Source organism: Esox lucius, chromosome 17 (assembly GCF_011004845.1).
Source record: "Esox lucius isolate fEsoLuc1 chromosome 17, fEsoLuc1.pri, whole genome shotgun sequence".
Lineage (NCBI taxonomy): Eukaryota > Metazoa > Chordata > Actinopteri > Esociformes > Esocidae > Esox > Esox lucius.
The window spans coordinates 46,572,076-46,644,164 of record NC_047585.1 but is presented as its reverse complement, the minus strand read 5'-3'; the positions used below and the strand labels follow the sequence as shown (position 1 = coordinate 46,644,164).

Here is a 72,089-nt window from a genome sequence, read left to right as displayed (position 1 = left end):
AGGAAAGTGAGTAAGATTCAAGGTCTACCAAATATTCAAAAGAGAAGATGAACTATCCATCCTGTACCTGATATAACATGTTAGGAAATTTTAGGAAATCATGTTGTGGGAATACCGTTAATTGGTGTATTTACACAGGGCTGCCCGACCCTGTTCCTGGATATCTACTGTCCTATAGGTTTTCTCTTCAACCCCATTTGTTACTAACCTGATTAAACTTTTCATCCATCCAATTATTAGAATCAGGTGTGCTAAATTAGATTTGGAGAGAAAACCTACATGACCTACAAATACTCAAGTTTAATCCTCATGTTCTGACAGATATGTCAGCTTCCTCAAAGATTTCCTGGAGACTGCGGAGAAACACTTCATGATCAACTTCAGGGTGCGCTACTATGTTTTCACTGATCGTCCCAATGAAGTTCCTTCAGTGAACCTGAGTGGAGGGAGACATCTGACAGTGATCTCAATCCCAGGTTCAAACCGCTGGCAGGAGATTTCAGCACAGAGGATGAAGATCATCCACAACACCATCGAAACTCAGATCCGCAAGGAGGCCGACTACCTCTTCTGTCTTGATGTGGACAGCAAGTTCCATTTTCGTTGGGGTTCAGAGTCTCTTGGAAGGCTGGTGTCTGTGATTCACCCAGGCTACTATGATACAACTCGTAACAACTTCCCATATGAACGGCGTCCAGCCTCGAAGGCCTTTATGTCCATGGACCAGGGTGATTATTACTATGGTGGAGCCATGATCGGAGGGCTTGTGGAGGATGTGTACAAACTAACTAAGGAATGTCAGAAAAGATTTGAAGAGGATGCCAAGAATTCCATCGAGGCCGCTTGGCAGGAGGAGAGCCACCTCAACAGGTACCTGTACTACAACAAGCCCAGCAAGGTGTTGTCTCCAGAGTATCTGTGGCAAGACTTCAAGGCCAGAACAAAAGAAGTCAAAGTGATTCGCTTCTCTGGGGTCATTAAAAACTATGCTGCAATTCGTCCCAATGAATAAAACTAAAATGTGGATAGAGAAATTAAATAACTCATTAGATAAAATGCATTCATTGAAACCAAAGATGTAATCTTATACCAATGGTTTTCTTTTCTTTTTACCAAACCTTAACAATGTTGACTATTTTACTTTTGAATGACCAATGCCAATGCAATCAATTGGATTACATGCAATGGTATCAACAAAGAAAGTGGAGAACACCACTTAGCTTTGTACACTGTGGCCAGGCTACATGATCTGTGATTTCAGTGAATATGGTTGGTCAAGACATGGTCAGAGCTTGCTTTACCACTCCTGTGTGAAAGACAAAATGAAGTTGGACAGGAGCTGAGAATTCATCAGGCAAACCGGTAAAAAAACGGCCACTTTTCGGCTTAAATAAAATGCTTTTCTAAATCGAAAGTGGAGCAGCTGCACATGTTTGAAAGGTTCTGTGGTAAAGTGACCTCGCCACATGTTAACTGGCTGCATGGAATCGCTACTCAGAATGGTGCTGACCCTCACTTTTAATTTAGTTCATTAAAACACAATGACTGGTTATTTTAGGTTATATTGAAGTTTAGGTTTATGATTGTGGGCAATGGTGGGATTCTGTTACTGCTTCACAGTTCAGCTGTGTCATTTGTTTGAGGAAAAGTATAGTTTGTTTTGTGAGAAAAAGTGACTGCCAGTGATTGCTAGTCATAATTTCCTGTAGATGCTTCAGCCTCTGTTGCATTAACTGGACTATTCAGAAATCTAGAGAAGTAACATTTGTATATATTCTGCTGTTGCTCTTGGTCAACTGCTGTTTGTAGGTACAATCAATGTCAAACACTGTGCTCTCTCTATTTCATTCTTTTCAAATGTATTAAAAAGTGGAAAACTAGAATGCAATATGAGTGTTACATAGGCTACCTTCTTGACAATAATATTTTGCTAAAAAGTGTCAGTAATTGCATGTGTGGAAACACATTTGTGGCGAAAACAGGCTCATTTGTGAGTCCTGACCAGTCAACCATCTGTACCTATCAAAGCTAAATACCAGCAGTTTTAGTAGTCAGCTTTCATTCACAGTGAGTATCAGTCTTAAGCAAGAAGAAAGGGGGGAGGGGTGACATTCATCCCTTTTTTGGGCAGCCTCAGAAAAGAAGAAAAGTAAGCTGAGAGCAGTGAGAAAATGTGTACCAGTCATACACCCATCACCCATAACATTATGACCACTGACAGGTGAAGTGAATAACACTGATACACCCATCAGCCATAACATTATGACCACTGACAGGTGAAGTGAATAACACTGATACATCCATCAGCCATAACATTATGACCACTGACAGGTGAAGTGAATAACACTGATACACCCATCAGCCATAACATTATGACCACTGACAGGTGAAGTGAATAACACTGATACACCCATCAGCCATAACATTATGACCACTGACAGGTGAAGTGAATAACACTGATACATCCATCAGCCATAACATTATGACCACTCACAGGTGAAGTGAATAACACTGATACACCCATCAGCCATAACATTATGACCACTGACAGGTGAAGTGAATAACACTGATACACCCATCAGCCATAACATTATGACCACTGACAGGTGAAGTGAATAACACTGATACACCCATCAGCCATAACATTATGACCACTGACAGGTGAAGTGAATAACACTGATACACCCATCAGCCATAACATTATGACCACTGACAGGTGAAGTGAATAACACTGATACACCCATCAGCCATAACATTATGACCACTGACAGGTGAAGTGAATAACACTGATACACCCATCAGCCATAACATTATGACCACTGACAGGTGAAGTGAATAACACTGATACACCCATCAGCCATAACATTATGACCACTGACAGGTGAAGTGAATAACACTGATACACCCATCAGCCATAACATTATGACCACTGACAGGTGAGGTGAATAACACTGATAATATTATAAGTGCATTAGAGTTCATTGCGTATTGGGCTGTGTAGCTGCAGACCAGTCAGGGTGGCCATGCTGACCCGTCCACTGCAGAAAGCGCCTACAATGGGCACGTGAGCATCAGAATTGGACCACCATGCAATGAAAGAAGGTGGCCTGGTCTGATGAATCACGTTTCATTTTACATCACGTGGATGGCCGGGTGCGTTTGCGTTGCTTACTTGGGGAACACTTGGCACCAGGATGCACTATGGGAAGAAGGCAAGCCGGCGGAGGCAGTGTGATGCTTTGGGCAATGTTCTGCTGGGAAACCTTGGGTCCTGCCATTCATGCGGATGTTACTTTGACACGTACCACCTACCTGAGAGTTGTTGCAGACCATATGCACCCTTTCACGGCAATGGTATTCCCTGATGGCATTGTACGCTTTTAGCAGGATAATGCACCCTTCCACAAAGTAAAACATTTTGCTACTAATGTTTTGGTGCCAGATACCACAGCAAACCTTCAGAGGTCTAGTGGAGTCCATGCCTCGATGGGTCATGGCTGTTTTGGCGGCAAAAGGGGACCTACATAATATTAGACACCCATAAATATATATGCTATCATCCACAAATATATATACTATCACCCATAATTATATATACTATCATCAATAATTATATATACCAGACCAGGGGATCTCAAAGTCTACATTCAAAGGGACAAATCTGAATTTTCATCAATGACCAAGGTCCGGAACTATTGGTAATTACAAAATGTGTTTTTAATAAACATGTATAACAAATTAACATTCATTTTATGTTTTTTTTTATTTTTATAACTCATCCGTTTAGTTGATTAATATTTAAATGTCTGCATAATTAAGGGCGTGGTCCAATCTGTTGACTGACAGGTGGATTGCCGCTGCTGTTGGTCTCTCATTCGCTCTCACTTGCTGTTTGTCTGCTGTTAGCTGTTAGCCAGCCGTCACGTTTCTTCCTCAGCTAATTCCAGCTGCTGAACTGGACATATCGGCCGTGTTCTTGCTTTTTTTTCTGGATTATTTCATACAATTTAATACACGCATTATACTGTAGCGACCCTGTGTTCATTTAAAGTTCTAAGTTGGTCAGTTATGCTTCATTAGGGGGCGGGGCCTGCCAGTTAGGTGGGGCTGTTTTACCTGGTGGGACGTCCTGCAGTGAGGAGGGCATCTCTGTGGGGCTTGGGGACAGCAGGGGCAGGTCCAGGGGTCTCAGGCCATAGCTTATATAAGGTGGGGTTTTGGGAAGCTCTCGCTCTCTTGTGGCTCCACTCCTGTGTGTGATAGATAACCATGACATGTGTACTTGTCTGAGCTAGCTACAGATCTAGGAGAGTTTGTCAAGAGTCTGTGTGTTAACAGGTATTGTTGGGCGTAGACAGTGGCCACACAGCTGTCTTGTTAGGGTTAATAAATTCTACCTGGCATTCTTTACCTCTGACTCCGACTCCAGATTTAGCATCCCGGCCAGGGGTGTTACACTGGTGTCAGAAGCGCTTTCGAACTGCCGCCTCGGTCGGAGGGCTAGTTTGGTCGTCAACTCGGATAACGTATCGAGTCGCGTGAGGGAAGATGCTGGGCGCGAGACCTAAGATAAAGAAAGAGCAGGCCGAGGTCAGAATCGACATAGGGGATTGCAGGGCGTCGGGCACATCGTGGTGCTTGGCGCCCTGAACTGGCAGTTCAAGGTGTTGTGTTTTGGGCTGTGCAATGCACCGGCCACATTTGAACGCCTCAAAACGCCGTGTGCTGTCAGACGTCCCCAGCCAACAGTGTCTGGTGTATCTAGATGACATCCTCGCCCATGGGATCTCCTTTAAAGAGGCACTGGGGGCACTGAGGAGAGTGCTGGAGAGGGTGACGGCGGCAGGTCTGAAACTGCACCCGGAGAAATGCCACTTCATGCGTCGAGAGGTCACGTTCCTCGGGCATCGCGTAGGGGAGAAGGGCATCAGCACCATGCCTGACAAAGTGGAGGCTGTCAGAGACTGGCCCGTCCCAACAACAAAGCAGCAGGTCAAGAGCTTCCTGGGACTGGCCTCCAACTACCGCAGGTTCGTGAGGGGGTTCTCCAACATCGCTTCCCCCATCACAGGCCTGCTGGGTAAGGACAGAGAATTTAGTTGGACCAAGGAATGCCAACAAGCATTTGACTCCCTGAAACGTGCCCTGACCGAAGCCCCCGTCCTTGCTGCCCCTGACCCATCACAGCCGTTTGTACTCGACACTGATGCTAGCAACGTAGGCTTGGGAGCGGTGTTGGCACAGCCTGGCCCAGAAGGAGAGAAAGTGGTGTCATACTTCAGCAGGACCTTCAGTAAGGAAGAACGGCGCTACTGTGTGACACGGCGAGAGCTGTTGGCTGTAGTAGCAGCCATGCGCCACTTCAAATACTATCGATGTGGCATACCTTTCGTTGTGCGCACTGACCACGCTGCTCTCCAGTGGCTGCTGTCCTTTAAGGAGCCCGAGGGGCAGATCGCGCGCTGGCTGGAGGAACTGCAATCCTTCAACTTCCGGGTGGAACACTGAGCCGGTGCTCGCCATGCCAACGCCGACGCACTGTCCCGCCGTCCCTGTGCAGACGAAGGCTGCGGCTACTGTGAGCAGAGGGTGGCCAGAGAGAGAGCGCTGTGTGAGGAGGAGGGTGCAGTGGCTACGGTGAGCCAGCTGGGGTCTCCGGTGTGCAGAGAGACTCACCTGGTCGACGTGTGTGTCGCTGGCACATTTCGGTGAACACCCTTGACTCAAAGTTCCTTCCCTGGTCACTGTGGATCGCCTCAGGCACCCCAAACCAGCTGATAAAAACCCCCAGCAGCGCGTCAACAACCGTCTCAGCCTCTTGGTCAGGAAGGGCATATGCTTCAGGCCATTTTGTAAAATAGTCCATTGCAGTCAACACCCACCTATTTCCCTTGTCTGAAACTGGGAAGGGGCCCACTACATCAACCCCCACCCTTTCCAAAGGTGACCCTACAGGGCAGTCACATGCCCAGTCACATGCCCAACTGTTGCAGTTGGGCATGTGACTGCCCTGGTGGGCCCTTCCTAGCTGCACAGCTGTCACACTTTCTGCAATAGTCCTCTACGTCACGTCTATGTCGCCCCCAGTAAAACCCTTTTCTAAGTCGTCTAAGCGTCTTGGTCGCCCCAAAGTGCCCAGAGCCTAGGCCCCCATGTAATTGGCCTAACACTGTCTGCTGCAAAGCTTTTGGGACCACTACCGTTGCTGGAGTCTTCCATCCCCTCAGTAGGACCCCCTCCGCCAGCCTCAAAGTGTTAAAACTAGCCCACAGTCTCTTTGTTGTTGGTGAGAGGGGTGCCACCTCCTCTCTCGGCGGTCGTTGGCCCTCGCGGACCCACTGTAGCACCGGTGCCAGCTCCCTGTCCTCCTCCTGTTTCTCCCTCCACACACGTCCATGCAATAAACTAATGCACACCTGAATGAGCACGGATTTCTAGCGCATTTACTTGAACTTCTTAGGTGATAAGAAGGTCAAAAGAACATTTTAAAATAAATTTTAAAATGGACTGAATAAAGCTCTCTATGAACTTGATGTGCAATGCCATGCTGGCTGATATGACGTTTGTGCATGAAACACAAGCTCACTTTAACTAGCAGAATAATACAGCATCACGATACACAGTCTCACGTTTAGCTATGTCTTAATAGTATTTCGAAGGGCAAAAACATGAACTTTAACTTTTGGCTTTACTTCAAGTCAGCTGTTGTTAGTCAATTAGTGGGAGGCCAGTAGCATATAGCATTAGCTTAGCCTGAGCAAACTTGTTCACTTCGAGCTAGGTTTCAGGTTTCAGCATCCAGGCTCCTCGCTGAGCTCATCCCGCCTCTTTGCCCATTTCTGTTTATCCAGGAGTGACGTGCGTTGACGCGCTGCCAAAAATGGCGACGGTTGGCTCCGCCCACTTTAGGCTTCAAAACTGCTCTTCACAAACCTACGGGTGACGTCACGGACACTACGTCCATATTTTAACACAGGTGAGGGTAATAACAACATGGTGATCACGAACACAGGTGAGGTCAATAACAACATGGTGATCAGGAACACAGGTGAGGTCAATAACAACATGGTGATCAGGAACACAGGTGAGGTCAATAACAACATGGTGATCAGGAACACAGGTGAGGTCAATAACAACATGGTGATCAGGAACACGGGTGAGGGTAATAACAACATGGTGATTAGGAACACAGGTGAGTTCAATAACAACGTGGTGATCAGGTACACAGGTGAGGTCAATAACAACATGGTGATCAGGAACACAGTTGAGGTCAATAACAACATGGTAATCAGGAACACAGGTAAGGTCAATAACAACATGGTGATCAGGAACACAGGTGAGGGTAATAACAACATGGTGATCACGAACACAGGTGAGGTCAATAACAACATGGTGATCAGGAACACAGGTGAGGTCAATAACAACATGGTGATCAGGAACACAGGTGAGGTCAATAACAACATGGTGATCAGGAACACAGGTGAGGTCAATAACAACATGGTGATCAGGAACACAGGTGAGGGTAATAACAACATGGTGATCAGGAACACAGGTGAGGTCAATAACAACATGGTGATCAGGAACACAGGTGAGGTCAATAACAACATGGTGATCAGGAACACAGGTGAGGTCAATAACAACATGGTGATCAGGAACACAGGTGAGGGTAATAACAACATGGTGATCAGGAACACAGGTGAGGTCAATAACAACATGGTGATCAGGAACACAGGTGAGGTCAATAACAACATGGTGATCAGGAACACAGGTGAGGGTAATAACAACATGGTGATCAGGAACACAGGTGAGGGTAATAACAACATGGTGATCAGGAACACAGGTGAGGGTAATAACAACATGGTGATCAGGAACACAGGTGAGTTCAATAACAACGTGGTGATCAGGTACACAGGTGAGGTCAATAACAACATGGTGATCAGGAACACAGTTGAGGTCAATAACAACATGGTGATCAGGAACACAGGTGAGGGTAATAACAACATGGTGATCAGGAACACAGGTGAGGTCAATAACAACATGGTGATCAGGAACACAGGTGAGAATTATAACAACATGGTGATTAAGAACACAGGTGAGGTCAAAAACAACATGGTGATTAGGAACACAGGTGAGGTCAATAACAACATTGTGATCAGGAACACAAGTGAGGGTAATAACAACATGGTAATTAGGAACACAGGTGAGGTCAATAACAACATTGTGATCAGGAACACAAGTGAGGGTAATAACAACATGGTGATCAGGAACACAGGTGAGGTCAATAACAACATGGTGATCAGGAACACAGGTGAGGGTAATAACAACATGGTAATTAGGAACACAGGTGAGGTCAATAACAACATTGTGATCAGGAACACAAGTGAGGGTAATAACAACATGGTGATCAGGAACACAGGTGAGGTCAATAACAACATGGTGATCAGGAACACAGGTGAGGTCAATAACATGGTGATCAGGAACACAGGTGAGAGTAATAACAACATGGTAATCAGGAACACAGGTGAGGGTAATAACAACATGGTGATCAGGAACACAGGTGAGGTCAATAATAACATGATGATCAGGAACACAGGTGAGGTCAATAACAGCAATGAACTGATGTCTGCTCCACGTGAGGGAGAGGAGGGGTTGGATCTCATATGTATAAATGTGTGTGAGTGTGTGTGTGTGTTTGGAGGGTTAGGACAGTTATGCCCAAACTCCATTGAAACCCATGGAGCCTTGCCCCCATCAAAAAATTAATAATGTAAAGAAAACTAAAACAACCCTGGTGCAACTATAGTTGTCTAGTGAATCACCCAGTGAAACTCCATCCTGGGTGACAGAGGATTGTGCATGGAAGCAGGTCAGCCTGTCCAGATGAGCATTGCATTGGAGGACATGTCTCAAACTTCAACTTCCTGAAACCCCCTGGGGAATTGTGAAAAGGCAAGTGAAATGAAAACTACAAAACACGAAGTTGATTGAAAAACAAGGTCAAAGGAATTAAATAAATACCATTTTCATTAGGGATACACATTTTGTTATGTTTAAGAGACAACATGTGATTCTATCTTACAGTGCATATAATGTACTGATTACTGAAACCATCAATACAAACCAATCTCAAATACACATTGGGGACTGTGAAGTTACTCATTATTCTCACGTTTTGGTGTAAGCAGGACGCCAAGCTTAGAGTTAACAGACAAATAAAGAGTTTAATAACAAAACTGAGACAAGTAAAAACAACCAAATGGCAGGAACAAGGCAAGCAGGCAGGCCAAAACAGAGGACAACAGGCAAGACACACACAATATCACAACAAGGGCTGACCAGAAGTGGACAAACTAAATTGGGTACTAACAGAGACTAACAACAAACAGGTGAAGACAATCAGAACAAAAAGGACAGACTACATTCAAGAACAAAGGAAATAAAAACAGAACAGAAGCACACAATTATGTCATTTATTGTCATTTATTATTATGCATTTTATGACGGGATTTGTGTTGACATGAAGTTACATAAAGTATAATTACATATATAATTAGGTATTTCTGTTTTAATATCTGATTCAATTTTTTGACCTAGGAATCTTTAGGACTGGTTTCAACAGGAATACTCAGAACGTACAAAGATGGTAGAAATGTTCTCAAAAAAGATAGATTGAATGTAGATTCAACCCTACTCTGTAAAGGTACTAACTTGTACTTCATTCTTCTTGAATCTTGATTCAGGTCAGCCTGCAGGACAGTAAATAACCAGCAGAGAGCGTGCTTTACTTACTATTACCCAGATACAGTGAAGGAAGTAAGAGTCAATGGAAATGTGTGGGTTTAAGGGGAGCAACGGTCATATGATTATCCAGCTGAAGACTCCTCCCATCTAAAGAGTCCTACTTCCCTAAAACGTGCCTAATGGCTCAGACAGACTTTCACTGTTAGTGTTTTTCTGTCTGTATTTGCAAATATAATAAACTGTTATTGTGTTAAAGAATATTTTGATCTATGTCTTACCTTCCTTAGTTCTAATCAGTGAATTTCTACCACACAAGAGAATCTTGCTTCTCCAGAGGTATACTGCAAGGCCCAACACATGCATGCTCAGCACCCCCGACCAGAACATGTTAACTTTATTGACAGGTGCCACTGTCATTCATCTACATCAAACTTGGAGTGTAACAACCCAGCTGCTGATATCTTTTATCTGAAGATAACATTACAGAATGAATAATCCAACTGAGGTCCAACTGTATTTTAATGTTATATAAAATATGAAAACATTATGACATTTGAGTACGTTACTTTTCTCTCTTATTTTTAACTGATTGGTGAGCCATTTTATTTTAGTGTCCCACAGATCATATAAATAATGAAAAAATTAAGAGACCACTGCACCTTTTTCTTTCCTTTCTGAAAGTTTTGAGTGAGGAACAGAAGTGTTCAATTTGCAGGGATCTCTTAATTTTAACTCTTCTGTTCCTCACTCAAAACCTTCTGTTTCTACTTTTTTGGAAAGGAAAGAAATAGGTGCAGTGGTCTCTTAAATTTTTCCGGAGCTGTACATTAATGTCTAAATGCTTTTCCTTGAAGTGGTAAATGACACTCCATGGGTTTGACACTTTAACACACTAATTAACAGAAAACATGAATACAATCAAGCCAAGTGAAACAGCATGCCCCTAGAAGACCTGCCCTGCAAGGCACTAACAATTATGAAAAAAGGACACTGGCTTCCTGGCTTGAAGTCTGCATTGAAATGCAGAGCAAATCCCAAACAAGCAGTAGGCACAGACCAAAAGAGGAAATGAGCCATGAGCAATATGGTCTGGTATGAGAACCTGCTACACTGATGGCCATGTGACCCTGGAGTGGGACCTGGCACACTGATGGCCATGTGACCCTGGAGTGGGACCTGCTACACTGATGGCCATGTGACCCTGGAGTGGGACCTGCCACACTGATGGCCATGTGACCCTGTTGTGGGACCTGCCACACTGATGGCCATGTGACCCTGGAGTGGGACCTGCCACACTGATGGCCATGTGCCCCTGGAGTGGGACCTGCCACACTGATGGCCATGTGACCCTGGAGTGGGACCTGGCACACTGATGGCCATGTGACCCTGGAGTGGGACCTGCCACAGTGATGGCCATGTGACCCTGGAGTGGGACCTGCCACAGTGATGGCCATGTGACCCTGGAGTGGGACCTGCCACACTGATGGCCATGTGACCCTGGAGTGGGACCTGCCACAGTGATGGCCATGTGACCCTGGAGTGGGACCTGCCACACTGATGGCCATGTGACCCTGGAGTGGGACCTGCCACACTGATGGCCATGTGACCCTGGAGTGGGACCTGCCACAGTGATGGCCATGTGACCCTGGAGTGGGACCTGCCACACTGATGGCCATGTGACCCTGGAGTGGGACCTGCCACACTGATGGCCATGTGACCCTGGAGTGGGACCTGCCACAGTGATGGCCATGTGACTCTGGAGTGGGACCTGCCACACTGATGGCCATGTGACCCTGGAGTGGGACCTGCCACACTGATGGCCATGTGACCCTGGAGTGGGACCTGCCACAGTGATGGCCATGTGACCCTGGAGTGGGACCTGCCACACTGATGGCCATGTGACCCTGGAGTGGGACCTGCCACAGTGATGGCCATGTGACCCTGGAGTGGAGAATTTCTTATTTAAGCAAACTTGCACGTGTTTTGGCACGTGTGCAAAAGAGTAAGTAAAAATGTCTACAATAGGTACAATACTTACAGTGGGGAGAACAAGTATTTGATACACTGTCAATTTTGCAGATTTTCCTACTTACAAAGCATGTAGAGGTCTGTAATTTTATCGTAGGTACACTTCAACTTATTTAAAAATCACATTGTATGCTTTTTAAATACATAATTAGCATTTTATTGCATGACATAAGTATTTGATCACCTACCAACCAGTAAGAATACCGTCTCTCACAGACCTGTTAGTTTTTCTTTAAGCCCTCCTGTTCTCCAATCAATACCTGTATTAACCTGTTTGAACTCGTTACCTGTATAAAAGACACCTTTTGATAAAAGGGTGGAAATTGTAGGTCCTGTGTACCTTCACTCTGTTTTCTTCCTGTTTGGGCCTGCTGTTAGTGTGTGTGTGTGTGTGTGTGTGTAAGTGCAAGTTTTGCGTTTCTGCCCCTGTCGTTCCAGGTGGAAGGAGATGGACCAAACCCATTTACAGAAAGGGGAAAAACGTATTTGATCCCCTGCTGATTTTGTACATTTGCCGAAAGACCAAGAAAGGATCAGTCTATAATTTTAATGGTAGGTTTATTTGAATAGTGAGAGACAGAATAACAACAACAAAAAATCCAGAAAAACCCATGTCAAAAATGTTATAAATTGATTGGCATTTTAATGAGTGAAATAAGTATTTGATACCCTCTCAATCAACCCACAAGGTCCACCTGTTCAAGAAAGCACATGTACAGGCCTGTCTGAAGTTTGCCAATGAACATCTGAATGATTCATTTCCAAAGGGGAACCCACATAATCCCTGTGGGATGCAGAAACTGGCAGAGAACCTTTCCGTGCAACAATGTCTCTGGAAAATGTCCACATAATTTCCAGGATTATCCGCTTTGATAACCGAGATGACAGACTAGCTCAACGGCAGAGAGACAAGCTAGCTGCAATCAGGACAGTGTGGGCCAAGTGGGTGCACCTGTTTTACAACCCTGGGCCTAATGTCACCATTGATGAGCAGCTGATGCCATCTAGGGGCTGCTGCCCCTTTATTTGTAACCCACTCCTGGGTAAGGACACCTTCGCTCTAGGTTCGTGAGGAGAGGAGTTCAAGTGCAATGGGCAGACACACACCAGGGATAAAGCTACTTAGACTTTAGTAACAAATTGTATAATTGAACCAGGTAAAAATACATCTACACATGTAAAAAAATAAAATGGGCCCTTCGAAAATAAAATAAATTGTCCTGTAAGTTGACTTATTGTGTTTCCTTGGGTTCAATCGAAAGTTCCTTCACCAATCCTCGCTTTAAGTGTAAAGTCAGTTAGTCAAGTCAATAGTCAGTATATGGCCATCCGAAGAGTGATGACCAGTGGAGTGACAGGTACAATCCTACCACAAAGCAGATAGGGTATCTGGCTCCTTCAGTGGACAGGATTCAGTGACAGAAATCAACTGAGTTGGCTTGCCAAAGTCGCCATCTATTGAGATCGATGAATCTTCTTCAAGGATTTTCAAATCCAACCAAAAAACTTGACCTGCATTCACAACCAGGTTATAACCTTTTTTAAGTTTCATAACTCCTTTCCCTAATGCAGGTTGCTTTTAAATTCATCTATCACGTGTTCACATGTTGTACAACATTAACTCCAGTGTGTAAAATAAATATTTACAGAACTGGACATGCTTCTACATGCTGAAAAGTAGTGAATACCATTCAGTTAACCAATGCAAAGTAATCAGATATAATACCTTGAATTCAAATAAGTAGTTTAAATCACAACTGCAATAAGCTTACAATCGTATCAAAAGATAATTCGTTTGTTTCAGTATAAAGCATTGGGATAAATAGTACCTCATACGCATTTCACACATGGAAACGTAACTGAGAATCAAATTTGACCTTTCAAACAAGGATGAATGCTTATTTCAAACAAAATGTCTTTCCATTCACTTGATAATTTTAAATGTACCATTCGTAGTAAAAGTACAATAAGAATATACATCTTTCATCTTCTATCGAGATATTTCTTAGCATAAGTCCAACTAATATATAACATAAGTGATTCAGACTGTAAACTGACGTAAGGATAAACGACTAGCTTACCGAAACAGGGTTGCAACAAAACTTGATGAATTCGGCACCCGTCTTCATCAAGTACCATTCAAACGTTCACAGTCCTTTTATTAAATGTTCCAAAAACTTAAGTGTCTTCATGAACTTAATCATCACGAGGTTCAGCTCCTCCAGAAAACAACTAAATCTAGCACATGCATAAAAAAATATCACCTTCATTCTTTCTCGTCTGTTATTCAGCAACGGATGCATCTAACGTGCATCGTGAAGTTTCAAAATAAAAGTACCTAATCTTAACTTAAGACGGTAAAAGTATCTCTTTATCAAAATTATGTTTTTAACAATGACAACTTAATTCCTATGAATTTTCTTATCAAAATGATGATCTAACTTTTTTTTTAATCGTCCGATTTCAATGGTATATTATTTGTAGCCACTTTCGTGAAGCGTTCCGTGTATAATTCATAGACTGTATTTGGGTTGTCTGTGTATTGTTTGGGTTGCTATGGAAACTTTTCACCAGGCAACGACATTGACCATGCATCTTAGAAAGGCTAATGTGTAGACAAGAATAGGGATTACAAGGGTGTACATCACTATATATGATGTTTTGAACCATAATACATCGTTTGTATTATAAATATATGAAAATAAATATTTAGTCAACATAGTATGGGGATGGTCTTGAGTTTTTGGGAAGAAGTTGGTAATTTTTCTGAGTTTATAAATTATATAAGTCCAAACGTAACTAGCGATCTAGTGGCCGTTCTGCGTCATTACATGCAAAAAGAAGTGATATAAGATCATTATATTTCATTTTATTGTGTTTTATTTCTAGGTAGAAGAACCAAATTTTTGGGGGGTGCCTATATTTTTTACCTTCTATTATTTCATTATTTTCAAACCAATACAGTGTAATTTGATAGTGAAGGCATGAAAGTATGAGGAAATACCATTGACACAATTCTTTATAATGCTTTCAAAAAAAATTCTTTATGCTGAATGGCAGAAATGTTTTCCGAAAAATATTCTTTTTGCCTTTCCAATAGATTAGTTTTTAAAATGGTGACCCAAAAGTCTGTTTTTATGTGTTTTTATTGAAGCCAAGGGGGTTGTGATTACCAGGATACATCATAATAGGTTGTATCTGTTACAGAAATGAATCTAGGACCCAAAATGTCCAAGTAGTGAAATCCGGTCAAAATCCCCACCGACTACTTAGGGTTAACATGAGGTTACACAAGGGTCCCGGTTCGGGGGTTTGAAAATGTGGTCACCCTAAGTACATTTTGTCCATCATAGCAAATAGAGACACATTTCTGTTTTGGGTGATAAAAACTAGTGCTCATCATATGGTAAAGGGTGTGTGTCACTTTGTGTGTCTGTAACAAGGCCAAACATTCAAGGGTATGTAAACTTACGATTAGGGCCATTTGGGTGATTTCTGTTATCATTACGATTTAAAAAGGAGCCAAAAACCTATGTGATAATAAATGGCTTGATTTGATCACTATCCCTAAATAAAATAGTTTTTTTTGCATGATCAGTCATATTTTCAAAATCAATGCCAAAATGTCACAGTTTTCTGCCAGGGTATGCAAAGTTATGTGCATAACTGTATAGCTAGAGGTTGTCATGTGGAAGCACTTACCGAAATCTTCGTCACTGACCCTGTAATTCTTCTTTCAAAAACACACCCAAAACACTTAAAAACACCAGACCAACGACAAACGTCAATGGGTGAAACGTAATATCCATGAACCCCCACATTAAGTAATTGCGCCCAACTTGCCGTCTGCAAAGATACCCTCCTTGTTAAAACACAAGTTCACATTTTTAAAACCGTTTCCACCAGTGAACTTTTTCACAGATGATTGCTTGACGATGCAGAGGTCTCAGAAACTCATGTTTCAGGGTTCTAAAAAACATACACTCACCTAAAGGATTATTAGGAACACCATACTAATACTGTGTTTGACCTCCTTTCGCCTTCAGAACTGCCTTAATTCTACGTGGCATTGATTCAACAAGGTGCTGAAAGCATTCTTTAGAAATGTTGGCCCATATTGATAGGATAGTATCTTGCAGTTGATGGAGATTTGTGGGATGCACATCCAGGGCACCAAGCTCCCATTCCATCACATCCCAAAGATGCTCTACTGGGTTGAGATCTGGTGACTGAGGGGGCCATTTCAGTACAGTGAACTCATTGTCATGTTCAAGAAACCAATTTGAAATTATTCAAGCTTTGTGACATGGTGCATTATCCTGCTGGAAGTAGCCATCAGAGGATGGGTTCATGGTGGTCATAAAGGGATGGACATGGTCAGAAACAATGCTCAGGTAAGCCGTGGCATTTAAACGATGGCACTAAGGGGCCTAAAGTGTGCCAAGAAAACATCCCCCACACCATTACACCACCACCACCAGCATGCACAGTGGTAACAAGGCATGATGGATCAATGTTCTCATTCTGTTCACGCCAAATTCTGACTCTATCATCTGAATGTCTCAACAGAAATCGAGACTCATCAGACCAACATTCTTCCAGTCTTCAACTGTGCAGTTTTGGTGAGCTTGTGCAAATTGTAGCCTCTTTTTCCAATTTGTATTGGAGATGAGTGGTACCCGGTGGGGTCTTCTGCTGTTGTAGCCCATCCGTCTCAAAGTTGTGCGTGTTGTGGCTTCACAAATTCCTTGCTGCATACCTCGGTTGTAACGAGTGGTTATTTCAGTCAAAGTTCCTCTTCTATCAGCTTGAATCAGTCGGCCCATTCTCCTCTGACCTCTAGCATCAACAAGGCATTGTCGCCCACAGGACTGCCACATACTGGATGTTTTTCCCTTTTCACACCATTCTTTGTAAACCCTAGAAATGGTTGTGCGTGAAAATCCCAGTAACTGAGCAGATTATGAAATACTCAGACCGGCCCGTCTGGCACCAACAACCATGCCACGCTCAAAATTGCTTAAATCACCATTCTTTCCCATTCTGACATTCAGTTTGGAGTTCAGGAGATTGTCTTGACCAGGACCACACCCCTAAATGCATTGAAGCAACTGCCATGTGATTGGTTGATTAGATAATTGCATTCATGAGAAATTGAACAGGTGTTCCTAATAATCCTTTAGGTGAGTGCATTTCATTCTTCAACAAATGAATTTTGTTAGCGCCCTGTCAGAGTGTATGCATGTTATGTTTAGGTAACAAAAGACCATCTGTTATCCGTACACAGGAAGTCACGTTCATTCAAAGCGTGACAGTAAATAGCTAATGGGCTAATGTGTATGCAGTTTGGGATGTCTCTAAAGGTGAGGACAACCAGAAGTTTCTTTGAGATTGAGTGAGATGAGATTGAGGTTGTGTAAGGAAGACCGGATATGCAATCATTATTTATAAATAAGTGAATCACTCTCTCCCTTGACAACCGGATATGCAATCATTATTTCAAACACTATACAAAATGGCTGATTCCTAACAGCCCTATGACAGGTGTTTAATATTAATGTACAATGTATTTACGAGTCATAATCCTCTGGTTCATATATGGGTGCGTTTAATACTTGGGTTTGTGTACACACAAAGCTATAAAAGTTACGGTATGGATTATACATGGTGCGGGGGGTTATAAACAGGGAATTAAGGTAATAGTTTGCTGCAGTTCTTTTGCGGGTGAGTGATTTTTTAAAAACTTTTTCCTAGCATCATTGAGCAGGACCCTTCATGTAAAAGGTGGCTTGCCTCCTGAGAGGAGCCTGGCAGACGTGGTTCACTGCACCGAAAGAATCAGGTGCCTCCTCTCGCCCTTCCTCACAAGTCTTGAGCTAACTGACGATGGTTGTCAAACTGGTGACCACCCCCCAAAAATTAATAGTTCATTCATTTCAGTTTCGTCCTCTCATATCAACCTCTCTCTCAAAGAGCAGTTCCTGTATAATGATCTCTTTTCTTAGCAATTCCTCTGAACATTCCTCTCCTTCACTGCCCCAGCAAGCAACACGCCAGTGGCCCAATAGCGTTTTGTTGCTGCGGCCGCCGAGCTTTTCTGCAAAGTGTTCGGCAAGCGGGCCACAGGCGGCAGCCGCTTTTTTTAATAGCGCGCGTCGCAGTCGCTTTCATGACAATGCCTTCTAAGAATACCCTGATCAGCGGCTCACAAACGGCCCGACGGCAGCTATCTGCTTTTATGCAATAAACCCAGCAGGATGCCTCACGCCCCAATATTAGGTTTTATTTATAATAATCCTTTATAATGATTTTGGTCATATCACAAATGACAATTAACTGAATTATATCTAAACAATTCATTTAAAATAGTGCAAGATGCATACAAAAAAAAAAACATGAATTATACAGCAAGCATACAAAATAAACATGTGCAAATGAATTGAAAAAAACATTTTACAAAATCAAACAGTGCAAGAAAACGTGTCCAGTAACAGATAGTAAAATTACAGTATTTAAATTTGAAAGTACAAAATAAACATAATACAATACAAAATAAAAAGGGCTAGAATGGCAGTAATATATATATATAAGTATGACCTAGCAGCAATCAATAGTTATTGAATATCAGATACATCAGTGCAATAAGATTGAATGGTGGCATAACACTACAACTACAGTTAGAATTAAGAACATTCACACAGAGCTATAAATATATTAAGAGGATAATGCAATCATATATATATATATATATATATAACACTGTACATAGCAGCAGTAAAAAAATAAAAATATATGAAATACAGTACTGCAGATTAGCAGCAATATTAGTTGTGCTGGAGATGTCATTCATATTCACGACAGGTCCCTTGTACCGCCGCAACATCTCCCACCTGCACGGTCAGCTGCCCCTTTCTGGTACCTGGGGACCTGGTTCTGGACCGCCTCATCAGTGGCATCCCGGTTGGAAAGATTCTTCCTTATGGCTCCTGTAATACAGCAATCAGATATTATACTTAAATGGTCTGACATGATTTTGAGAATTGCATGACATTCAAGACAAATGAAATGTTTCATCAAGACAACATGCTAGCGTAACTATAGTCTTGTTTTTACCTGATTGTAGAGCCAGCTCTGCCCGCAGCTCAACCTTCTCTTCAGTCAGCCGCTTGATCTTCTCCAAATGTTCTGAAAGTAAAGACATACAGTTAATTATTCAGTCCTAAATATCTGGTTATTTTACAATCAGAACTCAAATCACAGTGTCCACCAAAATGTTCATTCTTACCTGTTCTGCACAGGTAAGAATGAACATTATGGTGGACACTGTGATTTGAGTTCTGATTGTAAAATAACCAGATATTTAGGAACTTCCCCCTACCCCCTACCTCTGCCTTCTTGACCTTAAAAATAAATTGAAATTGACAAATAAAATTGGAAGCAACATGCTTTAATAACAAGCTAAGCATCTGGGTTAAGTAAATGAACCCACATTTACATATGTAGCCATCCTCTACATGATGGCGTGGAGTACCTCTCTGGGTGCTTTCTCCATCCTAAAAATAAACATAAAAGTTGGTGAACAGGTAAATATAGTGAAACCAAGTAAACATTGCAGCAATTACGAGATCAACATGTAATTCTCCTACCTGGCGTGGAACTGCTGCTAAACAGTCATCCTCCCCCAGGAACAAAACTACAGAAAACATCATCCCCTGAAAGCAATGTTTAGAAAATATGTTTAACCGGCAGCATAAGACACACACAGGCTAGCTAAGATCAATGTGGATACACAGACAACAGGTCCAGGTTTAACTAATCTAAATTTACTACCAAGAGTAACGTTATAACGTTACACAAAGAAACACGATTTAGCCAGCGTTACGTATCAATTGATAAAAGTTACAAGGAGTCACATATTATACAATTCTAACTTGTTGATACCCTAAGAAACACGACTTAGACAAGTTAGCTAACGATGTTACCATACCTGTTCAACTGTTGATAGGCGAAGAAGCACAAAACATCCGAACTTGAGGATAAACGAAGAAACCAAAAATATTAAGCCACCAAATTGTGGACACAAGAAGAAACAAGGGTTACTGTAGGTATTTAATCTCAGGACACGCTGTTTTTTCCAAGCTCAGTTTCTAGAACTTGTTTTCCCGCCAATGGTTTGAACTTGCGTTCAGCTACAGTAACTTGACTAAAGAATTAGAATGTTAATAGAACACTGCAAACCGTCCTTGTTTAATACAAAACAGTCATTACGTTCTTACTCAGTAACCTAACAACACTTAACGCTAGTTATTTATAATATCGCAGAACAGAACTCACCCTATGCATGTGACTCGGCGTTCAACAATTTTCGGTCTGATGTCCAAAAAATCCTTGATCTTCGTTTGTTTCGGGAGTTCATCAAATTGTAATAAAACAATGTGATGATCCACATGTTGTATTGTCCAATTCAGAGCATATAGTTTATACACTTTGAACAAGAGTTGACGAGAGAACCAAGTCGCTAAAATTTATGTTTCATCTATTTTTCGCGGTACTACAGCGTGGGATCCAAATGGCGACTGTCCTGCGCATGTGTAAGGTCTTGCCTTACACATGCGCAATTCCCCATGAAGCATTAAAATCGAGACTATAGACGAGTTGAGCTGGTACCATTTAGTGTAAAATGGCCATTAGTTCGTGAAAATGTTATGGAAAATATTATGGCAATGGCGAGATGTGTTTACTGTACATGTCTAAGGTCCTTTACACAAGCAATGCAATAGTCAAAGTCTATTTTATTTATAAACTACCAATGTTGACCAACATTCTGTACACTAAGATTTTACAATATTAAAATAAATCAAATAATCAGTACAAGAATAAAAGGGCTACAATAGCATCTCTGCTGGAAGAAAATGGCAACACAAGCATATACAGCAGACTAAAGCGCACGCCCTCTTTTCAACGGCTAGCCGCTAGCGTAACGCAGTCGTGGAAAGCCGCCTGAGATGCAAATTATCTTATGCAAATTGAAATCAAGAGAAAAGCGGCAAAAGCTGGTGGCCCGCTGGCTGTACGACAGCGATTGCCTACTGGGGCCCAATAGATCTACATTTTGACTGGAGAGATCTTTACGAAGGATAAACGTTTTTTTTTTGCTGACGCTATCAGAGGAACAATGCGTTTTTTCCCAGTAACAAAGCCATATGTTCTGCTTCTCCCTGCTTCTGGATTAATCCTGATTGTAGGGTATGTAAACAATTTAGAAAGCATTTTCTGGTATAAGTGGGCTTTTGTGATTGATTTGCCTTTTAGTTTGCACTGTGTGTGTAGATTCAACATACAACTATTGTAGTGGAAAATCAAGTCCACAACGACTAAAACAAAAACACTTCAACTCAGGAACTTGTGAATCCAATAGATTTTAATGAAAATCATAAAACAATGACAGACATCAAAGCCAGGCCCTTCTGCAGATACAAGTCTAGGACCATGGCTTTTTATGCACAACCTTAAAACATCACGCCATCTGACCATACTTTTTGGGAGTCCCCTTAAGGCTAGGTTTACCTCTTGCCCCCTATCTCTTCCTGAGTGTCCTTAGTTTAAAACAGTAACTTATAACAGTCTCATGGTTCATATTCGGGTCACACTTCCAGTGAACCCCAAAAGCTATACATTTCAGGGCCATAAAGGTCAGGAAAACAGGATGCTGTTCTGCTGAGTTACACCACTACTGATACACCCACAACAAGTGTCAAGACAAGATACACCCATCCTAACGGCCATCTGTTTCTGAGAGCTCATTGTCTGTGTGTGTGCGTGGGTTGCATCATTCATGAACTCCATTGTGTCTGGATTACACAGTATATTTCAGAAAGCGTGTATATGTGTGCATATTGATATATCCATAAAGTGTGTGATTATATATGCAGTTTACAGAAAATCCCCCCACACTATAAGGTAACTAAATGACAGGGCTCTAAACAAAAAAATCGGTTAAGGAGCCATTGGTTCCTATAGGGGAAAAAAACAGGCGCCAAAGAATTTTTCTAAGAGCCTCATAACAATGCACTTCCTTTCATTCACCTTGTTGTGTACATGTCTCTCCTCTTCAGACTTATGAACTATATACAGTCAAATAAATAAAAAAAACGCAGAATCTGAGCCAGTGTCACTGCCACTGACCATGATTATGTCCATATCACTTGGCCACTGAGTGTAGTTTGGCCGTCATAAATAATACATAAAACATTTATATAGCAGACGAATAAATAATCCCAACATAAGGCTACGGCCCATGAACTGGAGATTATGTCATCATGAACCAAATCGTAGCCTACTCGCCTCACAGGCCTGAAAAATGTGAAATATTTCTATTATCTACAGAAAAGCTGTTTCTTACGGAAGAGGATTAGTGCCAAGCAATAATTAAAAAAATAAAACCATCTCGAGATTAAAATCATTATAATGCGAGATTAAATTTGTTAAATTGAGAAAAAAGTTGAAATACAATCTTGAGAATAAACTCATTAAATATTGAGAATAAAGTTTAATAATCCGTTTTATGGTATCTTGGGAAACCACGAAACCTCGATGAATGATCTTAAAACACCCAGACATAGCCACAGAATCTTTTTGAATTTTTTTTTTCTCACAAATATCTTTATTGAATTTTTAAATGTTTTTCAAACATTCAAAAGAAAGTATACAAAGAGAAAAAAATGTAAAGGAAAAAACAAAAGATAAGGCCTTCCCCCACCCTAGAACCCCATGCTCACTCCATCAACAAAAAGTATAGTTTACATGTCACATGCTTTTACAAGGCACAAGAACGGCAACCACATATCTTTAAAATCTTCATGTTTTCCTCTCGCAATGTAGGTCAGTTTCTCCAGTGCCAGGTTGCTAGACATTAGTTTAATCCACTGGTTTATCTTTGGTCTTTCTGTGTCCTTCCAGTTCAGAGCGATTACATGCTTGGCCTGCAACAAACAGAAACTAACAAGCTTCCTATTTTTTGTGGTCCTTTCAAATCCATTAGGAAATGTGCAGTAAGCAGAGTTTACCGTCCATAGGCATGTTACATTCAATCAAACGGGAAATAAATGTAGTAACCTCCTTCCAAAACATCTGAAGTTCCAGACACTGCCACATACAATGAAGAAGAGTGCCCTTGTCAAACACCACATTTTACACATGCATCAGGAATATTAGAATTAAAATGGTGAAGTTTTACAGGAGCAATATAGGTTCTAAATAACCATTTGTACTGCAGCAATCTAAACCTGGTGGCAATAGTTTGCGTCTGTGCCAACAGGCAAGAACTGTTCCACTCATCACCTGATTCTGTTTGTAAATCAATTTTCCATGCTTGAAAATATGAAAAGACTGTAAAATATTGTAACATTTGGAAAGCAGGCCTCTACTCTGATGATGGGTAACAGCTATCTTTATAGCGGAGAGTGGGGGTTTCACAGTGGACTTTATTTGGGTATTGATTAAACTTTTGACCTGTAAGTACTTAAAGTGATTTTTGGGCAAACCATATTTATTTACCAGTTGCTCAAAAGACATAATAACTCCTTCACTATATAGGTCCCCAATTTTATTCAAGCCATTATTCAGCCAAATTCTAAACCCCATGTCTGCTCTTCTCTGGTTTAAATCTATAATTTACCCAAATTGGCGATAAGCATGAGAGCTTAGATACCTCTGGCAAGGCAGAATGAGATTGATGCCAGATTGAAATAGTGTTTTTGAGATCTTTTTTTCATTTTTTTTTTATTAATTGTTTAATTTCGGCTGCATAAAGATAAGATGTCAAAGGTAGCTTCAATGTATTGTTCTCAATGTGTATCCAAGATGGTGTATCAGTGATAGAAAAATAATAAGTAGCAGTACAAAGTCGAGCTGCCTAATAGTACAACTTGACATTAAGCAATCTAAGCCCCCCATAGGGCAGATATAGAAGGGAGAGCCGCAGCCTGGGGCGTTTACTATTCCAAATACATATGGTAAAGGTTTTATTCAAGGAGGAAAAGAAGGAGGCTGGAATGTGTAAGGGGATGGACTGAAAAAGATACAAGAATTTTGGGAGAATGGACATTTTAATAATATTAATGAGACCCATCATAGAAATTGGCATCCCACCCCATCTTTCTAAGGAGTCCAATACCTTTTTTTCTAAGGGATCATAATTAATAGATACAATTTTCTTTATTTCAGGATTTATTTTAATTCCCTGGTAAGTGAATTCTTCATAGGTACATGTAAATTGTGTTTGTTTTGTAGGGTTATTTTTGTTCGGCATTAACAGGGAGCTTTTGTACCCTGAGAATTCACCAAACACCTTCAGAATTTGGCCAACAGCCTGGACAGACCTCCCTAGATCAGTTAAAAACAAAACGACGTCATCTGCAAAAAGAAACAAGCAATGTTCTGTTCCTCCGATTTGAATACCAGTAATGTCAGGGGAATTACATATTGCTATAGCGAGTGGATGCATCACACAATTAAAATCCCCTATAAGCTGACATAGTTAAAAAGAAATGTTGGTAAAACACAGTATCATCCCCATTGGGGGCGTATAAAAATACCAAGTTGACTAATGTAGAGATTATAGTTCCACTAAGTATAATAAATCTCCCAGATGGATCCAAATAATTATCTGTTAGATCAAATGGAACCGATTTATGAATCAATATTATGACCTCTCTTGCAATCGCTCTGAGAAGAATACCTGACCAGGCCACCTAGATCTAATCTTATTCACATCTTCGTCTAACAAGTGTTTCTCTTGTAAGAAACACACTGTACTCTTCATTTGTTTAATTCTGCCAAGCACCTGTTAGAGCTTGACAATTTTGTTCAGACCTCTTACATTCCAACTAGACACATTTATAACTGAGGTATCAAACATAAATTCTTCTTAATCCAAATTTCAGGCAATGTAAAGTCATTAAACAAAGAAAAATATGGAGTGAGCACCTAAACACAAAACCCCACACATTTCCCAAACAAAATGTGATGCTAAACCCTTTAAGACTAGGAACTTGGGTTATATAAAACGTTTCATCCACATAGTGGGTAACATGTAAATCTGCACACATAACATAGCCACACGTGGGCTAGCCGTATTAGAAATGTTTGGACCAAAAGAAAACCTGACGCACATGGACGTGCACCCAGTGCGTTAATACAAAAATTAAAAGAGACATACCTTAAGACAATCATGCCAGTAACGTATTTTAACAATTAGGCAACTTACTAAATTGTCCGTTGAGTTTTGTCCATTTACACGGCCATTACTCGACATTGGCTCCATGCAGGAGAAGAGAAAGAAGCAGTGAACGCAAGCTTAGTTTAATTCTGCAAGCTTATTTCCTGAACGTATTCTTCAGCCTCAGCAACCGATTTAAAAATCCTGTGTTTGTCATTGTGCGTGATGATCAGACGGGATGGATATAGCATGCCATACCGAATATTCAGTGCATGAAGCTGGGTTTTCACACCATAGAAGCGCTGCTGCAGTTTGCGTGTCTCCGCAGAGAGGTCAGTAGATTGTTCTAACCGATCTGGCATTTCCAATCGATCTTTGAATTTTTAAGTCAAATTTATAAGCTGTTTAATTAGTAAATAAATGTAATGGGCTAGCTAACGTTAGCTAAAAGACAACAAGCCTCGTTAATAGCCATGTTAATAGCTAGCAGGTGATCGTTAGCTAGAAGTTACCAATTATTTTTGTATTAGGCCTATTCTAAATTAAGGTTAAACATAATGTAAGTTAGGCTATAACATATCGTCTAGGTTTAACAAGCAAAGGTTGTACTGTACTTGGACTTGATTGAACTCTGTTTAAATGTGTGGTTAGTAGGCTACTTGTATTTACCTTATTTTAATGAAGTTGGAGTGGAACGGAGCAGACAGTTCACAGGAACAGGACTCCAAAACAGTGCAGCGTGTGCTTGCGATTGATTATGGTATGCGCATTCTGCGAGGGAGAGTGAGGGCGGGGCACAGGGGTGGGGCCGTTGATTTTGCGGCTTTACGGCTTTACTTCCTGCTCGCTACTGCGCATAACTACTGCACAGAACTGGTCCCAAGATCGCTATCTGCGCAGACGCAAGTCCAAGATGTCAGCGCCGTATCGGGACACTGGCGGCTTCAGTTTTCACCAATGGAAAAGAGCGAAGGGGCGTCGTCCATTTTTTTTTTTACAGTTTATGGTAGCCTCTCACCAAGACGCCATAACCGGAAGTCCCGAAATAATTAATTTTTAGGGCCTAAAAAGATAATTATTGTAACTGCACGTCATTTACTTTGACACCTGCATGTATGATTTAACTGTGTTGTTATTTTAAAATGAATGAATTATAGTGACTGATAGGTTTTGTTTAGTGAAAACACGCCATACATGTTTTCATTATTACAACTTGATTCTTTCATGTCTCCAAAAAGGTATCGGATCTTCTGGTTGTTCAGGGAAAAAATCAGCAGGTAAGATTCATTTATTATATTTTACAACCAAATACTCTTATATTGTGACATGGAACATATTCCTTTGAGGCTTGAATATAAGGGTCATATATTTACAGTTTTATTGTTTCCAACAGATGTATTCCAGTTGAAGATGACACACTGAGCACCAGGTTAGTTTAGATAAACATTTCTGCAGCGATTCATAATTTATACAATTATCTATGGGAAAAAGCAATGTTCTGTCACAGCGAAAACCCAACATTGGGGAACCCCAATCGATTTTGCTACATGCCACATACACATAGGTAATGTGATAAATGCCTGTAAGAAGTTTTAAAGTCAATAATTGTTTTGTTAATATTATGTAGTCTTATTCCTAGAAGCTTCGGTCAACAGAACAGTGTTCATCCTGAAAACATATCGTGAATGTTTCGACAGACCATTCATTCAGAGGTCACATTTAAGCCATGGGCTTGATGGGGGATGCTGATCAGGTCCAAGGAGAAGTATCAGAATCAGATTTCCTTCTCAGCACGTTTGTGTACAGGTTTACAAAGTGGTACTTAAACAAAAAAAACACAATTTCTCTGAATTTCACAACTCCCCCAACAAAACTGAAAATGAATAAAACATGAACCTGATCCCTGGTCTGTACCAGCTGTGTAGGCAGGCAAATTGTATCATGCAGCTCTAATGAACAACTACATTAGTTATAAAAACACTTGAACCAATAAAAGACAAGGTTTAAGTCAGTCATTCTACAACAACCTTCAGCCACTCACACGCATATTTACTAAGATATTTAAACTGCGACACCAAAGTTGACTGTCGTTGAAAGGTCCTCTAGTAGAGAACATGACACCAGTGCAGAGTATATTAACACACACATGAGCCTAAGACAACCAGGAACAAGAGACAAGAGAAAAGGAACTGTGGATGAAGCTCAAATTACACACTACATACTGTGTACTACATACTACGTGTAACATACTACATACCACGTACTACACACTGCATACTACTACTATTATGTACTACAGTCTGTGGACTTCATTCCACATACTACGCACAGCATACTACATACTGTTTATTGCATACTAGTAATACCATTATCTCACTGCTTTGAATGGTCATAAGAATCTTAGCTAAACTGTAGTTGAACTTTACACTGCCAAAGCTATTACATTTCATGGCACAATGTTCATATTTCTTTCATACATTGATTTCATCAATCTGGCAGTATAACATGAAACCGTTAAATATTTAAATACTTAAACATATTTCCTGGAGTGCCTGAGAATATATGGCACGGTGGCGCTGCTGCTCACCGCACCATGACAGTCGGGCTGGTCTGCCAAAATAAAGACTAAATAAAAAATACCATCATTAACAACTTCCAATATTTAGCTTGAATAGTGTCAAACAATTAAATCAGCCACAATATTAATGTCAAAAATACCTCTGGACAGCAGAAGAAAGTCAAAACATTTAATTAAACCATTCTACTTTTCTTGTGTTGGTTTTGTATTCTTACAGCCCAGAGTATCAAGAGTTCACGTTCAGGACCAAAGAATGGAACATGGTCATTCCTGACATGTGTGTATCTATATTTTTCTCATTACCCTCCTTCACTATATGGTGTAATCCTTCGAAAATCCTGATTTCATCAATCTGGCAGTTTAACATGAAACCTTTAAATATTTAAATACTTAAACATATTTCCTGGAGTGCCTGGTCATAACTTTAGTTTTACAATAACAATCCACATTTTGGGGATATTTGGTTCTCTTTGACACATCAACTAAGAAGTTCCCATTTATGACCCATATTTTGTTGCTGTTAGAATCCGTGAAGCAGGTATGCCAGTTCAAGGTTACTATGAAATAGAAAAACAAATAAGCTGAATGTCACAGAGGAAAGATTGGTCTAACTGAAACAAGCACTGGATGATATAGGATTTGAAACTAGGTACAGAGTTCCCAATTTGAGAAAAAGCAGAGAGAATAAGGAAATTCCATGTAATTTTCCATAATTTACTTTAAGGGTGTGAATTTGATCGACTACAACAAAATACACCATGCTATTTATATAGGAAACTAAGAGCTCTTGTGTCAATAGGACTGTTCATTTATAACGTGTGAACAATGAACCCCTTTAATCATGTTAAACACAGAGAGCATCAAATCAAAAGACAGAGTATTCACTCAGTAAAACCCTATTCAAATATTTCCTGGAGTGCCTTGCCCTTCAAGTGAATTAAAGAGTTACTAACCAAATTTAAGAGGAACTTCAAATGTTTTAAAGTACTTGCTTTTGTGATTAACCTCGATTTCACTGACATTGAATAATTAATTCAAATTAAGCTACTTTTGAAAGTTTTAATTATTGCAGATAGACATGCCATGTCTTAATCCTGGTTCATTCCTGAATTATCAGACATAAAAAGTATATACAATTATATACTTTTCCCACTGTTAATCAGTTACATTGGAATGCTTCAAAAAATGTACAGTAATTTATATACTTTTATACCGATAACAGCATTTTAATCTGCAGTGACACCTTGACCTTTTCACATTTTAATTTCTGAACAGTAAAAGTGTCAAACAAAACAAGTCCAACATGAAAAGAACTCACACATTAAAAAGGTTATTTTTAGATTCTTAAATTGCAAGCTGTTATTTAGAATGCATAAATTAGGAAAGACATTGAAAATGCAAACTTTCCTGTTTCTTTGAAAAATAATAAATGTCTTTATTTTGCCTCTCATTCTATTATATCCGTTGTAACATCTAATTATCTTAGTACTTATTTACAACAATTAAATATCTTGTAACCAATATTGCACAGAAGGGCTTGGTAGTTTCTACTGGAGGTGTAACGTAGGGAAAATCACGGTTCGGTACATACCGGAAATTAGAAGTCATGGTTCAGTACGATATTTTCAGTAAAAAAACAAACAATTTCAGCATTTTGCAATTATTCACCGGTCCGAAAGCGGTTCTGCAACAATGCCTGATAGAGAATGAAGTTCTGAATAATATGAGAAATAAAATTACCTTTAACCTAAGTGGCAAAGCTGTGTAAAGTACTCTTTAGTAAAAATATTTCAGATTGATGTATCTAATTATACACCACCTGATGCCTTGGTTATATTTAAAATAGTGCATTATGTTCTCTCAGGTCATCATACAATCAACCCAGAATCTTGGTGGGGTAAGTAACATTGTTATCTCATGTTTGTGTTGGACTAGCGGAGGTCATAGCCTAATAAATCACACTTTGCTTTTAGGTCTTACAATAGGCAGAACCTTAGTGAAATATTGAAGTGAAACTGACAGCATTTTAACAACCTGAAATCTAAAAAAAATCTTGAAATACATAACAGTAAGTAACATGACTTGATACCCTTTGTAACATTGTCTGTCAAGTGAATACTGTGGTGTGGTGTTCACATTATCAGACTTTAGATCCAAATGCAGTCACTCAGAGCACAACCATGGAACAAATGGGCCAAGGTGTTGGCTCACATGGATGAACAATATGTAGGTAGATCAGACGATCAGAAATCGGCCAAGCATGCCAGTGTACGTGTCATGGAGACGGATGGCACATGTCAACTGGAAAGGCCACTATATAGGGGAAAAAGGGGCCTTTGCTCTGCACAGATTGAGCATTATCTTTGCACATGACTGCATTCACTAAAGCAACTCCATTTCCCTGAATGTTTTAACACAAGTATGTTAAAAATATGGGAATGCTCTTACATTTGGGAACATACCTGTCCTGATCCAACAACCATGATAGATAAGAACCTGGCTGTCCCTCATTTCTGTAAACCAACAACACTAGAACATCAACCAGCCAGACCGAGGTAAAAATCAACAAGGGGACTGTAGATAAACGCTCAAACCTTTAAAAAACGTGTCAAAATATCACTCATCAATCTGCAGTCTGCTAAGGCTTCTGCCCCAACCTGCTGTCAATCCACATTATAATAGGAATGGGTCTGTCTAACCACCGCACCCATCAAATCAATGCAAATTAATTTACAATACCAAATGTGACAGTATATAATAATAATATATTATATTTAAATACCGCTTTTCAGGGACCCAAAGACACTGTTCAAAAGTGACATGGAACAGAAAACAAACAGAAACAAAAGAAATACTATGAGAAAAAGAAGGAAGTTTGAGAGTGTGGGATTTGGCGTGGCTATGGGTAGGCGATTTTGAACAGATGAGTCTTGAGGCGTTGCTGGAAGATGGGGATAGTCTCAGAGTCACGGATGGTTTTGGGGAGAAAGTTCCAGAGACAAGGAGCAACCCTTGAGAATGCCCTGTCACCAAAGCCTTTGAGCTTGGACTTGGGGATTATGAGGTGGCCTGCAGTACTGGAACGAGTGTGTAGGTTGATATGGAAGAAGAAGGTATGAGAGGTAGGCAGGGGTGGTATTGTTTAGGGCTTTATATGTCAGTAGGAGGATCTTGTAGTCAATGCGTTGGGAGATTGGAAGCCAGTGTACCTCACAGAGGATAGGGGTGATATGCTGCCAGGACTTGGTGTGAGTCAGTAGCCTGGCTGCAGAGTTTTGAACCATTTGGAGCTTATGGAGGGATGTAGATTTGATGCTGGTGAGTTGGGAGTTGCAGTAGTCAAGACGGGAGGTTTTGAATGAATGTATTAGGGTTTCAGCAGCAGGACAGGAGAGGGAATGTCTGAGTTTGGTGATGTTGTGGAGGTGGACGAATGAAGATTTTACAGTCTGTTTGACGTGCTGATCGAAGGAGAGTGCTGAGTCCAGAATGACGCCAAGGTTACGTGTGTGGGGGGATGGAGAAACAACGGTGTCATCAGTGCTGTGATAGAAGTTGCCAGTTTTGGTGAGGGTGGATTTGGTTCCAATGAGTAGAAGTTCTGTTTTGTCGCTGTTTAGTTTGAGGAAGTTGCAGCCAGACAGGATTCAATATGGGTCAGAGGTGGGTTGGTGAGAGACTTGGTGGCTAGATGTATTTGTGTATCATCGGCATAGCAGTGGAAATTAAGGTTGAAGGGGCAGAGGATTTGACCAAGGAGAAGGATGTAGATGGTGAAGAGTAGGGGTCCAAGTACTGAACCCTGTGGGACACCTTGAATGACTATAGCTGAGTTGGAGTTTAGGCCTTTGTATGAAATGAAATGGGTTTGGTTAGTGAGATATGAATTCAGCCAGCAGAATGCAGTTCCCTCAACACCAAATCTGATGGTTAACGGTGTCAAAGGCAGCACTCAGGTCGAGGAGAATCAGGATGTTGAGGGAACCGGCGTCAGCTGAGAAGAGAAGGTAATTGACGACATTGAGGAGTGCAGTTTCTGTGCTATGGATTGGCCGGAAACCAGACTGAAGAGGCTCATATAGATTATTTATAGGAGGGAGGCTTGGATCTATGAGGCAACAATTCTTTCAAGAGTTTTTGCCAGGAAAGGGAGGTTGGAGATGGGGTGGAAATTGTTAAGGATGGTGTTGTCTAGTCCAGGTTTCTTTAGGTTGGGGGTGACAGCAGCAGCTTTGTAGCAGAAGGGGACAGTACCGTTGGTGAGGGAGAGGTTGACTATGCTTGTGATGTGTGGACAGAGAGCAGGTATGGAGGCTTTAAGCAGGACTGTGGGAAGAGGATCGAGAGAGCAGGTAGTATTTTTTGATGTCATTATGAGTTTTGTGACTGAATGAGGAGAGGTGAGAGTCCTGGGGAGCAGGTGGACAAATATGGAGGTTAACAGTAGGGGGGATGTGGTAGAATTTAGATAGTGAGGAGTTTATGGTTGTTATTTTATCTTTATCAAAAAAGAGTTGGCAAGTTTAGTGGAGGGGCTAGAGAGTGAGTAATTTCAAGTCTGAAGTACTTTGCTGACAGTAGAGAGGAGGGTCCGGGAGTTCATGCAGGAGCTGTTGAGTTTGTTTTAGATGTAGGAGGACTTAACAGCACTGAGGGCATCTCTGTAAGTAGAAAGGTGGTGTTTGTAGGCTTCAGTGTGGACAGTGAGCCCAGATTTACTCACCCAGTGTTCAAGGCGACGACCAACTTGCTTCATGGTTCGGAGCTCAGATGTAAACCAGGGAGTTGAGGGAGAAGGACATAGCAGTGTTCAAATGGTTAGCTTGATCTTCAGGTGATTTGAGGGTGGAATCTATCGGAGGGACAGAGCCGATGGCATCTGATAGTTGGAGAGCGTCAACAGCTTTGATGTTAAGAAAGGAGATTAGGCGCTTGTCAGTGTTGTGTGGTACATCTTGTGGTCAGACAACGTAAATGAAGAGGGAGTTATATGGGTATTGGTAAGTCCGACAGAGCAGACGAGATCAAGTATGTGACCTTTCATATGGGAGGGGAAATTAATCTGTTGGATACAGTTAAAACAGTCCAGGACAGCGATGAAATCAGAGTTTGGAGTTAAAGTCAAAGGGAATATTAATGTCTCCAAGCAGGAGAAGGAGAGGGGAGAGTGAGGCTGCAATGGTGAGTAGTTCAGCTAAGTCAGAGAGGAAAGAGTCATTATGGTGACTAGTTCAGCTAAGTCAGAGAGGAAAGAGTCATTATGGTGAGTAGTTCAGCTAAGTCAGAGAGGAAAGAATCATTATGGTGAGTAGCTCAGCTAAGTCAGAGAGGAAAGAGTCATTATGGTGAGTAGTTCAGCTAGGTCAGAGAGGAAAGAGTCATTAGCTTTTGGAGGACGATAAATAAAGATGATGGTCAGGGAGTTTGTTGATTTACAGACAATATATTCAAATGAGGTGAAGGATGGAACAGACAACTCAGTGATTTTAAAATGGGATTTGTACAGTACATCAAGGCCACCACCACCACCTGTTAGGCATGGTGGGACAGATAGCTAAAACCATTGGGAGTGGCTTGATTTAATATAATTTAGCAATGCAACCACCTATCATTTAGCACTAGCAGCCACCTATCATTTAGCACTAGCAGCCACCTATCATTTAGCACTAGCAGCCACCTATCATTTAGCACTAGCAGCCACCTATCATTTAGCACTAGCAGCCACCTATCATTTAGCACTAGCAGCCACCTATCATTTAGTACTAGCAGCCACCTATCATTTAGCACTAGCAGCCTGAAGACTTACTGAGTGTAATTGACAGCTGGGGGCCAGGCGATGGCAAACGAGTGGAGACCTGCTTGCCAGCGCGAGCCCCAGAGGGAATTGAACAGTGGAGATGTCGTGGAACTAGATAGCCATTCGGCATGCGCGGTAGCGGAGTAGACGACAAGAGACTTTAAAACAAGATGGAGAGTTCACACAGGCCGTCCACTAGTGGTATTCCAGAGAAGGGGACGTGGAAATCCAACAGTAGTATATTCCAGGACAGGGCAAACAGGGTACCCAGGATCAGAATGAGTAGTGCAGTCGATCAGGTGAGTTATCCAGTTGGAGGTAATCACAGCAACCACCTATCATTTAGCACTAGCAGCCACCTATCATTTAGCACTAGCAGCCACCTATCATTTAGCACTAGCAGCCACCTATCATTTAGCACTAGCAGCCACCTATCATTTAGCACTAGCAGCCACCTATCATTTAGCACTAGCAGCCACCTATCATTTAGTACTAGCAGCCACCTATCATTTAGCACTAGCAGCCTGAAGACTTACTGAGTGTAATTGACAGCTGGGGGCCAGGCGATGGCAAACGAGTGGAGACCTGCTTGCCAGCGCGAGCCCCAGAGGGAATTGAACAGTGGAGATGTCGTGGAACTAGATAGCCATTCGGCATGCGCGGTAGCGGAGTAGACGACAAGAGACTTTAAAACAAGATGGAGAGTTCACACAGGCCGTCCACTAGTGGTATTCCAGAGAAGGGGACGTGGAAATCCAACAGTAGTATATTCCAGGACAGGGCAAACAGGGTACCCAGGATCAGAATGAGTAGTGCAGTCGATCAGGTGAGTTATCCAGTTGGAGGTAATCACAGCAACGCAGTCGATCAGGTGAGTTATCCAGTTGGAGGTAATCACTGCAATGCAGTCGATCAGGTGAGTTGTCCAGTTGGAGGTAATCACTGCAATGCAGTCGATCAGGTGAGTTGTCCAGTTGGAGGTAATCACAGCAACGCAGTCGATCAGGTGAGTTATCCAGTTGGAGGTAATCACAGCAATGCAGTCGATCAGGTGAGTTGTCCAGTTGGAGGTAATCACAGCAACGCAGTCGATCAGGTGAGTTGTCCAGTTGGAGGTAATCACAGCAACGCAGTCGATCAGGTGAGTTATCCAGTTGGAGGTGATCACAGCAATGCAGTCGATCAGGTGAGTTATCCAGTTGGAGGTAATCACAGCAACGCAGTCGATCAGGTGAGTTATCCAGTTGGAGGTAATCACAGCAATGCAGTCGATCAGGTGAGTTGTCCAGTTGGAGGTAATCACAGCAACACAGTCGATCAGGTGAGTTGTCCAGTTGGAGGTAATCACAGCAACGCAGTCGATCAGGTGAGTTATCCAGTTGGAGGTGATCACAGCAATGCAGTCGATCAGGTGAGTTATCCAGTTGGAGGTAATCACAGCAACGCAGTCGATCAGGTGAGTTATCCAGTTGGAGGTGATCATGCACATTAGTTCTTTAGTGGTCGTTCTTTAAATGTTGCGTTTGTAATTATTCACATGCGACTGGCTGTTGTATAGTACTTTTTGCATGCTTTATCTACTACCAAAAAGGGGGTATATAAGACCTATTAAATAAACTTCCAAGTAGTATATTGAGGGAATTGAACGGTGGAGATGTCGTGGAACTAGATAGCCATTCGGCATGCGCGGTAGCGGAGTAGACGACAAGAGACTTTAAAACAAGATGGAGAGTTCACACAGGCCGTCCACTAGTGGTATTCCAGAGAAGGAGACGTGGAAATCCAACAGTAGTATATTCCAGGACAGGGCAAACAGTGGTAGCCAGGATCAGAATGAGTAGTGCAGTCGATCAGGTGAGTTATCCAGTTGGAGGTAATCACAGCAACGCAGTCGATCAGGTGAGTTATCCAGTTGGAGGTGATCATGCACATTAGTTCTTTAGTGGTCGTTCTTTAAATTTTGCGTTTGTAATTATTCACATGCGACTGGCTGTTGTATAGTACTTTTTGCATGCTTTATCTACTACCAAAAAGGGGGTATATAAGACCTATTGATTAAACTTCCAAGTAGTATATTGTTGAATTACATGATTAATTAGTTGAACTGCTTTAATTTGTTCTGCCATCAATGCCTTACACTACATCATGGAATATTGAGTCAAATAGAACTAAAACCCCATACAATCCTGGTTTTGCAGCATGACAATAATGACTACCTGTTTGCATCATATTTACAAAGTACTTAAAATGCTGTCAGTTCAACTTTAAGGAGATAACATGGTTTAACTCAGTATCACAGTGATCTAGGATCTGTTGGGTTTCTTTAGACGTACTGATGTGGTATCAGTGACCCCATGGTTGGCACCCATTGTCTGGGAAGGCACCTTTGACCCAGTGCTCACTGACAACATCTACAAGCCCATGAACCTCACCATAGCCACCACAGTGTTTGCTGTAGGAAAGTGAGTAACATTCAACGTCTACCAAATATTAAAAAGAGAAGATGAACTATCCATCCTGTACCTGATATAGCATGCCAGGACATTTTATGAAATCATGTTGTGGGAATACCGTTAATTGGTGTAGTTACACAGGGCTGCCCGACTCTGTTCCTGGATATCTACTGTCCTATAGGATTTCTCTTCAACCCTGATTAAGCTTTTCATCCAGCCAATTATTAGAATCAGGTGTGCTAAATTAGATTTGGAGAGAGAACCTACAGGACAGTAGATCTCCAGGAACAGGGTTGGGCAGCCCTGGTGTAGTATTATGTGTATATTTAATGTTATACTGAGAATTATGTTGTTACTGAGGGTATGACTCAAATACTCAAGTTTAATCCTCATGTTCTGACAGATATGTCAGCTTTCTCAAAGATTTCCTGGAGACTGCGGAGAAACACTTCATGATCAACTTCAGGGTGCGCTACTATGTTTTCACTGATCGTCCCAATGAAGTTCCTTCAGTGAACCTGAGTGGAGGGAGACATCTGACAGTGATCTCAATCCCAGGTTCAAACCGCTGGCAGGAGATTTCAGCACAGAGGATGAAGATCATCCACAACACCATCGAAACTCAGATCCACAAGGAGGCCGACTACATCTTCTGTCTTGATGTGGACAGCAAGTTCCATTTTCGTTGGGGTGCAGAGTCTCTTGGAAGGCTGGTGTCTGTGATTCACCCAGGCTACTATGATACAACTCGTAACAACTTCCCATATGAACGGCGTCCAGCCTCGAAGGCCTTTATGTCCATGGACCAGGGTGATTATTACTATGGTGGAGCCGTGATCGGAGGGCTTGTGGAGGATGTGTACAAACTAACTAAGGAATGTCATAAAGAATTTGAAGAGGATGCCAAGAATTCCATCGAGGCCGCTTGGCAGGAGGAGAGCCACCTCAACAGGTACCTGTACTACAACAAGCCCAGCAAGGTGTTGTCTCCAGAGTATCTGTGGCAAGACTTCAAGGCCAGAACAAGAGAAGTCAAAGTGATTCGCTTCTCTGGGGTCATTAAAAACTATGCTGCAATTCGTCCCAATGAATAAAACTAAAATGTGGATAGAGAAATTAAATAACTCATTAGGTCAAATACATTCATTGAAACCAAAGATGTAATCTTATACCAATGGTTTTCTTTTCTTTTTACCAAACCTTTTGAATGACCAATGCCAATGCAATCAATTGGATTATATGCAATGGTATCAACAAAGAAAGTGGAGAACACCACTTAGCTTTGTACACTGTGGCCAGGCTACATGATCTGTGATTTCAGTGAATATGGTTGGTCAAGACATGGTCAGAGCTTGCTTTACCACTCCTGTGTGAAAGACAAAGTGAAGTTGGACAGGAGCTGAGAATTCATCAGGCAAACTGGTAAAAAAAACTGCCACTTTTCAGCTTAAATAAAATGCTTTTCTAAATCCAAAATGGGGCCGCTGCACATGCTTGAAAGGTTCTGTGGTAAAGTGACCTCGCCACATGTTCACTGGCTGCATGGAATCGCTACTCAGAATTGTGCTGACCCAGAACAACTCACTTTTAATTTAGTTCATTAAAACACAATGACTGGTAATTTTAGGTTATATTGTATTAAAAAGTGGAAAACTAGAATGTAATATGAGTGTTACATAGGCCAACTTCCTGTCAATTGTGATAGTTTTAACATCAACACATCATTTTGCGCTAAAACTGTAATTGCGGAAATAATATTTTGCTAAAATGTGTCAGTAATTGCATGGAGTGGAAACACATTTGTGGTGAAAACAGGCTCATTTGTGAGTCCTGATCAGTCAACCATCTGTACCTATCAAAGCTAAATACCAGCAGTTTTAGTAGTCAGCTTTCATTCACAGTGAGTATCAGTCTTAAGCAAGAAGAAAGGGGGGGGGCTGACATTCATCCCTTTTTTGGGCAGCCTCAGAAAAGAAGAAAAGTAAGCTGAGAGCAGTGAGAAAATGTGTACCAGTCATACACCCATCAGCCATAACATTATGACCACTGACAGGTGAAGTGAATAACACTGATACACCCATCAGCCATAACATTATGACCACTGACAGGTGAAGTGAATAACACTGATACACCCATCAGCCATAACATTATGACCACTGACAGGTGAAGTGAATAACACTGATACACCCATCAGCCATAACATTATGACCACTGACAGGTGAAGTGAATAACACTGATACACCCATCAGCCATAACATTATGACCACTGACAGATTAAATTAATAACACTAATACACCCATCAGCCATAACATTATGACCACTGACAGGTGAAGTGAATAACACTGATACACCAATCAGCCCTAACATTATGACCACTCACAGGTGAAGTGAATAACAGTGATACATCCATCAGCCATAACATTATGACCACTGACAGGTGAAGTGAATAACACTGATACACCCATCAGCCATAACATTATGACCACTGACAGGTAAAGTAAATAACACTGATACACCCATCAGCCATAACATTATGACCACTCACAGGTGAAGTGAATAACACTGATACACCCATCAGCCATAACATTATGACCACTGACAGATGAAATTAATAACACTAATACACCCATCAGCCATAACATTATGACCACTGACAGGTGAAGTGAATAACACTGATACACCCATCAGCCATAACATTATGACCACTGACAGGTGAAGTGAATAACACTGATACACCCATAAGCCATAACATTATGACCACTGACAGGTGAAGTGAATAACACTGATACACCCATCAGCCATAACATTATGACCACTGACAGGTGAAGTGAATAACACTGATACACCCATCAGCCATAACATTATGACCACTGACAGGTGAAGTGAATAACACTGATACACCCATCAGCCATAACATTATGACCACTGACAGGTGAAGTGAATAACACTGATACACCCATCAGCCATAACATTATGACCACTGACAGGTGAAGTGAATAACACTGATACACCCATAAGCCATAACATTATGACCACTGACAGGTGAAGTGAATAACACTGATACACCCATCAGCCATAACATTATGACCACTCACAGGTGAAGTGAATAACACTGATACACCCATCAGCCATAACATTATGACCACTGACAGATGAAATTAATAACACTAATACACCCATCAGCCATAACATTATGACCACTGACAGGTGAAGTGAATAACACTGATACACCCATCAGCCATAACATTATGACCACTGACAGGTGAAGTGAATAACACTGATACACCCATAAGCCATAACATTATGACCACTGACAGGTGAAGTGAATAACACTGATACACCCATCAGCCATAACATTATGACCACTGACAGGTGAAGTGAATAACACTGAAACACCCATCAGCCATAACAGTATGACCACTGACAGGTGAAGTGAATAACACTGAAACACCCATCAGCCATAACATTATGACCACTGACAGGTGAAGTGAATAACACTGATACACCCATCAGCCATAACATTATGACCACTGACAGGTGAAGTGAATAACACTGATACACCCATCAGCCATAACATTATGACCACTGACAGGTGAAGTGAATAACACTGATACACCCATCAGCCATAACATTATGACCACTGACACTTGAAGTGAATAACATTGATACACCCATCAGCCATAACATTATGACCACTGACAGGTGAAGTGAATAACACTGATACACCCATCAGCCATAACATTATGACCACTGACAGGTGAAGTGAATAACACTGATACACCCATCAGCCATAACATTATGACCACTGACAGGTGAAGTGAATAACACTGATACACCCATCAGCCATAACATTATGACCACTGACAGGTGAAGTGAATAACACTGATTATCTTATCAGTGCATTAGAGTCATTGCGTATTGGGCTGTGTAGCTGCAGACCAGTCAGGGCACCCATGCTGACCCGTCCACTGCCGAAAGCACCTACAATGGGCACATGAGCATCAGAACTGGACCACGGAGCAATGGAAGAAGGTTGCCTGGTATGATTAATCACGTTTCCTTTTACATCACGTGGATGGCCGGGTGCGTTTGTGTTGCTTACCTGGAGAAAACATGGCACCAGGATGCACTATCAGAAGATGGCAAACAGGCGGAGGCAGTGTGATGCTTTGGGCAATGTTCTGCTGGGAAACCTTGGGTCCATCCATTCATGTGGATGTTACTTTGACGTACAACCTACCTGAGCGTTGTTGCAGACCATATGCACCCTTTCATGGCAATGGCATTCCCTGATGGCATTGGACGCTTTCAGCAGGATAATGCACCCTGGCACGAAGCAAAAATGGTTCAGGAATGGTTTGAGAAACACATCAACGGGTTCAAGGTGTTGGCTTGGCCTCCAAATTCCCTAGATCTCAATCCAATCGAGCATCTGTGGAATGTCCTGGAACCATGGAGGCCCCACCTCGGACTTAAAGGATCTGCTGCTAGTATGTTGACAGGTGAGGGTAATAACAATGTGGTGATCAGGAACACAGGTGAGGACAAAAACAACATGGTGATCAGGAACACAAGTGAGGGTAATAGCAACATCGTGATTAGGAACACAGGTGAGGTCAATAACAACGTGGTGATCAGGAACACAGATGAGGTCAATAACAACGGGGTGACCAGGAACACAGGTGAGGTCAATAACAACATGGTGATCAGGAACACAGGTGAGAATTATAACAACATGGTGATCAGGAAGACAGGTGAGGTCAATAACAACATGGTGATCAGGAACACAGGTGAGGTCAATAAGAACATGGTGATCAGGAACACAGGTGAGAATTATAACAACATGGTGATCAGGAACACAGGTGAGGTCAATAAGAACATGGTGATCAGGAACACAGTTGAGGCTAATAACAACATGGTGATCAGGAACACAGCTGAGGTAAATAAGAACATGGTGATCAGGAACACAGGTGAGGTCAATGACAACATGGTGATCAGGAACACAGGTGAGGGTAATAACAACGTTGATCAGGAACACAGGTGAGGTCAATAACAACATGGTGATCAGGAACACAGATGAGGTCAATAACAACATGGTGATCAGGAACACAGGTGAGGTCAAAAAGAACATGGTGATCAGGAACACAGGTGAGAATTATAACAACATGGTGATCAGGAACACAGGCGAGGTCAATAACAACATGATTATTAGGAACACAGGAGAGGGTAATAACAACATGGTGATCAGGAACACAGGTGAGGTTAATAACAACATGGTGATCAGGAACACAGGTGAGAATTATAACAACATGGTGATCAGGAACACAGGTGAGGGTAATAACAACATGGTGATCAGGAACACAGGTGAGGTCAATAACAACATGGTGATCAGGAACACAGGTGAGGTCAATAACAACATGGTGATCAGGAACACAGGAGAGGGTAATAAAAAAATGTTGATCAGGAACACAGGTGAGGTCAATAACAACATGGTGATCAGGAACACAGGTGAGAATTATAACAACATGGTGATCAGGAACACAGGTGAGGTCAATAACAACATGGTGATCAGGAACACAGGTGAGGTCAATAAGAAAATGGTGATCAGGAACACAGCTGAGGTGTGTGTGTGTTTGGGGGGTTAGGACAGTTATGCCCAAACTCCATTGAAACCCATGGAGCCTTGCCCCCATCAAAAAATGAATAATGTAAAGAAAACTAAAACAATCCCTCTGCAACTGTAGTTGTCTAGTGAATCACCCAGTGAATCACCCAGTGAAACTCCATCCTGGGTGACAGAGGAGTGTGCAGGGAAGCAGGTCAGCCTGTCCAGATGAGCATTGCATTGGAGGACATGTCTCAAACTTCAACTTCCTGAAACCCCCTGGGGAATTGTGAAAAGACAAGTGAAATGAAAACCAAAAAACACAAAGTTGATTGAAAAACAAGGTCAAAGGAATTAAATAATTATCATTTTCATTAGGGATACAAATTTTTTATGTTTAAGAAACAACATGTGATTTTATCTTACAGTGCATATAATGTACTGATTACTGAAACCATCAATACAAACCAATCTCAAATACACATTGGGGACTGTGAAGTTACTCATTATTCTCACGTTTTGGTGTAAGCAGGACGCCAAGCTTAGAGTTAACAGACAAATAAAGAGTTTAATAACGAAACTGAGACAAGTAAAAACAACCAAATGGCAGGAACAAGGCAAGCAGGCAGGCCAAAACAGAGGACAACAGGCAAGACACACACAATATCACAACAAGGGCTGACCAGAAGTGGACAAACTAAATTGGGTACTAACAGAGACTAACAACAAACAGGTGAAGACAATCAGAACAAAAAGGACAGACTACATTCAAGAACAAAGGAAATAAAAACAGAACAGAAGCACACAATTATGTCATTTATTGTCATTTATTATTATGCATTTTATGATGGGATTTGTGTTGATATGAAGTTACATAAAGTAAAATTACATACATTATTATGTATTTCTGTTTCATTATCTGATTAAATTTTTTGACCTAGGCATCTTTAGGACTGGTTTCAACAGGAATACTCAGAACGTACAGAGATGGTAGAAATGTTCTCAAAAAAGATAGATTGAATGTAGATTCAACCCTACTCTGTAAAGGTACTAACTTGTCCTTCATTCTTCTTGAATCTTGATTCAGGTCAGCCTGCAGGACAGTAAATCACCAGCAGAGAGCGTGCTTTACTCACTATTACCCAGATACAGTGAAGGAAGTAAGAGTCAATGGAAATGTGTGGGTTTAAGGGGAGCAACGGTCATATGATTATCCAGCTGAAGACTCCTCCCATCTAAAGAGTCCTACTTCCCTAAAACGTTCCTAATGGCTCAGAATTCCAAATGAGAATGATTCATTGAAACAGAAACGTTCATCCACTTCTCCAGACACCCTGCTGAACCCCTGTGCCTCATTTAGAGTGGGGTTGATGATGGGTGCAAGACAGTGTCACTTTTAGACTATTTCAGCTTACTTTTAGAGAACATTTGTATCTTGGAGGAGCTTGGCCATGTGAATGTGATGACAATGTGACTGTTTTTTTCATACACTTTATTCACACAAGTATGTGGTAAACTTCCTAGGACAAAAAACACGACAGATAATTAAAAAAATACACATCACATTGAAATACATTATGTTCATACATGAATAACTTTTGATAAGAATGACTGAGAAGTGGGCTGGACTGCCATATGTGTCCGGGTGAAAAGTAATGCATTACAAAATATATCTTGTGCCATTTGGGACAAAGTAAAGGACAGTACTGTATGAATGCCACCAAAAATGTAACATAGATGGATGATTTCTCTATTGACTTTACATTGTGATTTGTCTTTGTTATCATAGTGTTAGTAGCAGGCATGCCATTTAAAGATAAAAGTTTAAATGTTACATGAACCAGGTTTTACGGAACATTTGAATTAGATCTCAATTACTTAATTCCATTAAATGAAGCAATAGATTAGGTTTGTAATCTTATTATTCTCTTCAATCAATCTTGAGAGAGGGAGAGTCAGTAAGAAGTAGAGAGCGAGAAACCATAATCTGTTCCACAGCGAATTAAGTTTAGTTGGATACACATATGAATACTGTACTTGAGAGTAAAGAAGCGCTGGATGCGTTTATGGAGTCATGGTTGAAGTGCCACAGAGCTGCTCTCAGCCACTCAGCACTCCTCCCGGTTGGTGACATGATGTAAGTGGGAGTCTGTCTGGTTGGCAGTGTGGCCCGAGGCGGTGACAGAGCGCTAGCGATGCAGAGCGACACACATTAGAGCTGTTGGGTCGGCAGGCGTATGGCGCGCTGCAGGGAGGTGGTAGAGCCACGAGCCCTGGAACCCGTCTTGTCACAGGCCATTAGAGCGCTGCTGGTTCCTGAGCAGACAGGCTCATGGAGGGTGAACAGTGGAACCTGGGTCTGTTCAGAGAGTATTCCCTAATGAGCAGCCCAGACAACAGAAAGGCACTTTTACAGGCCATTACAGCTCTGCAGGTGAGATGCCCCAATACGCCAGCTGAGCTACTGGAGAACGTTTTAGAAACCCCATTAAAGGAGAACGTTTTAGAGACCCCATTACTGGAGATTGTTTAAGAAACCCCGCTTCTGAAGAATGTTTTAGGAACCCCGCTACTGGGCATTGTTTTAGAAACCCCACTGATCGAGAAGGTATTAGAAACCCCAGTACTCGAGAACGTTTAAGAAACCCTGCTACTGGAGATCATTTTAGCAACCCCGCTACTGCAGAATATTTTAGAAACCCCAGTACTGGCAAACGTTTTAGAAAGCCCAGTACCGGAAATAATTAGGCAATGAGCAGGAAGTTGTGCATGTGGTTAAGGGGAGCCTGTGTGGCTCCTGGTAGTCAGACGGTCTAGGCCACTGCCTCCAGTGCAGATGAAATGCTGCAGCGAAATGATTCTTCTGTTCTATCAGCAAAATTATTATTCTGCTCAATCAGCAAAAATTTTCTTCTGCTCTATCAACGAAATTATTAATCTGTTCAGACCTCACATTTAACTGTCATATCAAAGCAGTCACCAAAACAGCATTCTATCATCTAAAAAAAAATATAGCCAGAATAAAATGCTAGGTGTCCAAAAAAGACCAAGAGAAGCTCATCAATGCTTTTATCTCTAGTAGGGTTGACTACTGTAATGGCCTCTTAACTGGACTCCCAAAAAAGACTGTAAAACAGCTGCAGTTCATTCAGAATGCTGCTGTTAGAATGTTAACCAGGACCAAGAGAACAGAGCACATTACTGTGGTTCTTAAATCTTTACATTGGCTTCCAGTCAGTTACAGAATAGATTTCAAAGTGGTGCTTTTAGTTTATAAATCGTTTAGGACCCAAATACATTTCTGATATGTTTCAGAATATAAACCCAGCAGGGCTCTTAGATATATTTACACAGGTCAGCAAGTAGAGCCCAGAGTCCAAACTAAACATGGAGAAGCTGCGTTTAGCACTTACGATGTACAAATCAGGAATAAACTGCCAGAAGATCTTAGACGTGACCCAAACATACACAATTTTAAATCCAGGTTAAAAACACTTCTCTTCGCCTATGACTGAGCACCTGTACGTCTTGTATCGGTACCTGTATGTCTCGTTTCAGTACCTGTATGTATTATATCAGTCCCTGCATGTCTTGGTTGGAATTACTGACTGCTTTGCAACTAAGCCACCTGGTTAGCAGCAATTGCTTTCAACTAAAATCTAGCTAGCTAGATGGGTATGTTGCTGCTAACTAAAGTGCATTACTAAATAATATTCAAGTCATGCTCAATGAACCACTAATACAAATATACTAACAAGGTGTAGTGTTATTATTTATAATAGGCACCCCTGCCTATTATATATTTATTGTATCCTTACCTGTTTGTCTTGTATCGGTACCTGTATGTCTTGTTTTAGTGCCTGTACTTCTCGTATCAGTGCTTGTATGTCTTGTATCAGTACCTGTATGTCTTGTATCAGTACCTGTATATCTTGTATCAGTACCTGTATGTCTTGTATCTGTACCTTTATGTCTTGTATCAGAACCTTTATGTCTTGTTTTAGTACCTGTAGGTCTCGTATCAGTACCTTTATGTCTCATATCAGTACCTGTACGTCTTGTAACAGTACCTTTATGTCTTGTATCAGTACCTTTATGTCTTGTTTTATTACCTGTACGTCTCGTATCAGTACCTGTACGTCTCATATCAGTACCTGTACGTCTTGTATCTGTACCTTTATGTCTTGTATCAGTACCTTTATGTCTTGTTTTAGTACCTTTATGTCTTGTATCAGTACCTTTATGTCTTGTTTTAGTACCTGTACGTCTCGTATCAGTACCTGTACGTCTCATATCTGTACCTGTATGTCTTGTATCAGTACCTTTATGTCTTGTTTTAGTACCTTTATGTCTTGTATCAGTACCTTTATGTCTTGTTTTAGTACCTGTACGTCTCGTATCAGTACCTGTATGTCTCATATCAGTACCTGTATGTCTTGTATTAGTACCTGTACGTCTTGTATCTGTACCTGTATGTCTTGTATCAGTACCTTCATGTCTTGTATCAGTACCTTTATGTCTTGTTTTAGTACCTGTAAGTCTTGTATTAGTACATATATGTCTCATGTCAGTACCTGTATGTCTCGTATCAGTACCTGTACATCTCATATCAGTACCTGTATGTCTTGTATCTGTACCTGTATGTCTTGTATCAGTACCTTTATGTCTTGTTTTAGTACCTGTGCGTCTCGTATCAGTACCTGTGCGTCTCGTATCAGTACCTGTACGTCTCGTATCTGTACCTGTATGTCTTGTATAAGTACCTTTATATCTTGTATCAGTACCTTTATGTCTTGTTTTAGTACCTGTAAGTCTTGTATTAGTACATATACGTCTCGTATCAGTACCTGTACGTCTCATATCTGTACCTGTATGTCTTGTATCTGTACCTGTATGTCTTGTATCTGTACCTTTATGTCTTGTATCAGTACCTTTATGTCTTGTTTTAGTACCTTTATGTCTTGTATCAGTACCTTTATGTCTTGTTTTAGTACCTGTACGTCTCGTATCAGTACCTGTACATCTCATATCTGTACCTGTATGTCTTGTATCAGTACCTTTATGTCTTGTTTTAGTACCTTTATGTCTTGTATCAGTACCTTTATGTCTTGTTTTAGTACCTGTACGTCTCGTATCAGTACCTGTATGTCTCATATCAGTACCTGTATGTCTTGTATTAGTACCTGTACGTCTTGTATCTGTACCTGTATGTCTTGTATCAGTACCTTCATGTCTTGTTTTAGTACCTGTAAGTCTTGTATTAGTACATATACGTCTCATGTCAGTACCTGTATGTCTCGTATCAGTACCTGTACATCTCATATCAGTACCTGTATGTCTTGTATCTGTACCTGTATGTCTTGTATCAGTACCTTTATGTCTTGTTTTAGTACCTGTGCGTCTCGTATCAGTACCTGTGCGTCTCGTATCAGTACCTGTACGTCTCGTATCTGTACCTGTATGTCTTGTATCAGTACCTTTATGTCTTGTTTTAGTACCTTTATGTCTTGTTTTAGAACCTGTGCGTCTCGTATCAGTACCTGTACGTCTCATATCTGTACCTGTATGTCTTGTATCTGTACCTGTATGTCTTGTATCAGTACCTTTATGTCTTGTATCAGTACCTTTATGTCTTGTTTTAGTACCTGAACGTCTCGTATCAGTACCTGTATGTCTCATATCAGTACCTGTACGTTTTGTATCTGTACCTGTATGTCTTGTATCTGTACCTGTATGTCATGTATAAGTACCTTTATGTCTTGTATTGGTACCTGTATGTCTTGTGTCATTTCCTGTTACTATTTAAAAGTCCCCAACACAAGCTGCTGTACCATCACTGAAGTTACCAATGTTGAACACTTTGATACCAAATTTGGTTAAATATGGTGTTCAGTAGAAACACTTCTATACCTAAGTTGGTTAAATATGGTGTCCAGTAGAAAACACCATCACATGATTCCTGCATTTTAAAAACTGATGTCAGAGAACCGGATTCTGTCATGCCATCACTACTCAAAGGTACTGAAACCTAAGATCTTTGTAAATTATCATAGGTTTCAGCCAAACCCTCCATTCCATGTGAAAGTACAAAACAGTGGGCAAATCGTTTGTACAGCTTGTTATTGAGTTGCATCTGCTTGTGAAAGATTGTGATTTGGAATTCACTCAACATTCAAAAGAAAAACATTAAATGTTTTGGCCGAGTTAAGGCTGGACTTGGCTATTGATGTAACTCGGTTTCTGAGCACAGGCTCGGTTGAAAAACATTTTGAATGGTTGCACAAACACATCACATGAGCAAGCAGTTCATACGGTCAGGATGACATGACAGGATTCTGATTATGTTTTTCAAACAGGTGAGATTTTTAATGGGGTACTAATGGTCCTTAATTCAAATGTCACCACCTTTGTAAAGGACATGGGCTGCCTTCCAGAGCCTTGGCATGAGAATAAAGCATAAAGCAGATCATGACAAAGTTGGTGGCTATTGTAAAGAACAAACTACTTGTAAAGCTGCCTCTTTACTGTCTCACACCCTGACCCTAACCCGTAACCCTACGTCCTGTCTCTTTACTGTCTCACACCCTGACCCTAACCCGTAACCCTACGTCCTGTCTCTTTACTGTCTCACACCCTGACCCTAACCCGTAACCCTACGTCCTGTCTCTTTACTGTCTCACACCCTGACCCTAACCCGTAACCCTACGTCCTGTCTCTTTACTGTCTCACACCCTGACCCTAACCCGTAACCCTATGTCCTGTCTCTTTACTGTCTCACACCCTGACCCTGAACCGTAACCCTACGTCCTGTCTCTTTACTGTCTCACACCCTGACCCTAACCCGTAACCCTACGTCCTGTCTCTTTACTGTCTCACACCCTGACCCTAACCCGTAACTCTACGTCCTGTCTCTTTACTGTCTCACACCCTGACCCTAACCCGTAACCCTACGTCCTGTCTCTTTACTGTCTCACACCCTGACCCTAACCCGTAACCCTACGTCCTGTCTCATTACTTTCTCACACCCTGACCCTGACCCTAACCCGTAACTCTACGTCCTGTCTCTTTACTGTCTCACACCCTGACCCTAACCCGTAACCCTACGTCCTGTCTCTTTACTGTCTCACACCCTGACCCTAACCCGTAACTCTACGTCCTGTCTCTTTACTGTCTCACACCCTGACCCTAACCCGTAACCCTACGTCCTGTCTCTTTACTGTCTCACACCCTGACCCTAACCCGTAACCCTACGTCCTGTCTCTTTACTGTCTCACACCCTGACCCTAACCCGTAACCCTACGTCCTGTCTCTTTACTGTCTCACACCCTGACCCTAACCCGTAACCCTATGTCCTGTCTCTTTACTGTCTCACACCCTGACCCTGAACCGTAACCCTACGTCCTGTCTCTTTACTGTCTCACACCCTGACCCTAACCCGTAACCCTACGTCCTGTCTCTTTACTGTCTCACACCCTGACCCTAACCCGTAACTCTACGTCCTGTCTCTTTACTGTCTCACACCCTGACCCTAACCCGTAACCCTACGTCCTGTCTCTTTACTGTCTCACACCCTGACCCTAACCCGTAACCCTACGTCCTGTCTCTTTACTGTCTCACACCCTGACCCTTACCCGTAACCCTATGTCCTGTCTCTTTACTGTCTCACACCCTGACCCTAACCCGTAACCCTACGTCCTGTCTCTTTACTGTCTCACACCCTGACCCTAACCCGTAACCCTACGTCCTGTCTCTTTACTGTCTCACACCCTGACCCCTAACCCCCAAACCCTTACCCAAATCAATCCCATATCAATCACATACATATTAAGACCACTTCACAATACTTTATTGAAGCACCTTTGCAGTGTGTACACTGCCATGTCTTCTTGTGTGTGACGCTCTTGTTCTTCTCTGCAGATTTTCTCCAGCTCTGTCAGGTTGGATGGGGCACTGCCATTTCCATGTTTCTCCAGATTTTGATTGGGTTCAAGTCTGGGCTCTGACTGGACCAAAGACTTGTCCAGAAGCTCTTTTGTGCTTAGAGTAATTGTTCATGTTGGAAGGTACACTTTGCCCCAGCCTGAGGTCCTGAGCAGATTAGAGGTTTTCATCAGGGATGTGTTTGCGTTAATAGGGATGGTATTAGCTTGGTGATAAGCAGTGTGTGGTTTCCTCCAGATGTGATGCTTGGCATTCATCCCATCAGTTCAATATTGGTTTCATCAGACCAGAGACTCGTTCTCATGTTCAGTGAGTTTTTTTGGTACCAGGAACTTTTATTGAGGCATCCGTCTGGACACTCTACCATTAACGCCTGATTGGTGGAGTGCTGCACAGATAGTTATCCTTCTGGTACATACTTTTATCTCCACTGTGGACCGCTGGAGCTTAATCAGATTGGCCATTGGGTTTCCGGTTAATTCCCTGAACAAAGCCTCTCTCCCTGACTGCTCAGTTTGGTTGGACGGCCAGTTCTAGAAAGAGTTGGTGGTTCCAAATTTCTTCCATTTAAGAGTGATGGAGGCCACCGTGCTCTTGGCAAATCATGTCAAATAAATTAAATTAACCACAGATGGACTCCAGTATTTCTGAGGAAACATCTCAATGTTGTTTAACATAAACAAGATTCACCTGAGCTCAATTTTGAGTAAAATAATGTGATGAAGAAAGTAATTTAATCAATTTCAAAATAAGTCTGTAACCTAACAAAAAAATAAACTCATGGGATCTTAATATTATCTGGAAAAATATCCCCAATTCTGATTTTAGGCGTCCCCTCACATTAGCACATTTTCCAAAAGGGAAGTGGAATCCCATAAGGCACAAATATTTTTTTAGTTAGAACACAAAATAATATTTTATCCTGCTTACTTAAATGACACACGCATTTCTTTATTTCTGATTGACTAATTAGAAATGCTATTCCATTTGGAGACATGGCTCACATGATTTTAATTTGTTAAAATTCTAAAGGTGAAAAACATTTCTCATTAAGTTCACTCCCACTAAGACTAACAGGGAAACAGCCAAGTTTATAAGCAGTTTTGTTTAAACCAAAAAGAGCAAACTGTGAGTTTAAAGTTAGAGACAGAAATGTGTGTTCACTGTACTATAGATGTTATATAGAGAGCCTTTCTGGGTGGATCTTAGTGGAGACCAATCCTCTAGTCGTTCTTATTCCTAACTCCATCTGGCAGCTGATGTATACATAGTGCATGCATATGCACAAATTAATTATTACAATGTCTGTGTCTCCAGTAAGTATGAGGTTTTCAAATGTTATGCTACCAGTCTATGCATTGATGCCAGGTCTTTTCATGTTAATGCATTTGCACAGATGAGCCCCTGACCATGGAGATGTCACGGCCCATTCACCAGCATTCAACTTGAACCACCACTCAGGAGGGAAACACGTTCACTACTAGAATGTCACCAGGGAAAAATATGACCTTATACTTATGCATTATGCATAATATTTATAGTAAGCTTAATAATCTCAATGATATTGCTTACTAGCTAAATACCAATGCTGAATAGCAAAGCTTTTCCTTATTGGACCTGCTTTTGAATGCCTGTGTGGTTGTAGAAGGTAGATTGTTTCTGTTATTTTACTAGGTGAGTATGAGTAATAACACATTCTTGTTTTCAGCAATAACCTGCAAGCATTTTGGGTGTCCTGCCGGGCTCGGAGACAGAATGACACATTTCTCACCATGTCTGCCCAGGAATTCGATCTAGCAATCTTTCGGTCACTGGTCAGGTGACCTAACAACTACACTATCATGTAGCACATCAGTCAAGAGTCCCCACAACATTTCACTTGAATGAATTTTATGTAAATATTTGTGTGCGCGGTATGAAAGGAGCTATGGTCATTGGGTGGAGAGTTAACCAGTAATGCTACACAACAGCTCTCCAGTACTTCTCTGGAATTCATGTGTTAACCCTGTCAGATCATGTCATGGAGCGATGTGTTTGGGTTTGGAACGGAGTGTAGGAATTCACAAACAACATCTGAGAACAGCACTGCCTTTGCAATAGAGTGATTCACAGCAAGTCGTTTCAGTTTAAGCACCTTCCAGGGTTTTTATTTATTGTTCCAGACACGGACATATCGCAGCGCAAAGGGAATGTGAAGTTTCATCAAGTGGCTGGGCTTTGGAATACAAGATGATGACTGGCAGCTAGTCACATTAACTGGGAACCACAATACTGCAGGCACTTTGGCTGAGGTCTACTAGGACAGGGAAATGTGTGTCAGTGCTTGTGATTGTGCGCATGTGTGCATGCATGTGCCTGTCAATGTGTGTGTGTGTGTGTGTGTGTGTGTGTGTGTGCATGTGCCTGTCAATGTGTGTGTGTGTGTGTGCATCTGCCTGTCAATGTGTGTGTGTGTGTGTGCATGTGTGTGTGTGGTACTGATGATATGGTTGAGGACCACTCCAATACAACCACAAGACTGCGTCCCAAATGGCACTCTGTTTCCTATATACTACTTCTGACCAGAGATGTGTAAAACAGCAGTGCAATATTGTTTAAATGGAGTGCCATTACTGCACAAACATTTGTAGACTAATGTAGGCCACTACTGTCGCTTTCAATGAAGCCCGAGAAAACTAGTAATGTTCTTTGGTTTCACAATAAGGACAGGTGGCTGAGTGGCTTCGTTTATCCTCTCTTCTCCTCTTCACAGAGGTGGACAGGAGTGCATATTGTACTATTTGGGGCGCAGGTCTGTTGGGTCCATGTTGCAGAGCGGTTGCTCTGTGTTCACAATAGAGACTGGAGATGGAGTGGTCTCCCCTCTGCCTCTGTGTTCACATTAGAGACTGGAGATGTAGTGGTCTCCCCTCTGCCTCTGTGTTCACAATAGAGACTGGAGATGTAGTGGTCTCCCCTGTGCCTCTGTGTTCACAATAGAGACTGGAGATGTAGTGGTCTCCCCTGTGCCTCTGTGTTCACAATAGAGACTGGAGATGTAGTGGTCTCCCCTGTGCCTCTGTGTTCACATTAGAGACTGGAGATGTAGTGGTCTCCCCTCTGCCTCTGTGTTCACATTAGAGACTGGAGATGTAGTGGTCTCCCCTCTGCCTCTGTGTTCACATTAGAGACTGGAGATGTAGAGGTCTCCCCTCTGCCTCTGTGTTCACATTAGAGACTGGAGATGTAGTGGTCTCCCCTCTGCCTCTGTGTTCACATTAGAGACTGGAGATGTAGTGGTCTCCCCTCTGCCTCTGTGTTCACATTGAAGACTGGAGATGTAGTGGTCTCCCCTCTGCCTCTGTGTTCACATTACAGACTGGAGATGTAATGGTCTCCCCTCTGCCTCTGTGTTCACATTAGAGACTGGAGATGTAGTGGTCTCCCCTCTGCCTCTGTGTTCACATTAGAGACTGGAGATGTAGTATTCTCCCCTCTGCCTCTGTGTTCACATTAGAGACTGGAGATGTAGTGGTCTCCCCTCTGCCTCTGTGTTCACATTAGAGACTGGAGATGTAGTGGTCTCCCCTCTGCCTCTGTGTTCACATTAGAGACTGGAGATGTAGTGGTCTCCCCTCTGCCTCTGTGTTCACATTAGAGACTGGAGATGTAGTGGTCTCCCCTCTGCCTCTGTGTTCACAATAGAGACTGGAGATGTAGTGGTCTCCCCTGTGCCTCTGTGTTCACAATAGAGACTGGAGATGTAGTGGTCTCCCCTCTGCCTCTGTGTTCACATTAGAGACTGGAGATGTAGTGGTCTCCCCTCTGCCTCTGTGTTCACATTAGAGACTGGAGATGTAGTATTCTCCCCTCTGCCTCTGTGTTCACATTAGAGACTGGAGATGTAGTGGTCTCCCCTCTGCCTCTGTGTTCACATTGAAGACTGGAGATGTAGTGGTCTCCCCTCTGCCTCTGTGTTCACATTAGAGACTGGAGATGTAGTGATCTCCCCTCTGCCTCTGTGTTCACATTAGAGACTGGAGATGTAGTGGTCTCCCCTCTGCCTCTGTGTTCACATTGAAGACTGGAGATGTAATGGTCTCCCCTCTGCCTCTGTGTTCACATTGAAGACTGGAGATGTAGTGGTCTCCCCTCTGCCTCTGTGTTCACATTAGAGACTGGAGATGTAGTGGTCTCCCCTCTGCCTCTGTGTTCACATTAGAGACTGGAGATGTAGTATTCTCCCCTCTGCCTCTGTGTTCACATTAGAGACTGGAGATGTAGTGGTCTCCCCTCTGCCTCTGTGTTCACATTGAAGACTGGAGATGTAGTGGTCTCCCCTCTGCCTCTGTGTTCACATTAGAGACTGGAGATGTAGTGATCTCCCCTCTGCCTCTGTGTTCACATTAGAGACTGGAGATGTAGTGGTCTCCCCTCTGCCTCTGTGTTCACATTGAAGACTGGAGATGTAATGGTCTCCCCTCTGCCTCTGTGTTCACATTGAAGACTGGAGATGTAGTGGTCTCCCCTCTGCCTCTGTGTTCACATTAGAGACTGGAGATGTAGTGGTCTCCCCTCTGCCTCTGTGTTCACATTAGAGACTGGAGATGTAGTGGTCTCCCCTCTGCCTCTGTGTTCACATTAGAGACTGGAGATGTAGTGGTCTCCCCTCTGCCTCTGTGTTCACATTGAAGACTGGAGATGTAGTGGTCTCCCCTCTGCCTCTGTGTTCACATTACAGACTGGAGATGTAATGGTCTCCCCTCTGCCTCTGTGTTCACATTAGAGACTGGAGATGTAGTGGTCTCCCCTCTGCCTCTGTGTTCACATTAGAGACCGGAGATGTAGTGGTCTCCCCTCTGCCTCTGTGTTCACATTAGAGACTGGAGATGTAGTGGTCTCCCCTCTGCCTCTGTGTTCGGATCATCACACAGATGGGAGGGAATTAAGAATCTGTACACATTATTGTATGTGAAACTGTCAAATTAAATGGTGTAACATTAAATCAACACTTACCAAGTTAAAAGTGGAACATTGTTTACACTGGAACCAGTGGTAAATCCAACATGTAATATAAAGTGCATTGTTTCTGAACCACCAAACCAATGTTGGACTTATTCGGATGGACTTTGTGAATCACTTTGTGAATGCTGAGCTGCTAATGTCATACTGGTTAGTTCCAAACAGCTCAAAGCCTCATCCAATATGGACTCTTATGAATCACTCTCTTCCCCTCTGGATGAACTCGCACTATGAAAGCTATCTTGAGATTTGGCAAGATTGGAGTTGAAATAAAGCATTTACTGTACATACAATGTATGGTACATATAATTTTTTCAATATCTATCTTTTTTTTGTGTGTACATTAATTCATTATGTATTTCTAATCAACTATTGATGACAAAACCTTTTCTACACTATTCCTTTCTCTTACCCACACCCTTTACCAATTACATTTTGTTTAAATGTTTCAGTTTAAATGTTTAAGATTGCCTGTTTAGGATGGGAGTTAATCTGAATATGTTGGGGTATTCCAGCTGCATAATATGACATCTTGGCTGATTTACGCTGTTCTTGGCATAATGAGTCACGCCTGTGTGATTTGGCCTTTCAACATGGAGTTTCAGGCAGCTGTATATTGTATTTAATTCTCATAAAAACATAAATTTTAATGACAACATGTTCTTTTGGGAAATACTATGCTGAAGCCTACAGGACAGAAAATAAATAAATGCAACAACCATTTCTCTGTCACTAGCAAACACAGTATTTGTAATACTGGTAATTCTAATATGCTTTGAAATGCACCCTAGGGCTTAAAACCCTAAAGCAGGATCAATTCTGGTTCTGGATGGTCAAAACATTCAGCATTTTTAACATTTGTGGTGTATGGTTTTTCAGAAAAATTGTTCCCATGAGGTGTTCCTTAACTTGCACCATTTTCTAATCTGTTTTTGACTGTTGGCAGAAGATGAATAATTACTTAGTGTCTGCTTTGTAAAAGAAGCATCTGACGAGCCGACTCAAGATGGTTGCAGTGAATACCTTCTGTTTTATTCTGTTTTCACTGGAGACTGGTAGTGTAGTGGCCTCTTGGCTCCTTGCGTCGTCACACAATGAAAAGAGACTTGGCTGGAGAGCAGTCGTTCACATATCGTCTTGCCTGAGTGGGTTTGCACAGCAGCATCATGAGTCAACATCATCCGTGAAGAGCTTCTGTTCTCTCCTCACCGGAGTGGTGTACTTGGCTGCAGCGTCTGCTAAACGACTGAAATTTAAATGTAATATATGCCTTGTTTTCTCATGGCTCTCTCCCTTTAGCCTCTCTGAGCAGATAAATGGTAAACAATTTCTTTGGAACACTCAAGCGCAATTAAATACTCCAGTAACACATTGTGATACATTGAAATCGTGAGAACCACTGTAGATATGGTATTGAAATCTACACATTGTGAAAAAGTTGTATCTGCCCTACTAACTATACTCTTCTATAACATGGAAGATGATGTTATATACTGTACATACTATAGTGTAGAGAGCAACATGGAAGATGATGTTATATACTGTACATATTATAGTGTAGAGAGCAACATGGAAGATGATGTTATATACTGTACATACTATAGTGTAGAGAGCAACATGGAAGATGATGTTGTATACTGTACATACTATAGTGTAGAGAGCAACATGGAAGATGATGTTATATACTGTACATACTATAGTGTAGAGAGCAACATGGAAGATGATGTTATATACTGTACATACTATAGTGTAGAGAGCAACATGGAAGATGATGTTATATACTGTACATACTATAGTGTAGAGAGCAACATGGAAGATGATGTTATATACTGTACATACTATAGTGTAGAGAGCAACATGGAAGATGATGTTATATACTGTACATACTATAGTGTAGAGAGCAACATGGAAGATGATGTTATATACTGTACATACTATAGTGTAGAGAGCAACATGGAAGATGATGTTATATACTGTACATACTATAGTGTAGAGAGCAACATGGAAGATGATGTTATATACTGTACATACTATAGTGTAGAGAGCAACATGGAAGATGATGTTATATTGTTATATACTGTACATACTATAGTGTAGAGAGCAACATGGAAGATGATGTTATATACTGTACATACTATAGCACAGTGTTAAAGAGCAACATGGAAGAGGATGGTTTACACCGATCGGCCATAACATTATGACCACCTGCCTAATACTGTGTAGGTCCCCTACTGCCACCAAAACAGGCCTGACCCGTCGAGGCATGGACTCTAAAGGTGTGCTGTGGTATCTGGCTCCAAGACGTTAGCAGCAGATCCTTCAAGTCCTATAACTTGCAAGGTGGGGCCTCCATGGATCAGACATGTTTGTCCAGCACATCCCACAGATGCTCCATTGGATTGAGATCTGGGGAATTTGAAGGCCAAGTCAACACCTTGAACTCATTGTTGTGTTCCTCAAACCATTCCTGAACCATTTTTGCTTTGTAGCAGGGTGCATTATCCTGCTGAAAGTGGCCAATGCCATCAGGGAATACCATTGCCATGAAAGGGGGCACATGGTCTGCAACAAAGCTTAGATAGGTGGTACGTGTCAAAGTAACATCCACATGAATGGCAGGACCCAAGGTTTCCCAGCAGAACATTGCCCAAAGCATCCAGCTTGCCTTCTTCCCATAGTGCATCCTGGTACCATGTGTTCTCCAGGTATGCGACACACATGCACCTGGCCATCCACGTGATGTAAAAGGAAACGTGATTAATCAGACCAGGCCACCTTCTTTCATTGCATGGTGGTCCAGTTCTGATGCTCATGTGCCCATTGTAGTTGCTTTCAACAGTGGACAGGGGTCAGCATGGTCACCCTGACTGGGCTGCGGCTACACAGCCCCATATGCAATAAACGGCGATGCACTGTGTGTTCTGACACCTTTCTATCAGTACCACCATTAACATTTTCAGCAATTTTGAGGTACGTTAGCTCATCTGTTGGATCGGACCACATGGCCCAGCCTTCGCTCCCTATGTGCATCAGTGAACCTTGGCTGCACATGACCCTGTCGCAGGTTGTGATGGTAATTCCATCGATCAGAACTTTTAAAGAAGTAAGTACAGAGACAAAATGATCTTGGCACAATTAATCGTTTATTTGCAAAAAGAGAGACACGTCAAAGCTTGCAGAATAATCATCTGAGGAGTCTTTAAATAAATACAGGGCAATCATCAGTACTTATAGGGGAAAAAGGGGTGTGGTAAGATGCTGCCCAGCTGACCTATGTCAATACAACACATTCCCTTTGTTCTATCACAATCCTAAATTGCTGTCCTCCCCCACATGGTTAACCTCTTAAACTCTAAAGAGGTCTTACATCATCTGGACAAACAATAAATAGACTCTGATGGGTTACACAGATTTACGAGTAACCCTATAATCTGCTGATACCAGTCAATAATGACCCTAAACACCAGATCGCCCTCTCCTACATTCCTAAGGAACAAAGGAGTGTTACCCTTATTGGTCCAGGCAGATGAACAGATGGTCAGAGTACCTAGTGATGCTTTGACTTTTATATATATTTGGGTCACAACCAAAGATCAGAGTTAAATACCAGGTGATAGAAAGACAGAAATGTCTCAAATGTACCTTAGATCAAAATTTCCATAACAATCCATCCTCTTGATACCAGATCAACCCTTGGTAACAATCCTCAAATAGTTTACTCATTAGGATGTAGACTGCAACAAAACAGTAATCTGTAACAACATGACCTCGTCGATATCATTACCCTAATCATTAGAGAACGGAACCAATCTGAAATGTCTTCTAGGCCATTACCTTTGTTATATCTCCAAGACCACACATTATCATTACACAGAACTATATCACAGTAGAGCAAACCCTTGTATGTTAAAATCCCTGGTCAAAAGAAGTAATCTCAAATTACACATATATAGACAGTATGGGGCAAGTAGCATCGACACATGGGGGTGTAAACACCGATCACTCAATACATCCTTCAATCTGTTACTGGTGCGAAGTCCTCTCATGCCAGTTGCTCGATTCACTGAAACGTCCTCTCGTGGTTCCAATAAGATGTACTTCCAAAGTCATCACAAATGTTCTGCTCCTCCAAACGTCAGACAGTCAGTTATGAACCATTTCTTGGCAGACCGATGTAACAGACTGTAAAAGTCAGATGTATATTCCAAGGTGTTGTCCTTCACAGCTCAAATGACACAGCTCTAGTTGTCTCCATTCTAGCTGCTTTATCAGCCAGGTCAGGAGAACCTGTGTGTTTTCCTTTGTAAATGCCAAGATGACCAGTTTTATCTGCAGGCCGGGTCAGAAGTGATGGTTACTAGTTCCAGAAAGCTCACTTTTCCCTCAGTGACTTCAATTCACTGTGCCTGACCCTAAACACCAGATCGCCCTCTCCTACATTCCTAAGGAACAAAGGAGTGTTACCCTTATTGGTCCAGGCAGAGGAACATGGTCAGAGTACCTAGTGATGCTCTGATATTTATACAGACGTGTGTCAAACCAAAGATCAGAATGACACACCAGATGATAGAAAGACAGACATTTCTCAAATGTACATTAGTTAAAAAATGTCATAACATGGTTCACCGCTTTTCCTTCCTTGGACCACTTTTGATAGGTACTGACCACTGCAGACCGGGAACACCCCACAAGGGCTGCAGTTTCGGAGATGCTCTGACCCAGTCGTCTAGCCATCATAATTTGGCCCTTGTCAAAGTTGCTCAGATCCTTACGCTTGCCCATTTCTCCTGCTTCTATCACATCAACTTTAAGGACAGAATGTTAACTTGCTGCCTAATCTATCCCACCCACTGACAGGTGCCATGATAACAAGATTATCGGTGCTATTCACTTCACCTGTCAGTGGTCATAATGTTATGGCTGATGGGTGTATCAGTGTTATTCACTTCACCTGTCAGTGGTCATAATGTTATGGCTGATGGGTGTATCAGTGTTATTCCCTTCACCTGTCAGTGGTCATAATGTTATGGCTGATGGGTGTATCAGTGTTATTCACTTCACCTGTCAGTGGTCATAATGTTATGGCTGATGGGTGTACCAGTGTTATTCACTTCACCTGTCAGTGGTCATAATGTTATGGCTGATGGGTGTATCAGTGTTATTCACTTCACCTGTCAGTGGTCATAATGTTATGGCTGATGGGTGTATCAGTGTTATTCACTTCACCTGTCAGTGGTCATAATGTTATGGCTGATGGGTGTATCAGTGTTATTCACTTCACCTGTCAGTGGTCATAATGTTATGGCTGATGGGTGTATCAGTGTTATTCACTTCACCTGTCAGTGGTCATAATGTTATGGCTGATGGGTGTATCAGTGTTATTCACTTCACCTGTCAGTGGTCATAATGTTATGGCTGATGGGTGTATCAGTGTTATTCACTTCACCTGTCAGTGGTCATAATGTTATGGCTGATGGGTGTATCAGTGTTATTCACTTCACCTGTCAGTGGTCATAATGTTATGGCTGATGGGTGTATCAGTGTTATTCACTTCACCTGTCAATGGTCATAATGTTATGGCTGATGGGTGTATCAGTGTTATTCACTTCACCTGTCAGTGGTCATAATGTTACGGCTGATGGGTGTATCAGTGTTATTCACTTCACCTGTCAGTGGTCATAATGTTATGGCTGATCGGTGTCGTGTGGCAGAAATTTTAGGAAGACTGATATTTCATTCCCATTAGCACAAGGTTACTTGCATGCTGAAGAAGGGACAGCTGGTTGAGTGGTTTCATGTAGACAGCCCCCCATGGAGGTAAATGGACCGGTGTTGGGGGTGTGAAGAGAATTCCCTCTAGAGCAGCACTCCAATCTCCAGTCCAACAATAATACATTGGATATTTGTATTTATTGGAAGCTGGGGATGGTTAGGTGGACCAGATTCAAGATGTTTTTAGAATGTAAGAGTGCAGTAATATGTTGTGAATGTGACAAGTTACCTGGCAGTCGTTTTTCATTTTTGCTTGAAGTGGGTAAATCTGAAGGAGACAGGAGTTGGAGTGGCCTCTCTCTTCCTCTCCTCTCATCTTCACACACTGAATAGACACTTGGCTGGAGAGCAGTGGCACATATTGTCTTGCCAGAGTGGGTTTATAGTATGTGGTGCCTTATGAGAGTCGTGTTTATCCACAAAGTGGCCTCCGTTCTCTCCTCACAAGGGATAGACTTGGCCAGAATGAATGTAGATCTGTTTTGCATTATAACAAGCATAGATTGATTGCTCTGTATGACAGTCTGCTAAATGACAACAACTGTAATATGTGACATGCCTGGTTTGTATGTTGTTTTTTGTGTGGCAATATATGGAGCATTTAATGGTAATGACATTAAACCACATACAGACAAAAAATAAGGGGTTCCTCAGAGGTTCTTTGGGAAAGGTGATGGTTCTATGTGGTTCCCTTCTCTGGGCTGTGCAACCTTTTTAACTGGTTCTGGAGAGAACCTTCGGGAGTTTGTTCGTTAAATCACTCCACGGGTTTCATTTAAACGCTCCGCCTCCACGGCTGTAGTGGGATGCAGGGTAACAGGATGCTGGCAGGTTTTGAGTGCTGACATTACAGACCATAATGCAGTGGGACATGGCATTTTCACTGTACACACGTCCAAACAATACTCAAGTGTTTTTCCTACATTTTCCTACACCTTTCAGGTAAGACCAAGGAAACAGAGCACAGCACCCCTACAGATGTAAATGGAATGGCCAGTAGTTTCCAGCCCCAGTCCAACAGTAAACCCAGTTATGTTGTGTCACCCAGGTTGGTGCCAGTGTGGTGTGGTGGAGCTGCAGCGCCGGTTCAAATCACACCTGCTGGGAAGACTCCTTTATCCTTTCCCATCGGTCCACCATATGTTAAATAAAACCGTTTTAGTGATGCACAGTCCCAGCAGCTTTGTGGTATTGAATGCTTGATCACTAGTTGACAATAATTTACCAAATCATGTTGGTTGCATCATTTGTCTACAAATTGGATACAGTGCTTTGCAGAATAATTCTGACCAAAAATATATATTTTTGTATGGTGACATTGGTTTCAATGTTGGAAAATATTTTTAAGAACAACACAAAACTGAAACATGTTGTTTGCTTAAGTACCCACAAACTTCCACCTTTCACAGCTATAAAAGCTTATAGGCTTTTGGGTAAGGCAAGAAATTAATTAGAAATTCAGAATACGGACATAATCCTTGAAATATAGCACTTTCCATTGATGTCTTCACTTCAAACTGTTTGGCACACATGGTACATCATAAACCTTTCCCATGGTGTTGCTGGTCTTGTCTAACCAGTAAGCCAGTGTAGCGTTGGTATGATGTTATCTTGGACAGTGTTTACAGAGGACCACTGGTTCTGTGGCCACTGGAGTATGCTAACTTTAATACTATATTGTAAAACTCACCAAAGAAAAATTTACTTATTTTTACTCCATGTTTTCCTGTGCTTACAAGTTCAAGTTGAAAGGTTTATTTGTAATTTGCAATAACAAGTTACGGCAAAGAAATGCTTAGTATTCCTACTCCCGACAGTGCAGTTAAAAGTTGAAAAGTAACAGTAATCCATCCATCCATCCATCCATCTTCTTCCGCTTATCCGGGGCCGGGCAGCAGGCTAAACAGGGATGCCCAGACTTCCCTCTCCCCAGACACTTCCTCTAGCTCTTCCTGGGGGACACCGAGGCGTTCCCAGGCCAGCCGGGAGACATAGTCCCTCCAGCGTGTCCTAGGTCTTCCCCGGGGTCTCCTCCCGGTGGGACGGGACCGGAACACCTTCCCAGGAAGGCGTTCCGGAGGCATCCGAAACAGATGCCCAAGCCACCTCAGCTGACCCCTCTTGATGTGGAGGAGCAGCGGCTCTACTCTGAGCTCCTCCCGGGTGACCGAGCTTCTCCCCCTATCTCTAAGGGATCGCCCAGCCACCCTGCGGAGAAAGCTCATTTCGGCCGCCTGTATCCGGGATCTTGTCCTTTCGGTCATGACCCAAAGCTCATGATCATAGGTGAGAGTAGGAACGTAGATTGACCGGTAAATCGAGAGCTTCGCCTTGCGGCTCAGCTCTTTCTTCACCACGACAGACCGATACATGGACTGCATTACTGCAGAAGCTGCACCGATACGTCTGTCAATCTCCCGTTCCATCCTTCCCTCACTCGTGAACAAGACCCCTAGATACTTAAACTCCTCCACTTGAGGCAGGCACTCTCCACCAACCTGAAGTGGGCAAGCCACCCTTTTCCGACTGAGGACCATGGCCTCGGATTCGGAAATCCGTCCAAGTGCATGCTGAAGGTCCTGGCTTGAAGGGGCCAACACGACAACATCATCCGCAAAGAGCAGAGATGAAATTGTGTGGTCCCCAAACCTGACACCCTCCGGCCCCTGGCTGCACCTAGAAATTCTGTCCATAAAAATTACGAACAGAACCGGCGACAAAGGGCAGCCCTGCCGGAGTCCAACATGCACATGGAACAAGTCTGACTTACTGCCGGCAATGCGGACCAAGCTCCTGCTTCGGTCGTACAGGGACCTGACAGCCCTTAGCAAAGGACCCAGGACCCCATATTCCCGAAGCACCCTCCACAGGATGCCGCGAGGGACACAATCGAATGCCTTCTCCAAATCCACAAAACACATGTGGATTGGTTGGGCAAACTCCCATGAACCCTCCATCACCCTGTAGAGGGTATAGAGCTTGTCCATTGTTCCACAGCCTGGACGAAAACCACACTGTTCCTCCTGAATCCGAGGTTCTACTATCGGCCGTATTCTCCTCTCCAGAACCCTGGCATAGACTTTCCCGGGGAGGCTGAGAAGTGTGATCCCCCTATAGTTGGAACACACCCTCCGGTCCCCCTTCTTAAAAAGAGGGACCACCACCCCGGTCTGCCATCCCAGAGGCACTGTCCCCGACTGCCACGCGATGTTGCACGTGTCAGCCAAGACAGCCCCACAACATCCAGAGACTTGAGGCACTTAGGGCGGATCTCATCCACCCCCGGTCCCTTGCCACCGAGGAGTTTCTTGACCACCTCTGTGACTTCAGCCCGGGTGATGGACGAGTCCACCTCTGAGCCCTCATCCTCTGCTTCCTCAATGGAAGACGTGACGGCGGGAAATTTGTGATTATTATTATTATTATATAATTTTATGTCGGAGAAGCTAAGCTGTAAGCTGAGCTGTAAACTGTAAATTATAACTGGCATGTAAAATATTATGCCAGTTTTCTAGGAGACTAGAGCTATGCATTGGCGTTGAGATAATCTCGATAGCCCCAATACAACCCGCGGGAGAGACCTGCAAAGACACGCTGTTCACAGCCTATTCATTTCGAACCTCGTCTTTTTCTAATAGCTTCTCTCAGTTTTTCGATAACGTTTTCATGTCACCTATAGAAAAATCCTATATGCCAATAATCTAGGAGACTAGAACTATGTATTGGCATTGAAATCAACCCGAGAGCCCCACTACTGCTCCCACAGTTGATTTCTTCACACCAAGCTGCTTACCTATTTCAGATTCAGTCTTCCCAGCCTGGTGCAGGTCTACAATTTTGTTTCTGGTGTCCTTTGACAGCTCTTTGGTCTTGGCCATAGAGGTGTTTGGAGTGTGACTGTTTGAGGTTGTGGACAGGTGTCTTTTATACAAGTTCAAACAGGTTCCATTAATACAGGTAACAAGTGGAGGACAGAGAAGCCTCTTAAAGAAGAAGCTACAGGTCTGTGAGAGACAGAAATCTTGTTTGTTTGTAGGTGACCAAATACTTATTTTACAGAGGAATTTACCAATAAATTCATTAAAAATCCTACAATGTGATTTTCTGGAGTTGAAATCAAACAGAATCCAATTTCTCCACAATGGCCAAGACCAGAGAGCTGTGTAAGGACATCAGGGATAAAATTGTAGACCTGCACAAGGCTGGGATGGGCTACAGGACAATAAGCAAGCAGCTTGGTGAGAAAGCAACAACTGTTGGTGCAATTATTAGAAAGTGGAAGAAATTCAAGTTGACGGTCAATCTCCCTCCATCTGGGGCTCCATGCAAGATCTCACCTTGTGGGGCATCAATGATCATGAGGAAGGTGAGGGATCAGCCCAGAACTACGCGGCAGGACCTGGTCAATGACCTGAAGAGAGCTGGGACCACAGTCTCAAAGAAAACCATTAGTAACACATGGATTAAAATCCTGCAGCGCACGCAAGGTCCCCCTGCTCAAGCCAGCGCCCGTATGAAATTTGCCAATGACCATCTGGATGATCCAGAGGAGGAATGGGAGAAGGTCATGTGGTCTGATGAGACAAAAATTTAGCTTTTTGGTCTAAACTCCACTCACCGTGTTTGGAGGAAGAAGAAGGATGAGTACAACCCCAAGAACACCATCCCAACTGTGAAGCATGGAGGTGGAAACATCATTCTTTGGGGATGCTTTTCTGCAAAGGGGACAGGACGACTGCACCGTATTGAGGGGAGGATGGATGGGGCCATGTATCGCAAGATTTCCCTCTGTAAGAGCATTGAAGATGGGTCGTGGCTGGGTCTTCCAGCATGCCAACGACCCGAAACACACAGCCAGGGCAACTAACGAGAGGCTCCATAAGAAGCATCTCAAGGTCCTGGAGTGACCCAGCCCGTCTCCAGACCTGAACCCAATAGAAAATCTTTGGAGGGAGCTGAAAGTCTGTAATGCCCAACGACAGCCCCGAAACCTGAAGCATCTGGAGAAGGTCTGTATGGAGGAGTGGGCCAAAATGCCTGCTGCAGTGTGTGCAAACCTGGTCAAGAAGTACTAATTGCAAACTAACTAATTGCAAACAAAGGTTTCTGTACCAAATATTAAGTTCTGCGTTTCTGATGTATCAAATACTTATGTCATGCTATAAAATGCAAATGAATTACTTAAAAATCATACAATGTGATTTTCTGGATTTTTGTTTTAAATTCCGTCACTCACAGTTGAAGTGTTCCTATGATAAAAATCACAGACTTCTACATGCTTTGTAAATGGGAAACCCTGCAAAATCGGCAGTGTATCAAATACTTGTTCTCCCCACTGTATGTTTTTGTCTGTGTGTTTTTGTTTCCCTACAGGAATCTAAAATACTGTTTTGCTCAGATCAAGACATTGTGTAGTTATAAATAGGCAAGATTGTTATTCTGTTCCAATCAAGAAGTCAAGTGTCCTCCACTACTGCCAAGCCCTGATTGGGTAATCTCGTCCTTATCTAACCTCATCACTGCAAGCCGTCTGGCAGCAGATTCTCCCTTATTAGTGGTAACCAGGAGATCGTAATCATATTAAGACACTTTGCATATTCACATTGTGAACAGATGATTACATTTCTAACACATTTAACCCTCAGGAACCTCACTGTACATTCTCCTTTCCTTTCTAATTCTTCTCTCTCTGTTTTCTCTTTCTTTCTGCCTTTCCAGGTTATTTAACTCTTGTTTTGTAAGGGAAGAAGGGGTCCACATAAAACCAGATATTTCCGATGATGCCAGTGCCCTGACATCACATGACAAGCAGGCCAGAGCCCAGTCTGTTGGTCTGTCAGTTTGTAAACCCAGAAAATACATGCCAATTTGCCAAATGCACATAATATAAGTGTAAAGATCTATACTGCTGACTTCCTCTTCAGTACTTTCCTGCTATGGAAAGCAATGGCAGACATGGAATGTATTCAAATGTACTTTCATTTACTGTCATACAATGGAATGTACTGTGCTGTTATTTATTTTGTTTTATAACAGTAAAACACATACCAAAAGGAAATAAAATCTGAATTAAGAAAAGCATCACAAATGACAATAAAACATTTCTCATAGGCACTTGAAAATATAACTTAGATCACTAAGATCACTCTGAATGGGATTGCATGAGTTTGGGGAGAACATATTCAAAAGCTTTTCTTACATCTGTGACTCCCAGCCAACTCCCAGCATATCACAGACAGTGATATAAAATGCTAAGCCAAATGGTCGACTGCTTCATCTGTTGAATTGTAATGTAATGGACTGTAAAGTAATGGACTATAATGGACTAGAATGTTATGGGCTGTAAAGTAATTGATCATAATGTAATGGACTGTAATGTAATATATTGTAATGTAATGGACTGTAAAGTAATGGACTATAATGGACTAGAATGTAATGGACTGTAAAGTAATATATCATAATGTAATGGACTGTACTGTAATATATTGTAATGTAACGGACTATAACAGACTGTAAAGAAATGTAATGTATTGCATGTTAATGTACTTCAATGTAATGGACTATAATGGACTATACTTTATTTTACTGTAATATAATGGACTATAATGGACTGTAAAGCAATGTAATGTACTGTATGTTAATGTACTTTAATGTAATGGACTATAATGGACTGTACTTTATTATACTGTAATGTAATGGACTATAATGGACTGTAAAGCAATGTAATGTACTGTATGTTAATGTACTTTAATGTAATGGTTTATAATATAAACTGTGTAGTAATGGGATCACCATTAACCCCTGGCTAGGCAGCAGCAACTACAGGGATTAGACACAAATAAAACACACCCAGTATAGCATAATTTGTTAATATTTGTGCATAATAACACAATCTATAGACTGATAGGCAAACTGTAATAAAAACATAATAAAGTATACATAATGTACAACAATAATGTACATAATGCATTATAATGTTTTTCTCCACACATAGTTGAGCCGACCTGCTGCACAAAGACCTGTCACTGGACATAATGGTTGGCTAAATCCACGGACTCGGTCCTGACCAGATGGACTGCAGCACTGGCAGTGCGCGGCTTGGATTGAAATAGGTGCCAGTGCTCATTCTGGGTGTCTGTGCCCTCTATACTCACAGTAACACGATGTTTCCACGATGTTTCCACAATGTCTCCAAATTCACATTGTAACAGTGGCTCAAGCAGTACAACATTTTAGCGGGGTATAACTATGGTCCAAGTTGTCTGCTGCGTCAGCTTTGCACCAAGTCCCCCAAAGGAGAAAGCCAGCAGGTTCCAGAACCTTCCAGAGGCAGCCAGCCCTGCCTCTGCACAGTTGTCTCCAGTTGAGAGCTCATTGGAGGAAGTACACATTTTGTTCTATTTTCACCTCAGATTTTTGTAATAAAACACCCTCCAGGGCCATGAACACCTGCAATTTGTCCGTTCCCTTTGTTGATCAAACAGACACACACACATACGTATATTTTTCATGTACATTGAGTGGTTGATTTATGCTTTGCTACATAAAGATAAATAACAGTTTCCTAATCGGATACAGTCATCTAAACAAATCCAAGCTTTAGTAGTAGGATTTACTGCAGCCCTTGATTAAATGGTTGTTACGGTCCCAGATGAGGGTTAGGGCTGATTAACCATTCCATTTCTTGGGTATCCTAACTATGGCCGGATTCCAACTGGAATTGCAAGCCAGCAAGTTGCTGCTGATATGGACTGTGAACCCGGGGTTTTATGGTTGGTTGTAAAACCTCATGATAAGCATAGTACTGAAAAGGAATTAACATGTACAGGTCACAAAGACTGGTGGAGCAAACATAGCAGGAAAAAAACCTATGTGATAAATGAATTCCCTTCATAGAGTGTTCTAGATATAACCATGTGCTCAATAGAGACCTCTGGGAAAGAATATGTCAAGCACCAACAATATAGTTCTCCAATGGGAACCAAATATGGTAAAAGTAGAACCATACTGTATGGATTTGCTTTTATTGGGTCTACAGTAGCAATAGTGTACATCCTCTGTCTCAGCCTCCTCTCACTTCAATAATTCAATGTGTTCTTAATCTAAGCCTTTAAATAGTTAATCAGTCACTGTGCTGAGAGAGCGGAAGGCTGAGCTTCCTGGGAGCAGGAACATGCAAACACACACACACACACACACGGATACACACCTGGTACAAACACACACGCACACACACACGGATACACACCTGGTACAAACACACACGCACACACACACGGATACACACCTGGTACAAACACACACACACACACGGATACACACCTGGTACAAACACACACGCACACACCCCTCAGCTGGTGGCCTCTTTGTCCAGTCCTCCTGTCCACTAGTCAGTCTGTGTGTTTGTGCTTTAAAAGCCCTCATCTTAGGTGTGAGGATCCACAACTTATTACCCAGCATCTCTCCTTAACATTTAAATCAATAACTCCAGCGGAACTTTGTGTGGGTGTGTCTTTATGTACAGTAGGTGTGGGTGTGTCTTTATGTACAGTAGGTGTGGATGTATCTTTATGTACAGTAGGTGTGGGTGTGTCTTTATGTACAGTAGGTGTGGATGTAGCTTTATGTACAGTAAGTGTGGGTGTGTCTTTATGTACAGTAGGTGTGGGTGTGTCTTTATCTACAGTAGGTGTGGGTGTGTCTTTATGTACAGTAAGTGTGGGTGTGAGCTTGAGCATTTGGTAACCTTGAACAGAAGTAACAGCATTGTGCCAATTACCTGCTCTATGTCTCAATACAAAGACCCCTAGCCCAAAGCCCCAAAAGCAGAAGACAGTCAGAGACCCAGAGACCAAGGCCCTAAAGAGGACAGTCAGAGACCCAGAGCCCTAAGCCCCATAGAAGATTGCGAGAGACCCAGAGACCCATAGAGGACAGTGAGAGTAGTGAGACAACAGGCTTGGGGAAGGGAGGAAGAGGGGGTGAGAGAGAAATTGATCTTCACCAGAGAGAGGCTTGAAGACTGGCTCGACTTCTCTACTATCTGTATATTGTACAGACGATAGACACATACAATTACAGACTAGAGTCCACAATATGGACAGTTCAGTAATGACATCAGGCTCAATCACACTCCAGAGGGATGGCCACATAATCATTACTGCAGAGTAACCAAAACAGCAGCATCTCAGCCTTTTTATGGGCTAGTTTCTGGGTTTACAACGTAGACATTAAACTGGAAGACCAATAAAAGGACGCCCTCCCTTCCTCCATAGAGAGAAAGAGAGGGGGGAAAGTGGGGGAGGATGAATACTGACACATTTAGCTTGTCAGTTTATGCTCTAAGCTAGCACATGTATAAACACTAGTAGGAAATGACAAGAGTCACCAGCACAGCCCAGGCCTAAACTGTTTTTGAAAGAGACAAATAAACTTGTTTGCAAACACTAATTAGCACTACAAATTGGTACTGCGTACCTTGCTCATTGCCTACGGGGACCGCTATTCATAATATTACTGTGATTTTATTGTTGGTAGTATCGTATCCACGATCATGTAATGGCATTGAGATAACCCAGAGGAGCAGAACCTAATGCCAAGACATTGCATGTGCACTTGTCATTTTGATAATTCAGGGCACCAGGCTCCATAAAACAAATTACCACCTAATGGGAAGACTATTGGATGTTCTGGATCTGTCTGGACCTTCATATCAGCGTGACTATTGGATGTTCTGGATCTGTCTGGACCTTCATATCAGCATGACTATTGGATGTTCTGGATCTGTCTGGACCTTCATATCAGCGTGACTATTGGATGTTCTGTGTCTGTCTGGACCTTCATATTAGCGTGACTATTGGATGTTCTGGATCTGTCTGGACCTTCATATCAGCATGACTATTGGATGTTCTGGGTCTGTCTGGACCTTCATATCAGCATGACTATTGGATGTTCTGGGTCTGTCTGGACCTTCATATCAGCGTGACTATTGGATGTTCTGTGTCTGTCTGGACCTTCATATTAGCGTGACTATTGGATGTTCTGGGTCTGTCTGGTCAGATCAGAGTGTCTATTGGATGTTCTGGGTCTGTCTGGTCAGATCAGAGTGACTATAGGATGTTCTGGGTCTGTCTGGTCAGATCAGAGTGACTATTGGATGTTTTGGGTCTGTCTGGTCAGATCAGAGTGACTATTGGATGTTCTGGGTCTGTCTGGTCAGATCAGAGTGACTATTGGATGTTCTGGGCCTGTCTGGTCAGATCAGAGTGATTAGGTAGCTGTATTTTACTCTCTAACCTCACTGCTTATTTTTTGGCCTCCTTGTTTTCACTGTGACTGAGGTCACAAAGACATGATTACGTGTTCTCACAGTACCTCACTCACGCTTCTGGATTCGGACTCATTCCATGTCCCGGTTCCAAGAGGTAATCCTGACTCTTTCTATGTCCCTGTTCCAAGAGGTAATCCTGACTCATTCTATGTCCCTTTTCCAAGAGGTAATCCTGACTCATTCTAGGTCCTCGTTCCAAGAGGTAATCCTGACTCATTCTAAGTCCCTGTTCCAAGAGGTAATCCTGACTCATTCTATGTCCCTGTTCCAAGAGGTAATCAGACATCTGTATGTAGCTGCTATTGTGGTCACCAGAGGATCTGTGATGGAGCAGCATATTGTTGTGTCTTAAGACCAAGTCCACACTGGGGCATTGATGTCACCATATCTGTGATGGTCAATGTTTTTCTTGTTAATGTTATTTATCATTGTGACTTAAAAATAATAATAACTGAGCTAATATGGCCTATGGACATGTTAACCCGCTTGAAAGGCATGTGAGACTGCAATGGAATGATGAATCAGCGTCTCAGTCTGGCCTCAGCCTTACTTGGCAGAATATGTGATTGCATTTCAAGTCACTCCAAGACAACTTCAGTTTGGATATCTTTTAAAAAACACTACATTACTACCCCATCTACACAGACATTGGCGTCGGCTTGCCTTTTAAAGAACTCCAACAAGGAGCTTGGTTGTTCTTTCTCTGTGAAGTAATCCTGCTACTCTGACAGACTGCTCCTTTAAAGTGACAGTTCTCCCTTTACTCTGGACTCAGCTTGACAAGGGACCACTCTCCAGGTACGATCTCTGATACGAGCTATCCCTATAAGCGTCTTTGCTCTGCAGGGAAGCTAGCTGGGGGATGGGGAGGCCTCACTAGTATGTAATGATGTGCAATTTAGATTGAAACCTCTAGGGGGAGCTGTGTCATTGAGAAACATCTCCAACCTCTTCATCTCTTCCAGAACCCCTCCCTGGTATAAAAGCCACATGTCCAGGGACTCCTCTCACCACAGTATACCACTCTCTACCCCCTCCTTCCTCCCCTCCTCTCTCCTCTTATCTCCTCCCTCCTGTTATCTCCTCTCGTCTCGCATGGATCCATAATGTTGATTGATACCTTATTATTGTTGTACGTTCACGCATCTCCCATTACACCGTAAACAATCCACACAGTATTATTTCGTCACCATTCGGTCAGGATGTAATGGACCATAATCCTGGGAAGATAATATGCTGTATATACAGGATGCACATTGAATGTAATGTGTGCAAGGAATTCAATACAGATCTATACAGTACAGGTTCTAATACGTAATAAGTTCCTATACCGGTTGCTCGCAGTGCAAATATCTTTAGGATAAGTGATACATCTTATGCCCAGAGAACTGAAGAGTAACAAGTTATATTACGCAGCTTTAATGTCTGAGTGCAGTATTTAAAGTACTAGCTGCCCATTGGAGATGTCAGCTAGCACCCTAGTCTAAAATGTAGGGAATAGGGTGTTGTTTGGCATGGAACCCCTACATGAACAAAAACCGACTGACACAGTTAAGAGCCACTGAAGAGAAGGCAGTTATAGATATGCCTGCTGGAGCTTTCAAATTGTTAGCTTTTTTGACC

At 42.1% G+C, this 72,089-nt stretch overlaps 2 protein-coding genes across 4 annotated transcripts in view; both read left to right on the top strand.

Moving 5' to 3' along the window:
- LOC105009532 (globoside alpha-1,3-N-acetylgalactosaminyltransferase 1) overlaps window positions 1-1,880 on the top strand; it is a 16,137-nt gene extending 14,257 nt beyond the window's left edge. The window contains exons 5-6 of the mRNA XM_029114321.2: window positions 1-6; window positions 322-1,880. The exon at window positions 1-6 is cut by the window's left edge and continues 129 nt beyond it. Coding sequence (XP_028970154.2) covers window positions 1-6; window positions 322-1,012 — 697 coding nt within the window. The 3' untranslated portion in view covers window positions 1,013-1,880. The remainder of the gene's footprint in view (window positions 7-321) is intronic.
- An 18,958-nt stretch (window positions 1,881-20,838) lies between these two features.
- LOC106024698 (globoside alpha-1,3-N-acetylgalactosaminyltransferase 1-like) lies at window positions 20,839-37,492 on the top strand. Of its 3 annotated transcripts, XM_034287062.1 has the most exons (7): window positions 20,839-21,015; window positions 26,227-26,265; window positions 26,382-26,417; window positions 27,784-27,843; window positions 29,431-29,463; window positions 35,691-35,825; window positions 36,220-37,487. In XM_034287062.1, the coding sequence occupies exons 1-7, from the start codon at window positions 20,945-20,947 to the stop codon at window positions 36,908-36,910; spliced, it is 1,065 nt and encodes a 354-aa protein (XP_034142953.1). In that variant the 5' UTR covers window positions 20,839-20,944; the 3' UTR covers window positions 36,911-37,487. The 3 variants fall into 3 exon arrangements, with proteins under 3 accessions (XP_034142953.1, XP_034142955.1, XP_034142954.1); XM_034287064.1 differs by lacking the exon at window positions 27,784-27,843 and having other exon boundaries at window positions 36,220-37,492; XM_034287063.1 differs by lacking the exon at window positions 26,382-26,417 and having other exon boundaries at window positions 36,220-37,488.
- Window positions 37,493-72,089: the final 34,597 nt, after the last annotated feature.

Coding starts and splice junctions, on each gene's coding strand:
- LOC106024698 (XM_034287062.1), top strand. CDS start 20,945: ATGCGTTTTTTCCCAGTAACAAAGCCATATGTTCTGCTTCTCCCTGCT. Junction 21,016..26,226: donor GGATTAATCCTGATTGTAGG/GTATGTAAACAA, acceptor GTCTCCAAAAAG/GTATCGGATCTTCTGGTTGT. Junction 29,464..35,690: donor CAACCCAGAATCTTGGTGGG/GTAAGTAACATT, acceptor GGGTTTCTTTAG/ACGTACTGATGTGGTATCAG.